The sequence below is a fragment of the Nicotiana sylvestris genome, chromosome 10, assembly GCF_000393655.2.
Source record: "Nicotiana sylvestris chromosome 10, ASM39365v2, whole genome shotgun sequence".
Taxonomy (NCBI): Eukaryota; Viridiplantae; Streptophyta; class Magnoliopsida; order Solanales; family Solanaceae; genus Nicotiana; species Nicotiana sylvestris.
This window is the reverse complement of record NC_091066.1, coordinates 83,892,109-83,964,197: the sequence shown is the minus strand read 5'-3', so window position 1 is coordinate 83,964,197 and position 72,089 is coordinate 83,892,109. Positions and strand designations below refer to the sequence as shown.

Here is a 72,089-nt window from a genome sequence, read left to right as displayed (position 1 = left end):
AGTATAAAATTAAATCCTAAATGTAGTGCATGATATTTTTGTATTTTCATGAATTAAATAAAATAAACGTGTACAGACAAATACAAATAATTAACAGAAAATGCCACAAAATCCAACAAAATTGCAAACACTGAAAGAAATTATTTTGGTTTGAATTTGTTGGAATAATTCATATAGGGCAAAAATCACGTGCTCACAACTGCCCCTCTTTGCCCGGAAACACGAAGAGTTTTCGTGCAAATATAAGTGAGCGGATACAAGCGATTTTTGCCCGTTTGAATACTCCGCGGAAGCATTTTTGAAAGATTTGACCGCACCCTGCTTCCGAGGTTGCCTACATATCCTCGGCTAAAAAGGAATAAGGTTAGTGTAGTTCGGGAAGTTTTGGTAGCTGGGACTACCAGGAAGTTGTGATTCCACTGTTGTTGTTGTTGCTGCTACTGCTTACTAAACCCCCTTATTACACCATGTCAAAATAAAACAAGAAGTTAGAATAGAATATGATCTATGGATTACAAAAGTCCTGTCTATATCTTCAAGCTTTATCTTGTAGTTCTTGTTGCCTTGTTGTCCTTTATTCTCCGGGTGAAGTTCCTTCGTTGCCGACTTGAATTGCATTCTGAGGTGTACTCCCTTATTCTCCAGGTGGGCGCCTGATTTCCAAAACCTTGAACTATATTCCCTTATTCTCTAGGTGGGCTCCTGATCGCCGAACTTGAATGTATTCCCATGCTATCTAGGCGGGCTTCTGCCTTCAAAACGTGAATATATTCCCATGTTATCCAGGCGGGCTCCTGACTTCAGTAAAATAGACAAAACAAAGAAAATTTTCGGCCCCAGTTTGGGTATATGGGCCAGCGTGTAAGTGTAAAACGAACCACATTGCCGAATATCCATAAGAATTTTGAAAATCAAAACTTGAATTGTACTCCCTTGTTCTCCAGGCGGGTTCCTGACTGCTAAACTTGAAAATATTCCCTGCTTTCCAGGCGAGCTCCTGACTTCAACTTGAAATGCATTCCCTGCTCTCTAGGCGGGCTCCTGACTTCAACACCGACAAAACAAAGAATTTAAAAGCTAAAATTTAAATTGTACTCCCTTGTTCTCCAGGCGGGCTCCTGACTACCACGCTTGAATGTATTCCCTGCTCTTCAGGCGGGCTCCTGATTTCAACTTGAAATTACCCTACTCTCCAGGCGGGCTCCTGATTACTGAACTTGAAATATATTCCCTACTCTCCAAGCGGGCTCTTGATTGCTACACTTGAAATGTATCCCCTACTCTCCAGGCGGGCTCCCGACTTCAACTTGAAATGTATTCCCTACTCTCCAGGCGGGCTCCCGACTTCAAAATAGACAAAACACAGTATTTGAAAGCTAAAACTTAAATTGCACTCCCTTGTTCTCCAGGCGGGCTCCTGACTGCTGAACTTGAAAGTATTCCCTGTTTTCCAGGCGGGCTCCTGACTTCAAAATAGACACAACAAAGAAAAAATTTCCGCCCTAGTTTGATGGCTAGGCACGATGTGAGTGTAAAACTAAATCATATTACCAAGTATTACTAAGAATTGAAAGCTAGATCCTATTATTCAGGGGGTCCTGACAATCTTTAAAAATCTAAGTTATGTCTTCTACGGGTATGATTTCTGCTAAATCTTGTTATCTAAGAAGGATTTAAAACTACATCCCATTATCCAGGAGGGTCCTGCAAATCAAACATCAAGTCCTATCTTAAGAGTGACAACTTTTGCGGCTGAATTATACTACCTTACAGCAGAACTTACGCTAAATGTTATTATCCAATTGAAATCTTAAAGCTAAGTCCCATTATTCAGAAGGGTCCTGGAAACTCCTAACTGAATCCTATCTCGAACATGCAAACTTCTAAGCTAACTTATATTCTTTTGGGATACATTTATGCCAGATTATGCTATTTCTGAACTTTAAACTAGGTCCCATTTTCCAGGAGGATCCTGAAAGTTTACGGTCAAACCTGTTTTGACGCTTACTCTTTCCCCTATGGAGAGTTTCTCCAAAACAAATGAATTTTCTTCCCCTGTTTCAATCAAAGAAAATTTTGTCAGTTTAAAGTGGTGGTTAGCTGATGGCATTCTTGCTGAAGATCTTTCCACTGCATTGTTTTGTTCTGAATGGCTTTCTCGAACTGGCCCTGAACCGCTTTGACTTTCTGACTGATTTTAAATCCTATGACCTTTGATGAACCGAGTGTTCTATACCCATGTTGTTGTTTCACACCTCTAACCCCTTTATCTAAACCTTTGCATCTCCCATGGCATTACCAAATCGTTCCACCTGTGAAACTTCTGGTGATCCCATGTATCCCACCTTACATCATGTTGTCTTTAGTATGCTCTGACCACGTTGTGATTTGCAATTTTGGAAGTTGGTAGTGAGCTTTGAAATTCTTTTTCACTTATTTGGGACAAGACTGACATTAAGACATATTAGACAAATAAACCCAAAAGAAAATGAAATGCAATGACTTTGCGGGTTAAGGATAAGAAGAATCCAAAACCAGATGATTGCTACAAAGGGAAAAAGAAAAAGAAATATATCTGAGTGGAACAGCTGGTACTAATGATCCTGACATGCATTTCTGATTAATCGGCCCAATCTGTCCAACCAATCAACTTTCAGTTGTCATACTTTATCGCCTCAGAATTTCCATGACCCGATTACTTTACCCAAACTTTGATCTTGTTTATCCTGCGGTGCCTTGAAACAGTTTTCCACCAACAGACCCTTCACAGTTGTTGACTTTTCAACTCGCTTTCGCCTCAAGGTGCCCGTGAGGGTTTTCACCAATAAGACTCTCTCATTTTAATTTTTCTCAACTCTCGTCGTCTTGCGGTGCCTGTGAAGGTTTTCACCAATAAGACTCTCTCATTTTATTTCTCTCAACTCCCGTCGTCTTATGGTGCCTGTGAAGGTTTTCACCAATAAGACTCTTTTATTTTTATTTTTCATGCTTGAACCAGAGTATTGCCCCTGACATGAATTACCTTTACATGCTCGACTTGGCATTTCTCAAAGACTGATCAGAAGGTCTTTCTTTGGACCGTAATGTGGGCTTTTGGACAGGGTTGGAAAGAAAAGGTATAAAAGGCTCAAAACAATTTAAATGGGTTAGAATTACAACTTTCGGAATCAGGTTTCTCATAACAACCACAATTTCTGCCACAGTTTCTTGCTTGGGGCTTTTGGATTTTTGTTTGATGAGACCGAACCGTGAGGCTGCCTACATATCCTTAAAAGGAATCAGGTCGAACGTAGTTCATGTCATAGAAATCACTTTGTTGTTGTGGTATTTCCTTTTCTCTTTCTTTTTTTTTTTGCCTTTTGCTTTTCTCTCTTTTTCCTTTATTGTTTTCTCCTTCTTTTCTCTTTCCTTTTCTTCATTCTTTTCTTTCTCTTTCCTTTTATTTTTTTTCCTTTTCTTCCTTTTCTTATCTTTCACGTTTGTGTTTCTGATATTGCTATTGATTTCGAAAGAGGGGTATGAAAGAAAATAAATAAGACTCAAAAGAGGTGACGCGGGATAAAGTGTTTAGATAGCAGAAGAAAACGCCTTCATCATTTCAATCTTCAAAATATGCCAAATACAAACAAGTACAATCAAACAAAGAAATCATACATAGTATCTCTTGACTGCATCGTAATTGATAGTCATTTCTACACATTTCCCTTCTACATCTGTCAAATATAACGCGTCATTGGACAACACTCTAGTTATAACAAATGGCCCCTGCCAGTTTGGGGCAAACTTTCCTTTTGCTTCAGCCTGATGAGGCAGGATACGTCTCAGCACTAATTGACCCACTTCAAACTTCCGTGGACGTACCTTCTTGTTATATGCTCTCGCCATTCTCTATTGGTACAATTGGCCGTGACATACTGCTGCCAATCTCTTTTCATCAATCAGACTTAATTGCTCCAAGCGGGTTTTGACCCACTCAACATCATCGATTTTCGCCTCAGCGACAATCTGAAGGAATGGGATTTCAATTTCTGCGGGTATTACTTCCTCTATTCCATACACCAACAAATAAGGAGTGGCCCCTACTGAAGTACAAATAGTAGTTTGATAACCCAGCAATGCAAACGGCAACTTTTCATGCCACTGTCTAGAACCTTCTACTATTTTTCGAAGTATCTTCTTTATATTCTTATTGGCTGCCTCGACTGCTCCATTCGCCTTAGGGCGGTACGGGGTGGAATTGCGATGTATAATCTTAAACTACTGACATGTCTCCATCATCAGGTGACTGTTGACATTAGCCCCATTGTCCGTGATGATTACCTTCGGAATCCCAAACCGACATATGATGTTTGAATGCACAAAATCGACCACTGCTTTCTTGGTCACAGATTTAAAAGTTTTCTCTTCAACCCACTTGGTAAAATAATCAATGGCTACCAGAATAAATCTGTGTATGTTTGATGCTGCTGGCTCAATTGGCCCAATGACATCCATGCCCCAAGCAACAAAGGGCCATGGTGCCGACATTGTATGCAATTCAGATGGTGGGGAATATATCAAATCTTCGTGCACCTGGCACTGATGACACTTGCACACAAAACTGATGCAATCTCGCTCCATGGTGAGCCAGTAATAACCTGCTCGGAGAATTTTCTTTGCCAGAACGTACCCACTCATATGCGGTCCACAAACTCCGGAGTGTACCTCAGTCATGATAGTTGTGGCTTGTCCGGCATCTATGCATCTTAGCAATCCAAGATCTGGAGTTCTTTTGTATAACACCCCTCCACTGAAGAAAAATCCACTTGCCAATCGTCGAATTGTTCTTTTTTGATCACCTGTGGCCTATACCGGATATACCCCCATCCTGATGTATTCTTTGATATCATGGAACCATGGCTCCCTATCAAGTTCTTCCTACACCATATTACAGTAAGCATGCTGATCACGGACCTGAATCTGCAAAGGGTCCACATAAGCCTTATCTGGATGATGTAACATTGACACCAGAGTAGCCAAAGTATCGGCGACTTCATTATGTATTCTTGGGATATGCCTGAACTCTATTGACTGAAACCGCTGGCAAAGATCATGCAAATATTGTCTGTATGGTATGAGTTTCAAATCCCGTGTTTCCCATTCTCCCTGAATTTGGTGCACCAGGAGGTCCGAGTCACCCAAGACCAAGACTTTTTGGACACCCATATCCACAGCTAACCTCAAACCCAGAATGCATGCCTCGTACTCAGCCATGTTATTGGTACAGTAAAAATGAAGTTGAGCCGTGACAGGGTAGTGCTGTCCTATTTCAGAAATAAGTATTGTTCCTATCCCCACGCCCTTCATGTTTGCAGCCCCATCAAAGAAAAGTTTCCATCCCGGCTTCTCAACTTGGTCCAACTCATCAACGTGTATCGCCTCTTCATCGGGGAAATAAGTTTTCAAAGGTTCATAATCTTCATCAACCGGATTCTCAACCAAATGGTCCGCCAAGGCCTATGCTTTCATTGCAGTTCGCGTCACGTAGACAATGTCAAACTCTATGAGCAGGATCTGCCACTTTGCAAGCCTTCCTGTAGGCATAGGCTTCTGAAAGATATACTTCAATGGATCCAAGCGAGATATGAGGTAGGTAGTATAAGATGACAAATAATGTTTCAGCTTCTGTGCTACCCAAGTTAGGGCGCAACATGTCCTCTCAAGATGAGTATACTTAACCTCGTACGACGTGAATTTCTTGATAAGGTAATAGATGGCCTGCTCCTTCCTGCCAGTGATATCATGTTGACCCAATACACAGCCGAATAAATTGTCCAAAACTATCAAATATAAAATCAAAGTTCGTCCTGGTTCTGGCGGGACCAACACGGGTGGATTTGACAAATACCCCTTTATCTTATTAAACGCCTCCTGACATTCATCTGTCCACTTGACCGCAGCGTCTTTCTTTAACAATTTGAAGATAGACTCACAAGTTGTCGTGAGCTGAGCGATGAACCTGCTGATATAATTCAATCTCCCCAACAAACTCATCACCTCGGTCTTGTTCCTCGGAGGTGGAAATTCCTGGATGGCCTTGACTTTCGATGGATCCAGTTCAATGCCCCGGCGGCTGACTACGAACCCCAACACTTTCCAGACAGCACCCCAAAAGCACACTTTGCAGGATTAAGCTTGAGATTGTACCTGTGAAGCCTTTGGAAGAACTTCATCAGATCCCTTACATGGTCGGACTACTTTCTAGACTTCACGACCACATCATCCACGTACACCTCGATTTCCTGGTGTATCATATCATGGAATATTATTGCCATTGCCCTCATGTAGGTTGCCCCAGCATTCTTCAAGCAAAATGGCATGACCCGATAGCAGTACGTTCCCCACGGCGTGATGAATGCCCTATTTTCTACATCTTCCTCGTCCATTAAGACCTGATGATAACCCGCGTAACAATCCACAAAAGAACCAATCTCACGTTTGGCATAATTATCAATCAAGATATGGATATTCGGCAACGGGAAATTGTCTTTTAGACTCGCTTTGTTGAGATCCCGATAATCAACACACACCCTGGTCTTGCTATCCTTCTTCGGCACAGGCACAACATTGGCTAACCAGGTGGGATACCGGGTGACCCGAATGACTTTGGCATCGAACTGCTTGGTGACCTCTTCTTTGATCTTTACACTCATATCCATTTTGAACTTTCTCAACTTCCGTTTGACAGGAGGGAATGTCGGGTCAGTGGGCAACTTGTGGACCACTAAATCAGTGCTTAGGCCCGGCATATCATCATAGGACCATGCAAAAACATCTTTGTATTCGAACAGAGCTTTAATTATCTCCTCCTTGAGTTGAGGTTCTAGATGGACACTTATTTTAGTTTCACGGATATTATCTTGGTCCCCTAGATTAACTGCTTTTGTATCATTCAAATTAGGTTTGGGCTTTTCCTCAAAATGACTTAGTTCCTTACTAATTTCTTTATAAGCCTCGTCATCATCAAATTCCAACTCGTCATCACACTCAATTTCTTGTATTATTATTTCAGAGTTAGATTGGCTTTTAAAACCGGGCCGAAGATTCCTCATGCATGTCATGTCATTGATATCAACATAAAAAGAACTGTACAAAAGAAAAAAAAGAAAAAGAAAATTAGAAGAAATGAAGGAAAAGGAACAATTGCATTTCATTGAATTTAAAGATAATAGAGTTTTAACACATCCAATTGGACGGAACATAATATCTAAACTACAAACCCTGGAATAATCCAGACAACTAAAGGAAAATCAAAACCCACTACCAAGACTCCCTCCGGATAGGAAGAGTAGTAGCTTCCCAATTGTTGACTTTTGCACGTGGTCCCACGAATTGCACATCTGCCTTGCTTGACCCTTCCCCAGCCTCAACCATGTTAACCTCGGTGAATAGCCTTTCGAACCCCTTTTCCAAGTCTCCATCAGCACCAATCAGTGATCCATGAACCTTTGACAATAGTTACTTTTTGATACCCGACCTGACGAATGATCTGGAAAGACGCGGGATTGGCCTTGGCAATGCCCATGCTTTCTGTTTCATTTTACGGGCTCGTCTCACATCTGCAACTGTAGGCTTGAACCCCAGACCAAAAGTATCCAGATTCTTTGGAAGAGAAACTGGCTGCACAATACCTTGCAGAGATGCACCCAAACCCTTGCCCGGTACAAAACCATTTTTCAACATTTCAACGGCTACCATGACTGATGCAGTAGCTACCTTTGGAGTTGGAACGCACTTCCCTTCTAGAATTTTCTCTACCGATACTGTGTCGAAAACCTGATAAACCCATGGCCCCTTGTCGTCTTCAACCTCTATGAGTGGAACAATGTCATCATTGGGCACACACAAATTATCCTCGTCGTGTACGACAATTTCCTGTCGATCACATTCAAACTTGACAATTTGATGCAGAGTAGACGGGACCGCTTTGGCAGCATGAATCCAAGGTCGTCCCAACAGCAGATTATTAGAAACAGCCACATCGAGCACCTGGAATTCCATAGTAAATTCAATCGGCCCTATTGTAAGCTCGAGCACTATGTCCCCAACTGAATCTTTTCCTCCCCCGTCAAATCCCCGAACGCAGATACTATTCTTGTGAATTCTCTCATCATCCACCTTTAACTTGTTCGGAGTGGAAAGAGGACAAATATTTGCACTGGAACCATTGTCAACAAGTACCCGAGTAACCACGAAATCTTCATATTTCACCTTCAGATGGAGGGCTCTATTGTGCTCGTTACCCTCCATGGGCAACTCATTATCAGAAAAGTGACTCGGTTTACCTCAAATATCTTGCTAGCTATCTTTTCCAAGTGGTTTACTGAGATTTTGTTAGGAACGTGGGCTTCGTTCAAGATTTTCATCAAAGTACGACGGTGTTCGTCTGAATGGATCAATAATGACAAGAACGAGATCTGAGCTGGTGCCTTCCTTAACTGCTCCACAATGGAATAGTCTTGCACTATCATCTTTCTCAGAAATTCTTCTGCTTCTTCCTCAGTCACCGCTTTCTTTACCAACAGTGGATTATCTTTTGAGGTCTTAGCTTTTCTCAACTCTTCGAGGGCAAAGCATCTCCCTGATCGAGTCAAACCATGAGTCTCGCACACTTCTTCTTTAACCTCTTTCCCTTTGTAAGTCACGGTCACTCGTTCATAATTCCATGGGACTGCCTTGCTGTTGACTATCGGTAATTGAGTTACCAGTTTTATAATGACAGGATCTGTGGGGACGCCCTTCACAATTGACAAAGGCTTGTTCGTCACTCCTAGCACAACCACTTTTTCTTTTTCATGGTTTCCTACAACGTCACTTGAGGACCCCTTCTTGACCTCCACAGATGGTTCATTATTTGCCCTGTTCAACTTGATCATAGACTTCTCACTTATTGACTTTTCAAATGGCCTGGCTTCACTAGCCCGAATCATCATGACGATTTGTGAAGGCTTCTTAGTCTCCCTTCCCTCATGCACTATCTCAATCATATTTGTTTCATGATGGGTTGGCAAGGGATTCTGATTGATATTGGGCGCCTCCGGATCTTGGACCTCAATCCGATTGGCATCAATGAATTCTTGAATGGCTGTTTTCAATTTCCAGCATTTTTCTGTGTCATGTCCCATGGCCCCTGAACAATACTCACAACTCACCGAGCGGTCAAGATTTCTGGGAGGGGGATTCGGCAATTTAGCCTCGATCAGATTCAACATACCCAACTGTCTCAGTTTGTGGAATAGACTAGCATATGATTTTCCCAATGGAGTGAAAGTCTTTTGCTTCTGTAGCCCCTCATTCTTAAAGGATTGGTTGGGTCAAAAACCCGTTCCAGGGGGATTTCTGTAGGCTTTTGGGGGTGGATAGTTATTTTGTGGAGCTTGGTATGGATTTTGTGGAGCTAGCGCACGCTATTGTGAGTGAGCGGGAGGTTGGGTATAGGGTTATGCGTGATGGACAGAAAAATGGGGATCTGGCGGTGGGTAATAGTGTTGTGGTGGGTTATATGGAGTGTGGGGTAAGTTTGGGGATAGGGTTGCGGTTGGTTGTAGTAACGGGGAAGGTTCATAGATCCAACCCAAGCTCCTGACTCAATTGTCGCAACATCCTCCTTCTTCTTCCCGAGCACACCCCCAGTACCGTTTTGAATGGCCTGAGTGGTCGCTTTGATTGCTGAATAACTCATGATCTTGTTGGACTTGAGTCCCTCTTCAACCATGCCTCCCATTTTTACGACTTCATTAAAGGACTTACCTACTGCTGACACCAAGTGACCGAAATAAGTGGGTTCCAAAGCCTGCAAGAAATAATCAACCATCTCGCTTTCTTTCAGCGGAGGGTCAACCCTCGCTGCTTGATCTCTCCAATGGAATCCATATTCCCTGAAGCTCTCACCGGGCTTCTTCTCAAGCTTTATCAATGATAGACGGTCTGGGATAATTTCGAGGTTGTACTGAAAATGGCAAGCAAAGGCTTGGGCCAAATCGTTCCATGTGTACCACCTGTTGTGATCTTGTCTGGTATACCATTCTAAGGCCGATCCACTTAAACTTTGGTTGAAATATGCCATCAGCAATTCATCTCTTCCACCTGCTCCTCTCATTTTGCTACAAAATCCTCTTAAGTATGCTACTGGGTCACCATGCCCATCGTACAGATCAAACTTGGGCATTTTGAACCCCGCTGGCAACTGAACATCTGGGAACAGACATAAATCCTTATAGGCCACACTTACTTGACCTCCCAACCCCCTCATATCTCGAAATGACTGTTCTAAGCTTTTCACCTTTCTGATCATCTCTTCATGCTCGGGATTTTTGGGTGGTTTCTCGATCTTTGCCGGGAGTCAAGATGAGGGGTGTAAGGATATGGTTCTGGAACTTTGAAGGTGGGTTCAGGGGATAGTACTGGTTGTCGTGAGTTTGGAACAGGGGTTCACTGGAAGATCGGTGTAATGTAGCAGGTGGAGGTGCCACAAAAACAGGTGTAATTGGTGGGGGATGGTATGGGACTTGTTTGGGTGGTGGATCTTGAGAAGTATGGAAAGTGGTGCCATGGCATTGTTGGTAGAGGGGAAGGCTGGAGATGAGTTCACAGTAGGAGGCTCCGGAGGTTGGGCTGATGGTGGGATATAAGCAGGGTTGGCGAGATAAACCGGTGGTGATGCGCCTTTGCCCAAGCTTGGTACATTTCAGCCATCTGTTGCTTTAGCTTACACATTTCTTCCCTCATTGCATTAACGTCCAATTCTTCCACTTCTTTTGATGGGTCGACAATACTTGTTTCCGGTTCCTGGTTGGCCATATTCAGCCTGTCTTTTGATCGGGTGTTGTATGAATGAGTTGCCAGAATGCCAATCAACTAACCACCTGCCTGGACTCAATGCATTAACAACAACATTGTTAGCGATTAGGTTTTAACAGATTGGTAACCGCACATTGGGCATGAATGCACCTAAACAGTTAACCGTTTCTATTATGTATTTGATCGGTTGCATGCGTCATCCCGGCCTTTTAATTGCAAACTTCCCTTTTTTCTTTCTTTTCTGTTTCCTTCCTTTCACCCTTGCCTCTATTCTCTCTTTGTTTTCATTCTCTCTTGATTTCTTATTTTCTCTCTTTTCTTTCTTGTTTTTCCGCTCTTCTCTTTTCTTTACTCTCTTGTTCTTCATCTTATTTCCTTTCTCTCTTCTTATTTGGTTACGGTCGAATCCTATGGAGTTTGCCTACGTATCATGACCCCGCATGAATTAGACCAAGCGTAGTTCTTGGAGATAAAGATAATAAAACATTTTTTGGAATTTTCAAATTTTCATAATAAGATTCGAAAATAAACTTAAACAGAAACTAACAGACTCTGATGAAAGACGAAATACAGACTCAAAAAAAAAACCACATACTCTGATAAAAGAAAAACAGACTCCAAAACAACTGGCAGACTTTAACGAAAAGAAAATACAAACTCAAGAAATCATGAATACATCAGTAACTCAATTGCCCCTGGGACCCACGGGGCATCATTCGGCCTTGCTGCGGACCGACTCGCTAAATCCCCTTGAAGGTGGTAGAGATCTTCCATTACCCGACGAAAAAAAATCATCACAGTAGCGAAGAACATAGATCTAGTCATATCCTCATAGCTATTGCACTTCATTGTGATATAGTTGGCGACCCTTTTGACTCGCTCTCTTATGACGCCCTTCTCTTGCAACAAACGCCCAATTTGTTCGGTTCTGGCTTCCAAAGTTCGTTCGGCTACCTGGTTCTGCTCTTGGAGTTGTTGCAAGTCTCTTTCTAGTCGTGCCATTAAGGCGTAACAATGTTCTCTTTCAGCCTTAAAATTTTTTGCTTGTTTAGCCATTTCACCCTCGAGGTTGCCAATTGCCTTTTCCCAACCTGTGACCCCTTTTTCATATCTTTCTTTCATCTGTTGAACGAAATCTGCAAGCCCTTCGGCGCTTTTAGCCAACCTCGCCCGTGCTTTTTCTAGTTCAGACTCAGCTTTCTGCAGGTCATCGTCATAGTCACGTACCTTTTGAGTGAGGTTGTAAATGAGCCTTTCGTCTTTCCTGCTTCGGCCTGGGTTCTCGACTTCAATTTTCAACTGTCGAACCAGAGCTCTGAGGGCTTCATTTTCTCGCACCAATCTTCTCCTTTCACCTTCGGCCTCTTGTGCCTGCAAATCATTGTTGAAGGTGGCATTTATCAACTCTTCTCGTAGACCATGGATGATGGCCTTATATTCCTTTTCCTTCTCCCCCCAAGCTAACCTCTTCTGAATTTTATCATCAAAGGCTTGAACATAAGGCCTTTTGGCAGGCCTTTCAGGCTCTGGCTCGTTGTTTACATAAGACATTTTCTCAAACCAAGCAGCATAATTTGGATCTACTTGCCCCTTGGCGATGTCCGGTACCTGGGTGCCATTTTTTAAATACCGGCAACTATTCCAATGCTACTGAACTATAGCCTCGGGCAATGCAGCTTCTGGATGTAACTCTATGACCTGGGTGCTTAGATCTTCATCTTCAGGAACAATCTGATACCTTCCCAATTGCCTCAAGACTCTCTGCGGTGCATACGGATGGATACTCCTTACACCCATTAACCTCAGGTAGCCTTTGGTAGCAGTCATATAGATGGCTTTTGTCCTTGGGAGCCATCCTATAGTCCACTCGACTTGACCTACGCTAGGAACTTTCAAGTGAGAGACCCATGCTTCAAACCCTTCTGGTGCGTTATAATCTTTTACCCTCTCCTCGTAACTAGTGATGAAGTTATTCGGGCTCGAACCATAACTCATGAATCTGGGATGATGGCGAAGGTACTTGATCACCACATTTGCAAAAGGATGCTGCAACCTTCAAAAAATTGAGCCCCTGCTTTGCATAGAGTCAATGCTCGATAAATATCCGCCAGCACCAACGGGGCAAGTGTATGATCTTCCTTGGTAGTGAGGATTTGTGCAATTCTAGCCATATGAATATCCACCGTCCCTTTCTCATTTGGAAAAACCATGATCCCCAAGAATGCCACAATAAATGCGAACCGGCGATGAATTTGCCAAAGGCCCTTGTCTTGTTTGTTGCTCAGACCTTTTTCATGCGTTTCAAAACCAGAAGAGTGCCCGAATCTGAAGTATAAGAAATGGAAAGCACAACACCCGTTGCTCATACGTTCTTTATTCATCTGTTTACTAATATTCAGGAGGTCAAAGAACTTGTGCACCGATGGAGCCCTTGGAAATGTAAGTTGTTGCTTCCTCAAATCCCGTCCGAATTCAATGTACCCAGCTATATCCTCCAAAGTAGGGGTGATCTCAAAATCCGAGAAATGAAAGACATTGTGGACAAGATCCCAGAAAATTACCAAAGCTTTGATCAGATCTTCCCGTGGTTTGATCTCAAAGATGTCTAAAAGAGCACCCAAGTGCTTTTCACCCATTTCTGACCATCTTTGTCTAGATCATTCCACCACATATGCAAGTGTAGCCGAGCCTGTTCCCTGACCACTTCTGGCGGTTCCTGGATGGTATTTATTTGTTCTTGTAGAAGATTAAGGTTAGGGTTGACTCGAGTGGACCTTTTTGCAAACAGTTTTTTGAAGAAGAAAAGAAAAAGAAAGGGAAAAGAAAATTAGAAAAGAACCATAATTTCTTCCCCTATATGCCAACTTTAGCCAAGTGACTGTTTTGGCAAATGTGGCCCCTTCCCAATTTCACCCGAATTTTGAGGCCGAGGGGAATTATTTTATGACCCTTAACAAACTTGTCCATTATTTTACGAAAATAGCCTCTTGACAACTGAAGAATACTCTGAGGCTATCTCGGCAAGAACGTTTTAAGACATTGCCGAAGCTGGATCGGCTTATTTTGACCAAAAATCAAGATTGCATTCACTCGACCACCGACTCTCTTTTCTTGTTTTTCTTTCTCTTTTTTTTCAAAAATAAGGCCGAAACTTATGTAGGTTGCCTACGTATCCCACATCCGGTGAGAATTAGACCTGCATAGTTCGGTCAGTTTTGAAACATTTGAAAGAACACAGTGTTTGACTCTTTTTGAAATAACTCTTTTTGGAAAAATTTTGGGCAGAGTTTGAGGACGTTTTTCAAATACCGGGCTTTATTTCCTTCCCTATATCACTCTTGGTTTTCCCTTTTCGCTTTATTTTCCCTGGCCGGTCAGCATGCAAGCCAAAACAAATAAATGTTCACATAGCACGTAGAATGCATCAGGATGGTCTGTTATTTCGGGCATACCTGTCCTAGACGGACCCAACCCCTGTGTTGAGTCCCCTAAGTCAAATGCACATGATGCAAACAAACGTTCCTACTAGGAATCCGGCATAAGGCTGTGTTTTTCTAGGTTTAAATCCTAAGGTTTTGGTCTAGACTTGGGGTACCCGAGCGGACAACTGGGGCCGAGGAGGGGGCGACGTACCGGGAGCACTGAAGTCTACCCGGCCTTGTCGCTTGCCCAGCCTCGTTCTTATTTGGTATAATTTCTACAAAAAAAAGCGGGCTACGCGAACGTATGCACCATTTCCAGAAGACTCAGATGGGTGGCGTACGAAGACAGTTATATACAACTCAAACAATGTCAAAGCGGTAAACAGATAACATTTAGCACAAAAGGTTCACATAATACAGTAATATCAATAATAAATAAAGCCAAGTAAAAATCATGTTAATAAGCTCGAATTCTTGAACCCTGAACCAGAGATTCTGGGTTCGATCCCCAGCAGAGTCGCCAGAGCTGTAACACCTCCTTTTCACTACACCCCATAAAGGGCATAAATATAAGGGAGTTTTTCCAATTAAAGGATAGTCGAAACGGGATTATTTATAAAAATTAGAGTCACCACTTGGAATAATTTATGGCGTCCCAAGTCACCAGTTTAAAATCCCGAATCGAGAAAAATTGACTCTACTTACGGCCTACGAACACAGAAATCCGGGTAAGGAATTCTGTTAACCCGGGAGAAGGTGTTAGGCACTCCCGAGTTTTATGGTTCTAGCACGGTCGCTCTGATCATACTTGGCTTATTAAAATTACTGATTTTAGATCCTATGTGCATTTACCCCTTTACCGCCTTTTAATTAAGAAAATTATCTTGAACTGAGTCACGCGCACATGTACCCATTTGTTTGGCACGTCAAAAATCATATCACGCGAACGTGTCCAATTAATAACGCTTATTATTATTAAGAAAGTTTAGCCAAAGTTACGTGAACGTATACTCCAATTTTGTTTTTAGAAACCGTAATCGTGTCACGCGAACGTGTCCACGATCACGGTGGTATATTAAACGGGCCTAAAGCAAACTAAGAACATTCAACTTTGTGAGGGCCATAAAAATTCAACTAAATGGCATGCCTTGGTTTCTAAGGATTCAAATTAATGAAGTAAGGACCGTGCATTTTGGGATTTTATCTGGCACGGCACACCTCGATTCCAATTTTAAAGGGAATTCAAAATTAAACTTTGAGGGCCATAAACTATATTCTATTCTAATATGGTACGCCTCACGTCCAAACGTATAAATTCTTTATTTGAAATTATGAGGGCCTTAAGCTATTAATATTATTTAAGATGGCACACCTCGATTATAAAGGAATTATTCTGAAAGCACGTAATTTTGAGCTATTGCTTGTGCGGATATCATTCACATTGACTTTCAGGCCCTTGGACCATGCCTATTGCGAACGAGACTGGCAGCAGCGGTCAAATGAGAAATGGGCTCAACTCGGTCCCAGGAACGAACTGCACGCACTTACTCAGAAATGGGCTACGAGTCCAGGCCCAGGTGGGCTACAACGTGTTATATGTTCAGTACCACAGCACAGATGGAGAGATCTGGGCTCCAAGCTAAGCCTATAGGTAGAGGAAAGAACAAACGCTATAGCCCAATGCCAAATCTGGCTCAAGCCAACATGTTAGTCAGAATTATATGCCTTTAATCATTTTCACAAGAGAAAACAACAAGATGCAAAGAACTACACTAATCTGATAATTCTCAAGTTTAAAAATTAAACCCTATATCTATTTGAAAGCCTTTGTGAATTCATTCATGGGTCAAGCAAGGCAAGGTAGCAAACTAAAGTAACTGAGGTATTCAAAAAGCTAATGGATAGACAACAGAACACAAACCAGATTTGCTAAGGAGGAACAAATAAAAGAACTAATTTGAGGATACTTAAACACGACTATAGAAAAAACATCTCCAAAGTTTAACAAAACTTCAGTAAAATTAGACGAAAGAGTCATAGTCATCAACTCATACATATCATCCTAAGCCTAAGAGCATTCTTGAATCCAAGCATCATTCAAAAGAAAATCACAAATTCAGGCCTTATAACGAAATACCATACTAATACATGAACGAAATATACAGAGTAAAGCTGAACTAAAGGACACATGGACAAAATACAACACATTCGAATAGTTATTCGACAATAGAAAGCTAGCGTTTGCCATTTCTCTTCAATTTGGTTACATGGCTTCATATTTGCACTTCATATGTTAGTCAAGAGTCGATACATACCTGGGAATAAAAGAGAAACAAAAGAAGTGAAGAAATCAGTAGCCAGCAACAGCAGAGAAGCAATGGAACAGTGTTGGAATCAGCCAATTAAACCCAAGGAATTAAAGCTGAAACCCAAACTAGACAGTACTCCACACACACAAACTCAAACCAAGATTTTAAGCCCAAAAATGAGGTGCAAAAGTCCAAATCAGTCGAACAGAAACCCAGCAGAAATCAAAACCAAACTTTAAAGACTCGAACTCAATCCGTTTCATCCCCAAATAAAGCAAAATTACTTCAGGGATTGAAGACCTCCAGATTTCAAAGCAGAAAGTTCAATGAAACATTGTGTTTATCAAATTTTCAACCATTTGTTATTTTTCTGAAATTTCTCTTCTCTTCAGCTCTTGGGTCTGCCTTGAAAGGCAAGTTTTGGATGTCTTTATAGGCAAGCTACTAGGGCAGACTCAGCTTGCACTTTGCCCTTCTTTCTAATTTTCGTTTAGCTTAGATATCCTTATTAAAAAACAGAAATTCAGAACCACCCCCTTCCCCAGCTTCCTAGAAGCTTCCTAGATAGTTAGAACAAGATTCCTTACCCCAATTTCCTCAATTACACTTCAAGTTCCTTGTTTCTACTTTGAGAACCAAATGGGTCATATTGACCCAATAGCTCAGGAGACATGGGCTCAGATCCGACCCCAATACCCAAACAAACCTCTCAAGGTGAGGTCTAAACTGGCCTCAAAGCCCGAGCAACAAGGACAGCCCAAACCAAATCAGTATTTCATAGTAGGCAAAGAAAACAATCAAAACAATTTCCAGAACCCCAAACCTAAATTAAGTGACTGACTAATTAACAAAATAGGCAGGGATTCAAAATGACCTAACTATGTGACCAAAACAAAAGACAAAATGAGAAGTTTAAGCATGGCACTAATGAAAACTAAACAGACCACAAACTTCAGATTTGAAAAAGAAAAACTGAAAATCTAATGGAACAGATACGAACGCAAAATCAATCCAGAGGGAAACTAGGTTCAAAAGCTTGCTCGAATTTCAATCAAAGTAAAAAAAAACTAAAGAAAGGGAGAAGAAAAGAAGAAGAACAAAAGGTGAAACTCGGATAGAAAAGAAAAAGGGAAGGAAACTTACCCTAGTAAACCCGACATGGCATTGTACATCTTGATTTAAACGGAACTGATGCTAATCACTTGTTCTTTGTCAAGAACAAATGAGCAGCATCGATTTGCGTTGAATCAGTTTTTAAACTCGAACAAATCGGAGACCTATGGTCATGCATGCCAACAGATTCGACGGAAATTGACTTCGGGCGTTTTAGGGTTTGAACTCAAATTTGAAATTCGAAGAGTTCTGGGGTGATTTGAGGAAATCTAAGTGGGGATTTGGAGTGAAGGAGAGTCGGGGGTTCAGGGGTGTGATTTTGGGGTCGAACAGAGGCGATGGCGCCACTGGAGAGCACAGGGGCGGCGCTAGGGTTTTTCTTTTAAACCTAGATTCGAGATGTTCTGGGTTTGTTTGATGGAAGGTGCTTGTAGTTTTGGACTGAGGGAGTTGAGGAGGATATTTGGTGTTAATTTGAGGTCAGTTCGTGGTGGTGCCGCCTACGGTGGTGGGGGAATTTAGAGGCGGCGGCGTTAGGGTTTGCAGAGATGGATTGTGAGGGAGATGAGTGAGGGGGTAGGGGGGCATGTTTGTACACTTAAATACTAAATGACCCGAGCTTCACGACCGTCCGATCAAGAAACCTTGATAGTCATGATCTGTTGCCCATAAAACGGTGTCGTTTTGATTAAAGGGGGGAAGACCGGACCGGGTTAAGGTGGTTTGGGCCGGGTGAGGGAGTTTGGATGACTTGGGCCTGGGGTTCGAACTCAAATGGCCCAAATCAGGGTCTTCTAAATCCAACTCTTTTTATTTTCCCTTCTTTTCATTTTTTTCTAATTTCTTTTTAAAATCAAATTTAAAATTTAAAAATTAAAATAAGACCTAAATAAATTCCTAACCAAATTGTCCTATCAAATTGAATTAACTAACTCTAAATAATGTTCACCACCCCTAATTAAATGCCAAATTAAAGAAAACTAACAAAATTCGAAAAATTAAAATTAAAGTGCGAAAAATGAACTATTTTGTGATTTTCATATTTTATTAAACAAACTAATTTACTAATTAATCTAAAAAAGTATAAAATTAAATCCTAAATGGAGTGCATGATATTTTTGTATTTTCATGAATTAAATTAAATAAACGTGCACAGACAAATGCAAATAATTAACAGAAAATGCCACAAAACCCAACAAAATTGCAAACACTGAAAGAAATTATTTTGTTTTGAATTTGTTGAAATAATTCATATAGAGAAAAAATCACGTGCTCATATTAGGCATTAGTTAATTCTGGGCATGCACAACAATAGGGAGTGTTGTTATGCTTACAAAATCAACCAGAATACACAATCACATAATGGTAACATAGAGGTTATGAGCCCAGGGGAATCACGTTTGAGTCATAGACAACAATACTTAATATTGTCATGCCTCAAACAAACCATCAGTATCAATACATTGGGGTAGGGGTTTAGAACACATAATAGATTCAAAACAGGTAGACGGAAATTACAGCATGCTAAATTAAGTACTAGATTAAACACAAGCAGTAGGCAAACAAGAAGGCAAAAGTATTAAGTAAACATATTGTTATGATGCTGAAATCTTAATCAGAACATACCGTTCAAAGAAGCAAAATATAGTAAAAGCAGGTAGCAGGACTTTGAAGACAGGCGACAGTACAAGTAGCAAGAGAGAATATTTTGAGTGTAAGTGATTTCAAAACTAAGTTTGTTTGTGTGTCTGTGTTAATGAAAGAGCAGGGTATTTATAGTTTGAAGACAGACAGAAAATAAGGCAAGGATCACAGTTTAGCAGTAATTATGGAAATATGTACCAATTAAAATCAAATCAGTATAAGGACTTCCTTTAATTAAGGAGTTAAAATCAAACGGTAATGGGCAAAAAACATTTAAGGAAAGAAATCAAGTAAGCATAATGTGCAGAGTAGACAATTAGGGGTAAGTGCATAGAGGTTCAATTAAGCAAACAACTAATGAAGAACTAGTAAAAATATTCGGTTAACCAAATAAGGTAAGAAACACAATAGATTTGCAAAATATGTAGACAATCAGCTCACAGTAAATCAGGGAGTCAAGGGTTTGAAATTACTGATTTAAGGATAATCACACGGGTTCCCAAGAATAACCAAATAAACCAAGTTAAAAATAGGAGAATCGAAAGTCTAAGGAAAGTTTTCAAATCAGGCCTAGAAACAAGGAGCTCAGAATCAATCAAAGAGAGGACCATGAGTCATGTGTTAGCATATAAATAGAATGCACAAAACATTAAGCATGTGAGGTTAAACTATGGCAAAGAGAAGCAGCATGTAATAATAACTACAAAGTCAGTAGACAGTGAAACATGGTAGTCACATAGGTAAACTTAGTAATAGAGAAAAGAGGGCATCAGAAACATGCAAAGGGTCAAGTAAAAAGGCCCTTCTGAAAAGTATAGTCTAGTTTCAATGCTTGCAAGAAACCAAATCACATAGAGAAATAGAATTTGAAACAAAAAAGACTTCGAATCCAGTCGAGCTAATTCAAACAGATGAAGCAGTTTTCAGAAGTTCGAATAGGTCCAGAGAAATTAGGGTTTTGAAGTTAATCGAATTCAGAGCATGACGAACAAGTAAATCACATAGCAAGTAGTCTCAGGACTCGAATGAACCCAAAACTTTAGGGTTTTCACCATCAATCGAGTTCTAGATAAGAAAAGCAAGTAAATCGAACAAATACTAACAAAATAGATTCAGAAATCTCAAAAGGTCAAAACCCTTAGCATGAAAACTCGAGTAAAAGAACAACATAAGGAAACGTAGTAGAACATGTTAGAAAATCATAGAAAGCTTCGAAATAACTTAACAGAAACTCAAATTGGAAAAGATAAGGGTTCTTGAAGGTAGAGTATTGAAAGAAACCTTGAGAAAACGTTTAAAAGTTTCGAGTAAACCCAGATCTAAAATAGATCTAAAGAAATCAGAAGAACCTCAAAGGTTAGGGTTTCAGAAGAACCCTAGATGGTGAGAAAGGCTTGGAAAATTATCGATCTAAGCAGGAGAAATCAAGAGTCAGGCTTGAATAGCCATGGCTGGCCGGAGCGAAGTCAAAGGTGACCAGAGATAGCCATAGAACTGAAATCAACCAAGGACCAAACTTTTCCAGGATCTAGCCTTGAAACCATGATAATCGAGCATGTAGAAGCCAAAGGAGGTAGATATAGACCTAAAATGACCTTGGAAGCCATGGATTTGAGAGGTTTTCGGGTGGTGGTTGAAGGAGGCGGCTAGGGTTTGAGAGAATATTGAGAGACGATTGAGAGAGATGGGGGGTTTGAAGGCGGCTGTAGGTGAAAAATGACTAGGGTTTGGGGTAGGTCGGGATTAAAAAAGGAAAGGGCTGATGTGAGCCGTTGATCTAGGCGATCAACGGCTGGGATTAAAAGGAAATCCGAGCGGGTTATTTAAAATGGGTCATAGGTCAGGTAGATTAGGATTTGGATTGGGTAATTGGGTTTAAAATTGGGGTTCAAATCAGGCTACAATTGAAACACAATTGGGCTATATTTTAAATAGCCACTCTTCCGTTATTTATTTTATAAAAAATAGTAGAGTAATTTCTGGAAATAAATTAAAGGTACTAAAATAATTAATAGTACATAATTATTAAATTAAACATATTGGACCTAATGTTTTATAAACATAAACTTAATTAAATCTAAAAGAGGCTAATATTGCAATTATATGCAATTTAGCTTTAAAAATACTAAATAAATTTGTAAAAATATGCAAAAATTACATTAGCTATTTTTTAGTATAAATATGAGAGTCCAATAAATGAATCACCAAAAATAAAAAATTTGGGAATAGTGATTGGGTTTTTTCTGGATAAGATAGGGAAATAAATTGATTTAAAAAATCTTTAAAATTAAGGAAAATAATAAAATATTTGGACATACTTATATATGCATATATATACTATTTTGAAAGTATTTTGCGTATAAAAAAATACATAGGAAAAATTGGGTATCAACAATATTTTAAATAGTCGACTTAAAAGTGGCTATTGGAGCACTTCGACCTTCGAACTAAGTTCCATGTAGCCCATTATCACGATCAACATGTCAATTTTTGAGATTCAATGTGTGCCACCCACATTGTTGAAATAGGAAAAAAACAATAGCCTGATTTACAACAAGTAATTGAAAAATAACCACAGTTTTAATGATTTTGTAAACACTAGCTACTTTTTAATTACCGGTACGGAAACTGTTTCGCCATACTATTTTCTCCTTAGCATCATATGGATATTATCCTTTTGGGCCTAACCCGCACGTGTTTTCCTAAAGGCCTCTTATCATGAAGAAATTCTTACACCTTATATGTAAGCTCCTAATTTTTTCAGTTATTAATGTGAGATTTTGTTCGTACATTCAACAAAATATATAGTTTACATAAAAATTACTAGTTCGACCGAACAAAATATATAGTTTACATAAAAATTACTAGTTCGACCGAACTTGTAGCTTCTACTCTTATCCCCTGGCTTCATTACACCATATAAAAACTACTAACTGTGAGGCACATAATGATACATGAGTTTGGTGGATATAAATAGTTCGCGCAGAATATTAGTAACATGTATAAACAAAGATGACTAATACAAATTGTATCTTCCATATTGCAGCCACTTGGAGTAGAGGCGGAGCTAGAGTGTCGGGAGCAGGTTCGGCTGAATCCAGTAGTTTTGGTTCGAACTTTATATTTATCTTAAAAAATCTATTGAACATGTTTAAATTATTAATTAGAACTCAATACTTTAATACGATCAGAATCCCAAACCCATGAACTTGAAATCCTGGCTCCGCCTCTGACTTGGAGCCCGATTTCCATTTAGAAGTTGCATAAGCTAGATACCACACATTATTTGGTGCAATGACTTACAGGAAACACTTTTATTTTGTACGCAGATGGTGTCTGAGCCAGCTTGGGCACCTCGACTAATTCCGTCGGGTACCTACTACTTTTTACCACCACAAGTATCGATTAACTCTATCTACCAAGTGTTATTAAATCTTGATTTTTTTGTGACCACATTAACTGAAATCTCATAAACCTCAAACTATCAATTTTGTAAAGAGGACTCGGGGTATATTTCTTTCAGATTTTAAGTTTATGAAACAAGAAAAAAGTTTATATTATGATTTTGGTGAAGTAAACAAGTGACTCAGAAGATTTTCAGAAGGTTATAATAAGTATTTTGTGTGCTGAATACTTAATATCAAGATTATGATTTCAGAGCTTTCAGTTCAATCGCAGTTGTCTGATGAACATAGATTGAACTATACATAGCTAGAGTTTTGTATCGATCCGACCGGTTATTTTGAGCATTTGCATTTTGTTCGATAGTTCGAGGGCATGAGTAGCTCCGTATGATATGACTTATATGTATCATCAATTTTAGTTTTCAGGTGATTCAGAATTGATTTGGAAGAATGATTCTCATTTTAGAAGCTTTAAGTTGGAAGAGTTGACCAAGTTTGACTTTTGTGTATTTGACCTCGGATCGGACATTTGATCTTTCCCTTAGGTATGGATAGTGATTTTGGACTTGAGCGTATGCCCGAATTTGCATTTAGAGGCTTCTAGAAGGTTTTGGCAATATTTGGCAAAAGTTAACAATTTAAAGGTTTGGAAAGTCCATAGGTTTGACCGGGAGTTGACTTTAATGTTATCGAATTTGTATGATTGTTCCAGGAGTTGGAATATGTTCGATATGTCATTTGAAACTTGTATGCAAAATTTGAGTTCATTCTGGATTAGTTAGGCTTGAATCGGACGTTTGGTTCGAAGTTTGAAGTTTATGAACTTAAGAGATTGATCTTGATCGACGAATCGTGATTTTGATATTATTATGTGTGAGTTTCGAGATGCTTTTGGACTATTTCTAGACCCTTTTAGTTGCTAGTTTTTGGCTACAAGGGTGTGAATCGCGATCGCGGACCTTTGGGTCGTGTTCGCGCAGAGCAAATTGTTGTTTGGGCCTTGTGAATAAAAATCAGAAAAGCCTTTCCCGCGATCGCGTAAAAGAATTTCTATTATCACTTGACTGATTTTGAAAGCTTATATCTTACAATCCATAATGAATTTGGAGATAATCCAAAAGTCAAAGTTGTAGCCCTTTGTTTCTAGTTTTCAAAAAATTAAACCTTTTGTCATTTGGAGTTTTGTACAAAAAGTTAAGCCCGTTATACTAGAGGCTATCTTGAAGAGTTGGGCAAGCTTGTTGGAATTTGATCATCGCGATAGCGGGGACATGGCTGTGATCGTGAAGGGCAAAAATTGTGATGGAATTTTTTTGAATCGCGATAGCGAAGAAGGACCTATGTCTGTGCATTAAAACTTCAAATTTTGAGATTTTGAGTTTATTTTCTTCTCTTTTTGAGTTTTTGGAGCACAAATAAGGCAATTTTAGAGGAGATAAATACCCAAATCTTGAGGGTAAGTAATTTTATCTTTGTTTTGACTATATATTTTATTTTTCCATGAATTATTATACCTAAATCAATGATATGAAGAGAATATGGGGGGTGTTTAAATTTTTCTAAAGTGAATATTTGAGATTTGAACATCGATTTGGAGTTGGATTTGAGTGAAATTTATATGGTTGGACTAGTAATTGAATGGTTTGTCGAAATTTGTGAGTTTTGTCGGGTTTCGAGATATGGGTCCGAGTTTGAATTTTTGATTAAAGATTCAACCTTTATTGTTTGGGTTTATTTCCTTTGGCATTATTTGATGTTTTTGAGTTGCTCTTGGCTAGTTTTGAGCCATTCGGAGGTCAATTGCGCGAGATGGCATTTCTAGAGTATTGTTTGGCTTGCGCGGTATTTGATTTGGCTTGCTTGATGTAAGCATCATATCTAAACTTGGCTAAGGCACTAGTTGATTGAGTTATTTGTGATAGTTGCGTGCTATGGGTGCACACAAGTGTAGGGTTTGAGCCCATGTGCGAGCATCAGGGTATTTATCTATGCTGGGGGTAGTTCTTAGGCTATGATATGCCTTGAATTGACAGTTAAGTTTTAAGATGTGATATTTTTCATATTTTTAACCTTGTTGAGAACTATTTGATCCATGTTTGAGGTTACATAAAGGTTAATTCCTTGAATGAACTTGATAATTGTTATTTCTGTGATGAAATTGCTGATTGAGCTAGGATAGCACACATTGCACATACCTACATTTTAGCATGTCATTATACTAGTGCAGGAGCATGAAATTTGATATTTCATTCATCATATACATGTGTTCTTGTATAATTTCTTATGTGATATGATTTGGACTGTATGACTGTGATCATGCCGGGCGGATTGTGATGTTATACTTGTGACCATGCCGGACAGATTGAGTTGTTATGCATGTAGCCACACCGGACGGATTGTGTTGTTATGCTTGTCACCATGTCAGGTGGATTGAGTTGTTATGGCTGTGAAGACAACGAGCAGATTGTAATATTGGGCATGCGACCTAGCCGTGGCGGATTTGTGATTATTAGCACGTGAGTTGTCCGTGCGGTTGATATTGAGCCTGTGACCACGCCGGGCGGATTATGATATTGAGCCCGTGACCATCCCCAAATTGATAGCACGTTAAATTAGCCGTGCTTACGTTTGGATATAGATCCATTCCCCTATGGTCACCCTCTATTGATGGTGTACACACGGATAATGAGAAACGGACGGGTTTCTGGTTGATGTGAACCACGGGAGAGCTGGTATGGGCTAGAGAGCCGTGATGTGATTTCTATTTGGATGGGGTTGCGCGCCGTAACGAATTGATATTTGATTGTTGCATTTCATATTTACTTACAATTTCCTTGATTGTTTACTTGATTTACTTGCATATCTTCCTTATATGCTGGACTATTGACTGAGTAGAACATTTTAAAACAAAGAATTTTAAGCACCAAGGTAGTTTTACTTGCGATTTCTTGATTTTATCATATATTTGTTCTACACTTGTTGAATTTATGAGCTATACAGGTGATAGAGAGAAGCATTTATAATTATTGCTTCAATTACCTCGCAGTGATTAGTTATGATATTTATTGAGTATATAGGGTCGGTTGTACTCATACTACCCTTCTACACCTTGCATGCAGATCTTGGAGTCGATGTTGCTGTGTAGGGTTGGAGTTGGCATTGAAGATATGCCTATATTCCGTTTATAGTTGTTATTTGTCCTTGGTAGTTTTAGATTTACAAATCTATTTATGTATATTTCGAACAGATGATGTAATTATTTTGTACCACCTTGGTAAATTCTAAGTCTTAGAAGCTCATGACTTGTACTATCAATCCTAGGGAGTTTGTATAGAAATTCAGCTACTTTTCTGTCACGACCCGAAATTTCTACCCTCGGGACAGTGATAGCGCATAACATTTCACTTACTAGGCAAGCCAACGTTAGAATAGTATTTAGCCATTTTTAACAATTCAAATTAAGTAATAACCAAGAAACTAAATAAACCAAAATAGAGTGAGAAAACCATAACAATAATGATATATAGATACAATCCCAGAACTGATGTCACAAGTACACGAACGACTAGAGTAATACAAATAATGGTCTAAATAAGAACATGACTGTCTGAAATGAAATAATCAGCTAGAATAAGGTAGAAGGGGAATTCAGAGCTGCGAACACCGTGCAACTGTATCTCAAGTCTCTATCAGACAATCAATTCGAGCAATCTACTGATCGCCGCTAAGAGCGACTCCAAAATCTGTACAAGAAGTACAGAGTATAGTATGAGTACAACCGACACCATATACTCTGTAAGTGCAGAGCGTAACCTCGACGAAGTAGTGACATGGCTAAGACGGGTCACTTACAATACCATGTACGCAGTATAATAATAATAATAGGAAAGGAACACAAGAAAAGTAAGGCAGTTAACTTATGAAATAAACTCAATCCTCGAAATCAGTAAAACCAAAAACATCAGTCCCCATATTCTCGTATGAAAACAATGCAAGATAACACAATGCAACAATGAATACATAACACGTAATTCATTGCGGCGTGCAACCTGATCCCAACGTACAAACACAATTCTCCCTTATATTCACCATATGAATATCAAGAATAACATGTAAAATACTTTGCGGTGTTGATCCTTCCTTATTCCATCCGTTGTGGCGTGCAACCCGATCTATAAATAAAATCAATAAATTTAATCAATTCAACAACTCAATTCACAAAAATCTCTATGATTTAAAGAATATGAAATCCAAGCCATAAAGAAACCTCGTACCAAATAAAGGAATTCTACAATTAATACAAAGCAACAAGACAAGCCAAATATAAGAAAATTGAAGTGTACAAGTAAGACAAGTAAGGCAAGTAGCAATTACTTATGAAATCATAGAAGAAACGAGCATTTTAATACAAGAGTAAATAGATGACAAGTAACAAGTTACGGCATAGAAAGCAATTAAGACATGTAACAGTTAAGACATGGAATGAGATATTTAGTGAAATACGGGAAAGCATGAAAACAACTATTTTGACAGCGTATATATACTCGTCACCTCGCATATATGCTGCTATACATGTAATTTACATAACACATAGCTCAAGGGTTCCTAATACTCAAATCAAGGTTAGACCCAACACATACCTCGCTTCTCAAGCAATTAAAAGCTCAACTGGGGCCTTTCCTCTAAAATTCACTTCTGAACCAACCGAATCCAACCAAAATTGATATAAACAAAAAATCCTAGAGAAATCAATTACAATACATAAAACTAAGATCTTTACACTTTTTTCAAAAAGTCAATCTAGGGCCCACTTGGTTAAAACTCAAGATTTGGACCAAAACCGGATTACCCATTCATCCTCGAGCCTGATTATGTGATTAGTTTCAAAATCCGATCTTAGTTTGAGGTCTAAATCTCAATTTTATAAAAATCCCAAATTCTACCCAAATCCCTAATTCCTATTATGAAAATCCTAAATTTAATATTGATAACGCTTGGAAAGTAATGGGTAATTGAAAAGAAATAGATTAAAGTTTCTTACCAAAGTTTTGGGAAGAAACTCCTCTTAAAAAATCGCCTCTAGGGTATTTAGGGTTCCAAAATATGAAAAGTGAGGCAAAAATCCCATCTATCAGCTATTTGTCCAAGCGCAGATGTCGCAAATGTGACATGGGGTTCGCAAATGCAAAACCCGCAAATGCGAAGAAGCAATCACAAATGAAATCTCCCCACATCTCTGCTCTCATTGCATTTGCGATAATATGTTCTCAAATGTGAACTTGCACTGGTCGCAAAAACGATCAAATGATCGCAAATGCGATCCCTGCTGCCCCTGACCATCTTCACAGTTGCGAACACGGGATGTTTGAAAATGCAATCATCATATACTTGTCCATTTGTTGCAATTACAACCTCTGATCTCATATTTGCGAGACTTGCACACCAAGTCACACCAGCTACAATCAAACTCTACCAAAATCTCCGAAATGTATCTGAAACTCACCAGATCCCTCAGGGCTCCAAACCAAATATGCACACAAGTATAATAACATCACACGAACTTGCTCACACGAACAATATACCAAAATAACACCTAAAACTATGAATCGAACATCAAAATAAATGATATTTTCAAAGGAACTCAAGAACATGCAACTTTACAATCAGATGTCTGAATCACGTCAAATCAACTCCGTTTTGTACCAAATTTTGCAGACAAGTCATAAATACTGAAATGAACCTATACTAAGTTCCAAAACCAAAATCTGATCCCGGTAGTAATAAAGTCAACCTGCGGTCAAACTTAGATATTCTTTTAGCCTTCAAGTTGCTAGTTTTCAACAAATTATGTTAAATCAAGTTAGGGACTTTTGAATTCGATTTTGGGCATACGCCCAAGTCTCAAATCACGATATGAACCTACAGGGACTGTCAAAACATGATCCAGGTCTATTTATACAAAACTTTGACCATAGTAAACTCAAATGAGTTTTAAGGCAAAATTTTACATTTTCATCAATTTTTCACATAAACATTTTCTAGAAGAGGACCGGACTGCAGACACAAATCAAGGAGGGTTAAATAGATCTATTCGAGGTCTCAAATCATAGAAATGAAGGCTAAAACTGAAATTGACCTATCAGGTCATCACATTCTCCACCTCTACAAACGTTCGTCCTCGAACGACATGGAAAGGTACCTAGACAAGTGAAAAGGTGTGGATATATACTCTGCATATCTGACTCGGACTCCCACATGAATTTCACGATCGGGTGACCTCTCCACTACACTCGAACTGAAAGATAATTCTTAGACCTCAATTGTCGGACCTGCCAGGCTAGAATAGCCACCAGGTCCTCCTCATAAGTCAAATCCTTGTCCAATTAGACTGAGCTGAAATCTAACACATGAGATGGATCATTGTGATACTTCCTGAGCATGGACACATGGAACACTGGATGGACTACTAACAAACTAGTTAGGAACGCCAGCCAGTAGGCTACCTCACCTACTCTCTCTCGAATCTCAAAGGGTCTGATATACTTAGGGCTTAACTTGCCCTTCTTTATGAACCCCATCGCACCATTCATGGGTTAAACTTGGAGCAATACCCTCTCTCCAACTATGAATGCAACATCACGAACTCTATGGTCAGCATAACTCTTCTGCCTAGACTGAGTGTTGCAAAGTCGATCCTGAATAATCTTGACCTTATCCAAGGAATCCTGAACCAAATCAGCACCCAGCAACCGAGCCTCTCCCGGCTTGAACCATCCAACTGGCAAACAATACCGCCTCCCATATAACACCTCATAAAGAGCCATCTGAATGCTCGATTGGTAATTGTTGTTGTAGGTAAACTCCGCAAGTGGTAAGAACTGGTCCAAAGAACCCCTGAAATCCATAACTTAAGCGTGAAACATATCCTCTAATATCTAAATAGTGTGCTCGGACTATCCATCTGTCTGGGGGTGAAATGTTGTACTCAATCCATGTGCCTAAATCACGCTGTATGACCCTCATACGAGGTGAATTGCATACCTCGATCAAAAATGATAGACAAGGGCACACCATGAATACGGACGATCTCACGGATGTAGATCTTAGCTAATCGCTCTGAATAACATGTGTCACGGCCCAAATTCACTTGACTGGTACCCGGCACACCATTCAACCTGAGCGAACCAACCATATGATGCACCCAAACCATATGTATGAAAACAAATTTAACTACGGAATCTCTTTGAAATATATATATATATATATATCAATTCAAGTTAAATGATGGAATATTTTTCCAATTCAACAATACATGAAGCCTCTCATAATCATAACAATAAGGCTAAGTAAAACAAGTATATTTTCATGTATATCGTGCACAACCCTATTACTACAACTTTTCACAACTATCTATGGATCTTCTATACCAAAGAATAGAATTAAAAAGTTCGGCTAATACTCGACTAGCATAAATGAAGAACACAACATGATAGCTACCACGAAATAGGAGTAGTGCCTCACCATATACCTTAGGAAGAGAGTCATCCTAGCCCTGACCGCATGTCACGTATCATACCTCATCCTGAAATATGTAGTGGGCCCTGGAAGGGGCCCCTAAGGGCTGAGTAAGCTATAACGGTACTCAATAAATGTCATAGACTCTCTCTAACTCAAGTTCTTGAGACAAGATTTTACAAAAATTATGCAACCAATATTGGACATAAAGTGATAAATAGTTATATAAATCATACTCTTTGTCATTTTAAATAAAAGACAAATGAAATATAAGCCATGCTATAACGTTTTAGAACGTCTCTATCAACCCAAGATTTTAATAGAAATCATATAAAACCATTTCAATCTCATTAAGTCATTGAAATCATTCTTAGCTCCTTAGGCCTAAACATAATAAAGTTCTTTTTTACCTTTCACCGGGAGTACTGTACCGACACTGACATAATGAACAACTACTAGGTGATCATCCTAGCAACAAGTATTTACCTTGCTTGTTTGGGCGGCTTTCCGTAGTACCGTACGCGTCGACATAACCTCATTACTTTAAGTAATGATCATTTTCCCTCTAAATGGGGGATTTTATCCCACAAACCTCGCCTTTTCCTTGGAATGTGTCCCTACACCGGCATGTGTAGTTTCTTAGTAACGAACTCAATGTTCAAACCAATCTTGGTGGTTTCCAATGGTAACTCATAAATTATTTGACATATCAAAAATAGATTAATAGCAAGTAGGGTCTGGGTCTGTAGTGTTGTACGAGTCGACTTAACCTTATTACTTTAAGTAATGATCATTTGCCCTCTCAATGGGGGACTTTATCCCACAAACTTAGCTTTGCCTTGGAATGTGTCTCTACACCGGCACATGTAGTTTCATAGTAACGAACTCAACATTCAAACCAATCTCGGTGGTCTCCACTAGTAACTCCCAAAATATTTGACATATCAAAAATAGATTCATAGCATAATTGCCTCAAAGGATCTATTTTTATCAAATCATGATTCTCATAGCCAATCCAAACCATTTGAACAAGTTCAAATGAATAGCCTTTTTCATGTTAAAGCCTTTAGCAATTAACATCAATCTAAAGATACAACAAGTGCTTCTTTTGTTGAAATTTCAAAAGACAAACTTTTTCAAGAAAACTTATCTTTAGCACTCGAGCATTTTATACTCTTATCAACAAATAAGTTTTAGTAAGACTTATAAGAATTTCCTTAAGTGTCATTTTGCCAACAAGGTTTGGAAACAAGATTTTTATAAAATTACATGACACTCCATAAAAAATAATTTAGAAGCACATGGTGACATCTTTCCCGCTTGTACCCACAAGTATTGATGTACATTTATAAATAATATAATGTATCAACTTAAGACATGCTTTTAAAGAGAATCCCTCAAGAAGAGTAAGTCTTAATCAACTTGCCTCAACCTTCAAGTTCCAAAATTATTACAATGCTCTAATTAATTAAAATGCCCAAATATCGCCCACAATTCAGTATCTATCATTAGATATCCCAACTACATTAAAATAAATACAAAAATATTCATAATATCCATTTAGGCTTCACAATTCGGCAACAAACCTTCAACCATCCCAAATTATCCAAAAGGCTCACCCAATAGCCTATTCAATTCCATTATTATTATTTAATACTCATTTGGAGCCATTAATAATACCGTGTAAATTACAAATATCATCAAGTCTCTATTTATTGTCTTCTCCAACAAAACTCTAGGTTCAAGAACACCCATTTCAAGAACTAGTGTTGTATCTTGTCCAAATGGTGATTCCCTATTCAATTAGTTCATCAATTAAGTTATCAAGTCTATTGGAATTATTGGAAACTCAGAACAATTTCTTTTATATCAATTTATCACTATTCATCTTCTTCTTTCCCCAAAATATCATTTTCAAGACCCACCTTATAAAACTCATAACCATGCTACCCATACTCCAATATAACATATATATGAAGCTCAAGTGAAGGGATTACCTCTTGGTGGATGAATCTCACTTTTTCTCTTTTTGATGTTCTTGAAGATTCAACCCATTTCCTATGGATTTGATCCATAATAGTTTTAGAGTTATCACTAAATAATGTAATATATTCACCCTTGTACTACAATAACTTACCTTGAAGTATATCCATAGTGGAAGAGCTCCTCCTTCTCTCTAGAAATCACACTACAAAAAAATTAAAATTAGCTATGAACGTCGTCGCTAATATGTTGCTAAAACGCTCGTAGCTAGCAGAATTTCTTGATAATCCATTGCTAATCTGTCGCTAAATGAGATTAGCGACAGATTTTTCTGTTTAGCTACAGAATTTGTCCGTCGCTAAAACCTAATTTTTTAGTAGTATCAATTTTAAGTTGAAGAACTATTTTTTTTTCTCTTTAAGCCCCTTGTTTCATCCCTTTTTAAATAGCCCCTAAAGTTGTGTACCCTACATATGAAACCTACGCAGGAGGCCTTTCCCTTGACCAAAATCTTAAATTGTGTGGTTGCACTACCACCTTCTGATGAAAACCCCATAACTCATTGTAGATATATCCAAATGACAAACAGTTTGAAGCATTAGAAAGTAGAAATATAGATCTTTTATTTGATAGGTCATACACCAGACAAAACGCTCATATCTTGAGATTTATGCTGTTTTGAAGTTAAGTCTTGTGCGAACTCACTTGAAACTTTATCCCATTATATAATTTCCATCTTGTCTTAGCCTTAGGGCTCTTCTTAGACCCTAAACCATTTCTAATATAACTCATACACATATTATCATATTCAAATGATATCATTTATATCATTAGCCCTTACTTACATGCGAGTTAATATAATTAGCAGATGCCGATCTTCTTTAAAGCTTTTAAACACTTCAAAATTTTTATGGGTGTTACATTAGGTAACTGCCACTGGGATGAAATGTATGACTTGGTCAACCTGTCCACAATGACCCATATTGCATTGAACTTATTCTGAGTCTGTGGGAGTCCAACAACAAAAGCCATAGTGATAGCCTCCCACTTCCACTTAGGAATTTCTAGCCTCTGAAGCAAACCACCAGGCCTCTGATGCTCGTATATTACTTGCTGACAATTTAAATATCGAACTACATATGCAAGTACATCCTTCTTCATCCTCCTCCACCAATAATACTGCCGCAAGTCTTGATAAATCTTGGCAGAACCTGGATGAATAGAATAACGGGAACTGTGGGCCTCCTTAAGAATCAACTCACGAAGCTCATCCATCTTGGGCACACAAATACGACCCTGCATCTGTAAAACCCCATCATCTCTAATAGTAACCTACTTGGCACCACCGTATCGCAGCGTGCCCTTAAGGATAAGCAAATGGGGGTCATTATACTGACGCTCTCTGATGTTCTCATACAAGGAAGACTGAGAGACTATGCAAGCTAGAACATGACTGAGCTTCGAAACATCTAATCTCACGAACTAATTGGCCAAAGCCTGAACATCTGATGCAAGAATCCTTTCACCAACGGAATATATGCATGGGTACCTATACTCACTGTCACACCTCCTTTTTCCGCACCCGCGGGGCGTAGGGGAGTTTTTCCAATTAAAGGACAATCGAAACGGGGATGGTTTATTAATTTCAGAGTCGCCACTTGGGAGATTTAGGGTGTCCCAAGTCACCAATTTTAATCCCGAATCGAGGAAAATAATGACTCTATATTACAGTCTGCGTACCAGAAATCCGGATAAGGAATTCTGTTAACCCGGGAGAAGGTGTTAGGCATTCCCGAATTCCGTGGTTCTAGCACGGTCGCTTAACTATCATATTCGGCTTGATTATCTGATTTTATACAAGTGTGAACTTATGTGCAAAATTTAACTTTTAACCGCTTTTATCATTTTACTGTTTTTATCAGGAATTGCAACGTTGTGAAAATGTATCTCGAACCGCGTTACAATCAATGTACCCGTGGTCGTCGACACACTTTGACTCCGTTGAGATTTGGATTTGGGTCACATCAATGCGCACCCGAGTTTAAGGAAATTAAATTATTAAAGACGCGCCTAAAGCGACTAGCGTATTTATTTTGGGTAAGACCGTGGAATTTTACTAAAACGGTCCATCCCGAAATCCAAATAATTTTTAAAGCAAATATTTACTGAGGGCCCCGCAATTTGTATTTTTATTTGGCGAGGCTCATCTCGTTCTTTATTTTTAATGAATTTGCAACGTCATGGACATGCATCTCGAACCACGTCACAATCAATGTACCCGTAATTAGAAACACATTTCGACTCCGTTGAGAATTGGATTTGGGTCACATAAATGCGCACCCGAGTTTAAGAAGGTAAGATTTATTAAGGCGCGTCCTGAAGAGTCTAACGTATTGTTATTTTAGGAGGGTTGTGAGATTTGCTAAACAACCCGTCCTGGAACCTAAATGCTTCGATAATGTACATTTAAACAAGGGCCCCGCATCTGCACGTTTTGTTTATTTTCATCGAGGCTCATCTCGTTCTTATTTTAAAAGGATATCCTAGAGCAACTACGTTTCTTATCGCGTTTGTCCTTATCAATTGAAAACAGTAGATAGTCCTAATTAATTACATGCTTGCAAGTTGTTTGTAACAACATTCAGAAACGCCTAAAATCAGAAACGAGGCTGTCCGAACAAATAATCACGGGCCCAAATCCAGCCCAAGCGTGATCGGCCAGACCTGGGCCACTGCTTGTTCGAAGCAGGCCGGCTTGGCCTGTTTTGGCCTGAACTCGACCTTTGTGAGGTTGAGGCCCTGAATTTGTGTTCCGGATCTTAAAACATGGTTTTAAGAGTCATATATAGCAATTTATTGGAAAGGAAAGAACTTAGTTAGTGTACGAATTTCATGTTTGGCATACACTACAGGCTTATGCTACACTTTTGAACTAAATATGAGATACAAACTACTGCCTTGGGCATACTCTCATCACCAACCTATATGCACATTCTAGCATTCAACTACCATACATTGACATTTATAGGCATGAAGACTACCTCTAGTACCCAGAACAAAAATGTAAAACTATTACACATTGCATGAATATTTAATGTAACAATCTATATCTATAAAAAAACATTCTTCAGGTCTTTCCTTTACATTCATGCTCAAATTTCCAGCTACATCTGACAGTGTCTTAGGTGTGTACCTGGTATAGAGGAACAGAAGAAGAAGGAAAGGGATAAGCTGAGTAGCACACAGCAAACAACAGCAATCAGCAGATTCACAGCAACAGACAACCAGCCAATAATGATGAAGCTCAGCAAAGAGTCGAACAACAAATGAACAATCCCAGTGATGTATACAGTCCACAGACAAACAACAATATTTTCCAGAACCAAAGAGAACCCGCAAATAGTCGAGTACCAAATCAGTGAACCCAGAAAGAGTGATGAAACAACAGCAACAACAGAGTATTCAATGCAGCAACAAGGAACTCTCGTATGTTTTCAGTCTTTTCTTTAAACTCACAAACCTTTCTTAAGACTTAAAGATTCCAGCTTCAAGACTCAAAATTCTTCCCTTTTTTTGAAGACTAAAAAGTCCAGCCCCTTTTAAGTTCTCAAATGGCCTCTTTATAGGCCAAATGCATTAGTGCAGCTGAACTGCCTGCCCTGGCGATTGGCAGAATGCCCATACTCTTTAAAGCCCATGCCTAAGCATCTTTTGGTGCCAGCCCCTTTATTCCCCACGCCTGGTTTTTTGTTTAATCAAGAGTTATGGGCATCATTTTATTATTCATTTTAAGCCCCATACTCTCATGTCTTGCTCCCCATTGGTATTAGTTTAATCCTAAATTAGTACCCTACTTGTCAGCTCATTTAAACTAATCTTTCTGTCCTTTTTAACACCCCAGAATACCCCTGCTTAACCTTGATTATTACTGCCCTGCCTATTGCAGCATCAGGGCAGTTTTGAACTGATGAAAGTTCAAATTCAAGGCTGCCTGGACTGAACCTTTCCAGTCATTTTTTACAATGCAAACAAACCATTTTAAACAATGCTGGGGCATTCAGTTAGTGGCAACGTTCAATTAGTCATGTGACATTATTAGCTCATTCGATTCATTAGTTATAGAAAACTAATCAACGACATTTATCGAGTCGACTATACTAATTATAGCAGGTAATAATCAGTCGCTCATATAAACAATACGTTCGGGGACCTAAAGGGCATCAGACAATTTTGTGTTCAATTACTGGGAACCTATATAAGTTTATTCATGCGACGACTATACTAATCGGACATGCTTATCATAGGATACATTTAAATCATACACAGAACACAATCGACCAAATAAAAGGTCTTTACAGAGATGAAAGAATTTAAGAAACTATCAGAAAGTAACAAACAATCAACACAAAGCATGCTAATGACTTAATCAGCAGTTGATATAAACGAAAAGGGAAAGAAAAACTTACCGACAAAGTTTGAAATCAAAATGGACCCCAAGTCAGACTCAACTTCGAACTCTTGAGGCCGAACAAACTTTAATCAGGGTGTTCTCACATGAGAACACCTTGATTAAGGTCTATTATACCTCAGACCCTTGTCGAGAACCGGCCGGATTCCCCAGGTGCATGTGTTCTAAGGTCTGGATTTCCAGATCTGATCTTTAGGGAGTTGTGGGTAGATTCGGACCAAACCAAGCTTGGTTTGGTCACGAGGAAGGTCAGGGGGGTGTCTGGTACGAAGATGGGGTAACTTGGCATAGGTCCGGGTTCGACTCAAATCTTCAAATGAAGATTCGAAACGAACGAAAGTGATTCGAGGCAAATGGATAGTAGATCCATGTTCAGGAGAGTGAGGGGGTCTTAGGGTGTTTAGGAGGTGGTCATCGGCGTTCGTGCCGCCGGCTTTAATGGCGAAGGAGACTAGGGCGGTTGCTAGGGTTCGGGGGGTTTCAGGTTTGGGTTTGGGGACGATGAAGGGTGGGGTTGGTATAGGGGGTGCGGGGTACGATAGGAGGCTTATATACGGGGAGGCTGATTGGATCTGAGCCGTTAGATCAGATGATCTCAACGGCTTAGATCTGATACTGAGAAATGAGACGGGGTCGTTTGGTAGTTAAACGAGGTCGTTTGGTTTAAGTGGGGGGTTGGGTCAGACTGGTTATTGGGTCGGGTTTGAAAACGGGTCGTTGAAAGGGGTCCTGAGCCGTTGGATTGGCCTGGACGGATGGCTCAGATCGAACGCCCTTATACGGCATCGTTTGAATTGCTGCTTGGGCAGCCGGTTTTGGACTGGACTCGAGTGTCTGTTTGGGCCTGCTTTGTTTTATTTCTTTGGGCCCAAACCGATTTTCCTTCACTCTTTTGCTTTTTTTTTCTTTTAAACAAAAAATGAAATAAAATAGTGAAATTGAAATCAACCACACTATAACATTTTCACATAGTTATCACAAAAAAAAATATTTAAGTAAGTTAAATCACAACCTAGACCGAACGATGCACATATATATATATTTTTTTGAATTTTCTTTTACTGACACATATTTTTGTATTTTTGTTTGATAATGATTGGATGCAAAATGGACAGACCCACAAATGACCAACAACACATGTTACGAAAGATCGAAAAATTGTACAGCGAAACCATTTGTCACTATTTTTATTTTCTTTTGGAGCGATTGTCCGTGAGGCAAAAATCACGTGCTTACAGCTGCCCCTCTTTGCACGAAGACATGAAGGGTTTTCGCGCAAAGATAAGCGAGCGATTTTTGCCCGTCCGAATACTCCGTGTGAAGCATTTTTGAAAAAGGTTTGACCGAACCTTTGCCTCAGAGGTTTCCTACATATCCTGGGCTGAAATAGGAATCAGATCAATGTAGTTCGGGAAATTTTGGTAGCTGGGACTACCGTGTGACTGTATTGCTTGTTGCTGTGGCGCGCTGTTGCATGCTGCTGTAGGATGCTACTGCTCAACCGATCTCCCTGTTACATTGCTCTAAAAGGAAAAACAAGAAGTTAAGCTAGAGTATGAGATCTCATCTATCTCCCACTTGTTCTTGTTGTCTCGCTTTCTTGTCGGCTAACACTTTCCTCTGACGCCTTTATTTTGTGAACTTTGGAGATGATGCTGGTCCATCGCCTTTCTGAATGCCAGTTTTCATCACTTTGTTTGATTTGCTGGGAACATGGCTTTCTTCTTTAAATCTTCCACTGGTTTCTTCAGTGGTATGTCTCTTCATCAGTATTGTCATACTGGGCATGCTACAATGTTTCCGAACTGCTTCTTCTGAGACGCGTTCCTTTTTCCTTTTGAATGTGCGCTTGCTTTGGCAGACTTCTGCTTCTTGGCGCTGGGGATTTTATTGTTTTTCCTGCTTGGGGCTCTCTGTTGTAACCTTCCGCCTTCAGGTGGGGCTACTGATTCCAAACTCTAGAGCTAAAGTATTCCCGCATTATACTGGTGGGCGACCTAGAACTTAAATGTATTCCCGCATTATACTGGTGGGCGACCTAGAACTTAAATGTATTCCCGCATTATACTGGTGGGCGACCTAGAACTTAAAATGTATTCCCGCATTATACTGGTGGGCGACCTAGAACTTAAAAGTATTCCCGCATTATACTGGTGGGCGACCTAGAACTTAAAATGTATTCCCGCATTATACTGGTGGGCGACCTAGAACTTAAAAGTATTCCCGCATTATACTGGTGGGCGACCTAGAACTTAAAATGTATTCCCGCATTATACTGGTGGGCGACCTAGAACTTAAAATGTATTCCCGCATTATACTGGTGGGCGACCTAGAACTTAAAATGTATTCCCGCATTATACTGGTGGGCGACCTAGAACTTAAAAGTATTCCCGCATTATACTGGTGGGCGACCTAGAACTTAAAATGTATTCCCGCATTATACTGGTGGGCGACCTAGAACTTAAAATGTATTCCCGCATTATACTGGTGGGCGACCTAGAACTTAAAATGTATTCCCGCATTATACTGGTGGGCGACCTAGAACTTAAAAGTATTCCCGCATTATACTGGTGGGCGACCTAGAACTTAAAAGTATTCCCGCATTATACTGGTGGGCGACCTAGAACTTAAAAGTATTCCCGCATTATACTGGTGGGCGACCTAGAACTTAAAAGTATTCCCGCATTATACTGGTGGGCGACCTAGAACTTAAAAGTATTCCCGCATTATACTGGTGGGCGACCTAGAACTTAAAAGTATTCCCGCATTATACTGGTGGGCGACCTAGAACTTAAAATGTATTCCCGCATTATACTGGTGGGCGACCTAGAACTTAAAATGTATTCCCGCATTATACTGGTGGGCGACCTAGAACTTAAAAGTATTCCCGCATTATACTGGTGGGCGATCTAGAACTTAAAAGTATTCCCGCATTATACTGGTGGGCGACCTAGAACTTAAATGTATTCCCGCATTATACTGGTGGGCGACCTAGAACTTAAAAGTATTCCCGCATTATACTGGTGGGCGACCTAAAACTTAAAAGTATTCCCGCATTATACTGGTGGGCGACCTAGAACTTAAAATGTATTCAAATTGCTTCCCCGTCCTTCCGAGAAAATTTTCGACAATTGGCAGAAAATTTTCTGCCCCGGTTTTTGGTGACTTCCATGGCGGTGCATCTTGCTGCCATCATCAATCCTTTGTTTTCCTGCAGCAGACAGAAGGATTTGATTAGTTTTTATTGTGGTGGTAGAGGGTGCCTTTCCGGCGAGCGATTTTTCTCTCTTCCCCTTTTCTTGCTCTATGTCCCCATAATCGATTACCGGGTAGAGTTGCCTGCTGGGGGGTGTCTCTAGCCTGCTGGGGATTGGCTTTCAATTAATTCCCCTTTCTGCTTTCTCTTTAAGCACATGCTGTGGGAGCCTGCTTTTAACTCCTGAAACCACTCCCTTTATGAGCTCACTTCCTCCGACATTGTCGGGTATGATCACTGCATTGCCTGGGACCGGCCTTTAGGATTGTTTGTATTATCCTGCATTGGATGAATTCCCCTCCGGTTTCTGGTAGTAAGCTTTGAAAAGTCCTTTCAAGACACATTTTAGGAAAAGAAATAAAGATATGGAAAAGAGAAAAACTTTCTGAACCAATATTTGTGGGAGGAGACAATCAAAAGAACTTATCTGGAGGACACAACTGGTCCCCGTGATCATGGCGTGCACCATAGACTCCGACCCAGACTATTTGTATCAATTGATTTGCCCGATGGTTTGACTTGCTGGGGATGATAAAGGAGTGTTCATTTCGTTTCGAATGTGGTAGCTTTGCTGATCTGTCTTGTCGCCTCATAGTGCCCTTCGAGGGGTTTTCACTAATGAGACTCTCTCTTTTCTCTCATCTCCCGGCGCCTCATGGTGCCTGTGAAGGTTTTCACCAATAAGACTCTCTCATTTCATATCCCTCATCTTACATCGCCTCTCGGTGCCTGTGAAGGTTTTCACCGATAAGACTCTCTCATTTTATTTCTTTCGAGGATCCGGGGTGTTGTAGATACGACCCTCTCTTCCGGGGATTCTTTTGACTATCAACTCATTCCCAGTCTTACGATCCTCTTCTTTGCTGGGGATCAGTGTATTATTCTCGGCCTTATTTGCCGGATTTGGCATCTCTCGAACATTGATCGGGAGGTCTTTTGGATGTTGATGTTGGTTTTGGTGTGGGATTGAAGAAAGGCTACAAAAATGAAAACAATTTGAAGGGTGATGTGCTACAACTTTTGGAATCAAACCTTTGTTGGAACTTAAAACATAACCTCTGCCCCAGTTTTCTTGCTTGGGGAATTTATTTTTTATGCTTATGTTGAGCTATGTGCGTTACGCACATTGTGCCTATTATGCACACTATGTACATTATGCATCCTATATTTGCTATGATGCATACTATGACCGAGCCGTGAGGCGCCTACGTATCCTCTTTGAGGAATCAGGTCAAACGTAGTTCCCACGGTTTTGTATTTCTTATGATTTTATCTTCTTCTTCTTCTTCTTCTTTTCTTTTCCTTCTTTTCATTTTCTTTTTTTTTTTTTCATGTCTTTCCCATTATTGATTCCAAAAGAGGGGTATGAAAGAATAACTTAAGGCTCAAAGGGGGAAGCAAGGGTTAAACAGTGTTTGGGTAGAAGAAAGAATTGCCTCCGTCATCTCATTATCCAATAAATGCCAAATACAAACAAACAAACCGAATAATTGCCATAATTAAAGAAATTACGCATAATATCTCTTGACTGCATCTGAATTGATAGCCATGTCGACACATCTACCTTCGACATCTGTCAAACACAAAGCACCGTTGGACAATACTCTGGTCACGATATAAGGCCCTTGCCAATTTGGGGCGAATTTGCCTTTTGCCTCGACCTGATGTGGGAGGATCTTCTTCAATACTTGCTGCCCTACTTCAAACTTCCTGGGGCGCACCTTCTTATTATACGCTCTTGCCATTCTCTTCTGGTACAGCTGACCATGGCACACTGCTGCCAATCTTTTCTCATCTATCAGGCTCAACTGTTCCAAGCGAGCTTTGATCCATTCATCATCATCAATTCCGGCTTCAGCGACAATTCGGAGGGACGGAATTTCGACCTCCGCTGGTATCACGGCCTCAGTTCCATACACCAACAAATAAGGAGTTGTGCCTATGGAAGTCCGGACGGTAGTGCGGTAACCCAACAAGGCAAAGGGTAATTTCTCGTGCCATTGTCTGGACCCTTCCACCATTTTTCGCAGTATCTTCTTGATATTCTTATTGGCTGCTTCGACTGCTCCATTTGCCTTAGGACGATATGGGGTGGAATTGCGGTGTGTAATCTTGAATTGTTGGCATACCTCTCTCATCAAGCTGCTATTAAGATTCGCACCGTTATCCGTGATGATTACTTTTGGGATCCCAAATCTGCAGATGATATGGGAGTGAACAAAGTCCACCACTGCCTTCTTGGTTACTGATTTGAAGGTTTTAGCCTCAACCCATTTGGTGAAGTAATCAATGGTCACTAGAATGAACCTATGACCGTTGGACGCTGCTGGCTCGATGGGCCCAATGACATCCATGCCCCATGCTACAAACGGCCAGGGTGCTGACATCGTATGTAACTCTGTTGGCGGAGAATGAATCAAATCTCCATGTATCTGGCACTGATGGCATTTCCTCACGAAAGTGATACAGTCGTGTTCCATGGTGAGCCAATAACACCCTGTTCGAAGGATCTTTCTTGCCAATACATATCCGCTCATGTGTGGCCCACAAACTCCAGCATGTACCTCTGCCATAACCGTCGTTGCTTGACTGGCATCTATGCATCTCAACAATCCCAAATCCGGGGTTCTTTTGTACAATACTCCTCCACTGAGGAAGAAACCATTCGACAAACGCCGAAGGGCTCTTTTTTGGTCTCCAGAGGCATGTTCTGGATATATCCCCATCCTGAGGTATTCCTTGATATCATGAAACCAGGGTTCGCCATCTGCTTCTTCTTCTATGGCATTGCAGTAGGCGTGCTGATCACGGACCTGGATGTGTAGAGGATCAACATACATTTTGTCAGGGTGGTGCAGCATTGATGCCAAGGTGGCCAAGGCATCCGCAACCTCATTGTGAACTCTCGGGATGTGTTTGAACTTTACCGATCGAAATTGCTTGCTCAGATCATGCAAGCATTGTCGGTATGGTATGAGCTTTAGATCTCGTGTTTCCCATTCACCCTGAATTTGATGTACCAAGAGGTCCGAGTCTCCCAAGACCAAGACGTCTTGGACATCCATGTCAGCAGCCAAGCGCAGACCCAGAATGCAAGCCTCATATTCGGCCATATTGTTGGTGCAATAGAAGCGTAGTTGAGCCGTAACAGGATAATGCCGTCCTGTTTCAGAAATGAGTACTGCTCCTATTCCAACCCCTTTTGCGTTTGCAGCTCCATCGAAGAAAAGCTTCCAACCCGGTTCCTCGGGTAATTCCAACTCATTCGTATGCATCACCTCTTCGTCAGGAAAATACGTTCTTAAGGGCTCGTATTTTTCATCAACGGGATTCTCTGCCAAATGGTCTGCCAGCGCCTGGGCTTTCATGGCCGTCCTCGTCACATAGATGATATCAAACTCTGTGAGCAGAATTTGCCATTTTGCCAACCTCCCCGTGGGCATAGGTTTCTGAAAGATATACTTCAATGGGTCCAAGCGGGATATGAGATAAGTAGTATATGAAGACAGGTAGTGTTTCAACTTCTGAGCTACCCAAGTTAGGGCGCAGCATGTTTTCTCGAGTTGAGTGTACTTGACCTCATGCACTGTGAATTTCTTGCTAAGATAGTAGATGGCTTGCTCCTTCCTCCCTGTGTCGTCATGTTGCCCCAGTACACAACCAAATGAATTTTCCAAGACCGTCAGGTAAAGGATTAGGGGTTTCCCGGGCTTAGGTGGGACCAATACGGGTGGATTAGACAGATACCCTTTGATTTGGTCGAAAGCTTCCTGACACTCTGCTGTCCAACCTACTGCAGCGTCCTTTCTCAGCAGCCGAAATATGGGCTCACAAGTTGCTGTGAGTTGAGCGATGAACCTGCTGATATAATTGAGTCTACCCAGCAAACTCATTACCTCTGTTTTGTTCCTTGGCGGTGGCAAATCTCGGATGGATTCAATTTTGGATGGGTCTAACTCAATCCCCCGTCGACTGACGATGAATCCTAGCAACTTCCCTGATGGAACCCCGAATGCGCATTTGGCCGGGTTAAGCTTGATATCATACCTCCGGAGTCTTTGGAAAAATCTCCTTAGGTCTGCTACATGGTCCTCCTGACGCCAAGATTTGATAATCACATCATCGACGTACACCTCAATTTCCTTGTGTATCATGTCATGAAACACCGCAGTCATTGCTCGCATGTATGTTGCCCCAGCGTTCTTTAACCCGAACGGCATTACCCGATAGCAGTAGGTTCCCCATGGCGTAATAAACGCTGTCTTCTCAGCATCCTCCTCGTCCATTAGGATCTGATGATAACCCGCATAACAATCCACAAAGGATCCGATTTCGCGCCCAGCGCAATTGTCGATCAGGATATGAATGTTGGGCAGCGGAAAATTGTCCTTGGGACTTGCTTTGTTGAGGTTGCGGTAATCAACGCACACCCTGATTTTTCCATCCTTCTTTGGGACTGGCACCACATTGGCCAACCACTCGGGATACCGAGTGACCCGAATGACCTTCGATTGCAATTGCTTAATCACTTCTTCTTTGATCTTCACGCTCATTTCTGTTTTAAATTTCCTTAGTTTTTGCTTGACCGGAGGGTATGCCGGGTCAGTGGGTAATTTGTGAACCACTAAATTGGTGCTTAATCCAGGCATATCATCATATGACCAGGCAAAAACGTCTTTGAATTCCCTGAGAGTTTTGATCAATTCTGCTCTGACATTCGGCTCAATGTGGATGCTAATTTTGGTCTCTTGGACGTTATCAGCGTCTCCTAGATTCACAGCCTCGGTGTCATTTAAGTTAGGCTTGGGTTTCTCTTCAAATTGGCACAGTTCTCTGTTTATTTCTTCGAAGGCTTCACCTTCGTCACATTCAGATTCATCGTCACAAACGACCTTTTGCATCATTGAGTCGGTTTCAGATTGATTTATTAGACTAGGTCGAAGATCCGCTGTGCATGCCATGTCATTAGAACCAGTAAAAAGAGAACTGTTCAGAAAGAAAAAGAACAAGACAAAAATTAAAATGAGACAAAAGAAGAGAACTTTATTAAATTTGCGGGATAAAAGGGTTCACACTTTTACAAAAACGAAAGTAAAATTTGGATTACACCCTTGAATAATCCGATCAAACAAACAAACAAACAAAACATTAATCAAAGCCTACTACCAAGACTCCCCTCGGACAGGAAGAGGAGTAACCGTCCAATTGTTGGTCTTGGCCTCAGGCCCCACAAATTGTATCTCTGCTCTGCTGGAACCTTCTCCAGCTTCCACCATACTGACATCCGCGAACAGCCTCTCAAAACTCTGATTCAGGTCTTCATTTATACCGATCAAAGGTCCTCGAATCTTTGGGATCGCTGACCCCTTGGCACTTGCTTTAACAAAAGACCTTGAGAGGCGTGGCACTGGTTTAGGCAGAAACCAGACCCTCTTCTTCATTCTTCGCGCCTCCTTCCTGTCTGCTGCGGTTGGTTTGAACCCCAACCCGAAGGTTTCCAGATTCTTAGGAAGGGAAACAGGTTGGACTATCCCTTGAAGTTCAACTCCCAGGCCTTTTCCCGGCACAAATCCATTACCCAGCATTTCTGATACCATCATGACTGTTGCGGCAGCTACCCTAGGGTGCGGGATGATTTCTCCTTCAGAAATTTTGTTGGCCGACCCTGTATCGAGAATCTGGTAGACCCAGGGACCCTTGTCATCAGTGGTCTCTATGAAAGGCACAATGGTTCCGCTCATGGTGCATGTTGTATCCTCGCCGTGCAACACGACCTCTTGTCTTTCCCACTCGAACTTCACTGTCTGATGTAGGGTGGAAGGCACCGCTTTAGCTGCATGAATCCAAGGTCGTCCTAACAGCAAGTTGTAAGATACCGTGGCGTCCAATACCTGGAATTCCATGGTAAACAGGACCGGACCAATGGTCAGTTCAAGTACAACATCCCCCACAGTGGCTGTTCCGTTTCCGTCAAACCCCCGGACACAGATGCTATTCTCCCGGATTCTTCCACGGTCAATCTTTAACTGGTCCAGGGTGGATAATGGACAAATATTGGCGCTTGAGCCGTTATCCACCAATACTCGGGTTACCACCGAGTCTTCACATTTGACAGCTAGGTATAGAGCTTTGTTATGCTCCGTACCTTCCACCGGCAGGTCATCATCTGAGAATGTCACTCTGTTCACCTCGAAAATCTTGCTAGCAATGGTTTCCAGGTGGTTTACAGAAATCTCACTGGGTACATGGGCCTCGTTCAATATCTTTAACAGGGCCCGACGATGTTCCTCAGAATGGAGGAGTAATGACAATAGTGAGATCTGGGCCGGTGTTTTCCTCAGCTGCTCAACCACAGAATAGTCTTGTACCTTCATCTTCCTCAGGAATTCTTCAGCCTCTTCTTCTGACACTGGCTTTTTGGTTGCCACTGGGTTGGTTTTTCTTAACTCCACCGGAGCAAAACATCGACCTGATCGAGTCAGCCCTTGCGCTTCACAACTGACTTCTTCCACCTGTTTTCCTTGGTACGTCACCACTGCCTTTTCATATTTCCAGGGCACAGCCCTGCTGTCAATCATCGGCAGTTGGACCACCGGCTTTATGGTCACCCGTTCTCTACATACCCCTTTCAACATGACTGCCGGTGTGGGCAGGATCCCTGGTATTACCAACTTGCTTGGCTCGGGTTTGCTTGCTATGACGGACGGGCTCTTCCCCAATATTACTACCGGCTTGACGCCTTCTCCCTGCGACCGTACACTCGTTCCTCCACTGGTTAAGACTTCTTTCGGGGCGGCTTGGATCATCATCACTGTTTGTGAGGGTTTTCTTAATTCTCCTCCCTCACACACCAACTCAATCATGTGAGCTTCGTGGTGCGCTGGCAGTGGGTTTTGGTTGATGTTAGGGGCCTCCGGTGTCTGGACCTCGATCTTATTGGTGTCAATAAGATCCTGTATGGCATGCCTTAACTTCCAACACTTCTCGGTATCGTGCCCGAGCATCCCTGAACAGTATTCACAACTGATTGAACGATCCAAATTCTGAGGCGGGGGATTTGGTTCCCGAGTATGGACAGGACTAACCAAACCCAATTGCCGCAGCTTGTGGAACACAGCGGTGTAGGTTTCTCCCAGTTCGGTGAAGGTTCTTTGCTTCCGCAACCTGTCATTCCTAGCATCTGGATTTCCCCGGAAACCTGCCCCTGAAGGGTTTCTATATGCCCTTGGTGGAGGGTAGGTGTTTTGTGGTGGTGCATATATGTTCTGGGGAGCCGGTGCGCGCCATTGTGGGCGAACCGGAGGCTGAGTGTATACCTGGGCTTGGTGTACGGAACAATGTGGTTCTCGAGGTGGATAGAAATTTTGTGGTGGGTTGTATGGGTAGTTTGACCTGTGAGGCCTGGGTTGGTTGTAGTGCGGCCTGCCAGCCCTGGACCAACTGCCTGCCTCGATCGTGGCAACCTCTTCTTTCTTTCTTCTTAGCGCACCTCCCGTGCCGCTTTGAATAGCCTGGGTTGTGGCCTTAAGTGCCGAATAGTTTAAGATCTTGTCCGACCTCAAACCTTCTTCTATCATGACCCCTATTTTGACCACCTCGTTGAAAGATTTTCCAACCGTTGTCACCAAGTGACCAAAGTAGGTTGGATCCAATGTCTGCAAAAAATAGTCTACCATCTCTCCCTCTCTCATGGGAGGATCGACCCTAGCTGCTTGTTCTCTCCAGCGGAACCCGAACTCGCGAAAACTTTCCCCGGGTTTCTTCCCAGTTCGCAATAACGTGAGACGGTCAGGGACTATCTCCAGATTGTATTGGAAATGACCTGCAAAAGCCTGTGCTAGATCATCCCACGTGTACCACCTGCTGAAATCCTGCCTGGTATACCATTCCAGTGCAGATCCGCTCAGACTTTGGCCGAAATAAGCTATCAAAAGCTCATCCTTGCCTCCTGCCCCTCTCATTTTGCTACAGAATCCCCGCAAATGTGCCATGGGATCACCGTGCCCTTCATATAAATCAAACTTGGGCATCTTGAACCCAGCCGGGAGTTGGACATCTGGGAAAGGGCACAGATCTTTGTATGCCACGCTGACTTGATTGCCCAGCCCGTGCAAGTTCCTGAAGGATTGCTCCAGGCTTTTGAACTTTCTCAACACTTCATCCTGTTCAGGGGCCTTAACCGGCTTCTCAACCTCTGCCGGTACTTCCAAATGGGGATTGTAAGCCTGTGGTTCGGGTGCATGGAATGTAGGCTCGGGGGGATAGTATTGGGTATCGTGAGCCTGAAACAATGGCTCACTGGTCGTTCTCTGCAAAGGGGCTGATGTAGGTCCCACAAAAATGGGAATGTTGGGTGTTGGGAGAGGTTGATGGGGTGGTGGAGCTTGGGAATCATGAGGGCTTCTTTCTTGATGATAGAGGGGATTTGGGCGGCTTGTGGAAGGGCCAGAGTGAGGGTACTCCGGCATGTGTCCCAGTGTTTCAGGGCTCTTTTGTGTTTTGGCTAGGGCTAGTTGCATTGCGTTCATTTCTAGTCCCATCTTTTCAATCTTTTCCATCACTTCTTTTAACAACTGGCTCATCGGCCTTTCTTCTTCATTGCTATTCTCCGAAGTAGTCATGCTTGATGCTATCGGTCCTTTGGATCTGGTTTGGTATGAATGTGTTGCCAGAATTTTTTAACAACTAACTGTCTGGTATCAGACAACAACAAACTTTGTTAGTGTTAGAGCTTTAACAGATTTGATCATAACACATAGAGGATGCAATGCACCTAGGCAGTTAACCGTTTCTACATGCTTTGCTTCAAACAACATGCGTCATCCCGGTTTGTTCATTCGTCTCTTTAAAGTATTTTGCGAAACCCTGCGTTTTATTTTATTTACATTTTCTTTTCTTTATTTATTAAAAGCGGTCGAATCTTATGGGGATTGCCTACGTATCACGTCCCCGCGTGAATCAGACCAGGCGTAGTTCTGCCTTAAAGTAAAGAAACACACAATTCTTGTGAAATCATTAAATTCATTCTCAAAATTTTGCTATTACAAATTACTTCAAGCAAGGAATAGCAATAGTACAGACTCCACAGTTCTTAACCCGTTTTGACTAAAAGAAAGGAAAACAACATATGGAAAAGCGACAAAGCCAAATAAACAGGACTCAACCAAAGATTAATTTTCCAACTTAGGGACCCGCGAGGCATCATTCGGCCTTTCCGCGGCCCTAGGTGTGAGGTCCCTCTGCAGGTTTTTCAGCTCATTCATGATTCGGTGGACGCAACCCATGATGGAAACAAGGAGGGTCTTTCGAGGCTTTTGCTCGCATGCCAGGCATCTCATGTAGATGTAATGCCCAATCTCGTCGATCTTTCCCCGAATGTTGTCCCTTTCCGCGAACAACTGCCTTATCTGTCGGTTCTTCAATCCTAGTGTTTGTGCATTGCTGGCAAGCTGGTCCTGGAACATCTCCATCTGCCTTTCCATTCTGGTCATTGCCTCGTAACATTGCCTTCTGTCGGCTTGGGCATCTCGTGTTTGCTTGAAGATCCTCTCTTGAAGAGAGGCATTCGTTTCCCTTAATGTCCCGATGCTCAGTTCATAATCCCTTATGACTCGTTGTAGGCGCTGCCTCCGAGCTATCGCACCCTTTGCCCACTTGGTCCGCAATCTTGCTGTGCTGGCCTTGGCTCTTTCCAAATCTTCCTGACATTCCGCAACCTGATCCTTTAACCCTGCTATCAATCTTTTATCTGCTCGGCTTCTCAGCTGGCTATTAGCCTCCTTTTTCATTCTCCGGATCTGAGCTTTGAGGATTTCGCCTTCTCTGATTAATCTGTTCTTTTCTCCCTTGTGGGCAGCAGACTGTAATTGGCACTCAAACCTCATATCCTGAACTTGTTGCTTCAGTTTGCCTGCTTCGGCAAGATATTCCCGCTCTTTGGCCAACCAGCCCCACTGCTCTTGTGAAGATTTGGCAAATTCTTGCAGGTGAGGTCTTTTGGTCGGTCTTCCAGATGATGTCTCCCCTTTGTACCAGGCCTGATACCCGGGCGAAACTTCCCCCTTTGCCCGATTCATTACACAAGTATTTGCTTCTAAGTATTGACATTGGCTCCAAATTTGACGCACCCTTGCTTCGGGAAACTGGCCGTCGGGACTGATCTCGATCACCTGGGTGCTTAGATCCTCATCTTTCGGCACTATCTGATACCTTCCCAGTTGCCTTAAAACCCGATGCGGCGCGTATGGTTGAATGCTCTTGAGTCCCATTAAGAGAAAATGGGGTCTGGCTGCTGGCATGTATATGACTTCGTCGATCGGTAACCACCCTAGCGCCCACTGTATTTGACTGGAGTTGAGGGTACGGAAATATGAGGTCCATGCTACGACTCCTTCTGGTAGGTATGTCTTATTAACTCTGGTATAGAATTCCTCTATGCAGGTTTTTCCAGCGGATCCATGGCTCAGAAACTGGGCTCGGTGACATAGGTGCTCGGTCATCCACATTTGCAACAACAAATTGCAACCCTCGAAAAAGCTTCCTCCGGCTTTGCAAGATGTGAGAGCCCGGAACATATCCGACACTATCATGGGCGCCAACGTACTATCACTCTGTGTGAGCAACGTACTGACGACCCCTGCTATCTTTATGTCAATATTCCCGTCTTTTCTTGGGAATACTAGCAGTCCTAAGAAAGTTATCATGAAAGCAATCCGTCTATGTTCTTCCCACTTTTGGCGATTACCTTTGCTGCACAACTGGTTTTCTGGCTTGTCGAATCCTCCTATGTGACCATATCTTTGATATATGAAACTCATGCTGCAAAAACCTTTTGCCAAGTCAGGGTTATGAATTGTTCTGACTATCTTTAAGGAGTCCAGAAACCGGTGTATTGCTACAGCTCTTGGAGCAATCAGATATTTGTGCCTCAAAGGAGTCTCAGCGCTGCCGATATACCCTGCTATTTCTTCTAAAGTTGGGGTAAGTTCAAAATCTGAGAAACGGAAGACATTGTGCGCAGGATCCCAGTGGGGAACTAGTGCCCTTATGATATCTCCTCGTGGCCTGATATCCAACAAACTCGTGAGGCCTTTCAGATACTTCTTGATTTCGTCATGCCCTTCTTTGCCTAAATCATTCCACCAGAGCCGCAATTGGAGGGGGATTTTACTCATGATTGAAAAGGGTTCATTCGGAGTCGTGCTCATTCTGCACATTTATTAATAAGATTTTAACAAACGACACTTATCCTGATAAAACAAAAAATATATGCGATTTTTTTGAATTTTGAATCTCGTATATATATAAAAAAAACTTTCTGAAGAAGTCAATAACGGAAAATATTTTTTGATTTTTGTTTCGAAAACTGGGAGCCTAAAAGAACTCTCTAGACCCTTGGCAAGACAAATACTTTTGCAACAAATAAAGATATATATACATTTTTTTTTGAAGTAAAGAAAGACTTTTTGAATTTCCATATATATATACATATATATATTTGCAACAAATAATAGAAGTAAAGGCAAAATAAGACTCCCTTTTTTTTATTATTATTTTCGAATTTTCATAAAAACCATTTTAAAAATAAGATTCCCCCTTTTTTAAAAAAAAAAAATTTAATTATTTTTTTTAGTTTTATGGCAAGACAAACTATATATTTCTATTTATATTTTATTTTATTTTATTTTTAAAAAAAACAAAACAGAACAATGATTTTTCAAAATTTTGGCAGGGTTTTGACAGTATTTGTTTTTTTTTTCAAAAATAATCAATCAATTCCCTAACCGTTACTTTTTTTTTCACAATTTTCTAAATATTCAAACATCGGTCAGCATGCTGGCATGAGACAAATAAATGCACGGAAAACAATAGGATGCATCAGAATGGTCTTTTTCATATCAGGTCGCTAGTCCTAGATGGACCCAACCCCTGTGTTGAGTCCCCTAAGTCATATGCAACATGATGCAAATAAGCGTTCCTATTAGGGATCCGGCATGAAGTCACGTTATTCTATGTTCAAAACCTGGGTCGGTGTTCTAGACAGTGTACCCGAGCGGACAACTCGAGCTGAGGAAGGAGCTCCTTTCCGGGAACCAAAAGGCCAGCCGGCTTAGAAACTTTCCGAGCCTCTTTTATTTAGGGTATGACACTAACAGAATAGGGAGTCTCAACCAGTAAGCACATCCCCGGAGGTAAGAAGAGAAAGGTTTCGGCACAGTTTATATACAGTTCAAATAATATCAAAGCGGTAAAAGCAGCATTTAGCACATTAGGCTCAAAACATGTAATAATCAGATAATAAATAAAGCCAAATAATAACAATTACTCTAAGCTCGAATTCTTAACCCTGAACCAGTGGTTCTGGGTCATAAGATCCCCAGCAGAGTCGCCAGAGCTGTCACACCTCCTTTTTTCGCACCCGCGGGGCGTAGGGGAGTTTTTCCAATTAAAGGACAATCGAAACGGGGATGGTTTATTAATTTCAGAGTCGCCACTTGGGAGATTTAGGGTGTCCCAAGTCACCAATTTTAATCCCGAATCGAGGAAAATAATGACTCTATATTACAGTCTGCGTACCAGAAATCCGGATAAGGAATTCTGTTAACCCGGGAGAAGGTGTTAGGCATTCCCGAGTTCCGTGGTTCTAGCACGGTCGCTTAACTATCATATTCGGCTTGATTATCTGATTTTATACAAGTGTGAACTTATGTGCAAAATTTAACTTTTAACCGCTTTTATCATTTTACTGTTTTTATCAGGAATTGCAACGTTGTGAAAATGTATCTCGAACCGCGTTACAATCAATGTACCCGTGGTCGTCGACACACTTTGACTCCGTTGAGATTAGGATTTGGGTCACATCAATGCGCACCCGAGTTTAAGGAAATTAAATTATTAAAGCCGCACCTAAAGCGACTAGCGTATTTATTTTGGGTAAGACCGTGGAATTTTACTAAAACGGTCCATCCCGAAATCCAAATAATTTTTAAAGCAAATATTTACTGAGGGCCCCGCAATTTGTATTTTTATTTGGCGAGGCTTGTCACACCTCCTTTTTCCGCGCCCGAGGGGGCAGGGGGAGTTTTTTCCAATTAAAGGACAATCAAAACGGGATTTATTTATTTATTTCAGAGTCGCCACTTGGGAGATTTAGGGTGTCCCAAGTCACCAATTTTAATCCCGAATCGAGGAAAATAATGACTCTATATTACAGTCTGCGTACCAGAAATCCGGATAAGGAATTCTGTTAACCCGGGAGAAGGTGTTAGGCATTCCCGAGTTCCGTGGTTCTAGCACGGTCGCTCAACTGTTATATTCGGCTTATTTATCTGATTTTTAATACAATTATGAACCATGTGCAAATTTTATCTTTTAACCGCTTTATTAATTATTATTATTAAGAAATGTGAACATCGCTTAAAACATATCTTTGGACTGTGTCACATGAAATGCACCCACAATCCGAAACATATTTTATTTGATGTTTTAGAATTTGGATTTGGGTCGCATGAAATGCACACCCGAGTTTAAGAAAATTAAATTATTAAAGACGCGCCTAAAGCAACTAGCGCATTATTATTTTGCGGAGGCCGTGAAATTCGCTAAACAACCCTCCTGAATTCTAAGTAATTTAAACAAGTATTTACTGAGGGCCCCACAATTTGTGTTTTTATTTGGCGAGGCTCATCTCATTCTTATTTTTTTTAAAAGAATTTGCAACGTCATGAAAATGCATCTCGGGCCACGCCACAATCAATGCGCCCGTGACTAAAGACATATTTCGACTCCGTTGAGATTTGGATTTGGGTCACATAAATGTGCACCCGAGTTTAGGGAGATAACATTATTAAAGGCGCGCCTAAAGCAACTAGCGCATTATTATTTTTTGGGTAGGGCCGTGAAACTTGCTAAACGGCCCGTCCCGGAATCTAAGTATTTAATATATACGTTTAGAGGGCCCCGCGGCTTGTGCATTTTTTTTTTATTTCTTTTTATTTTTGCGAGGCTCGTCTCATTTTCACTTTTTAAGGTCAAACTTAAAACAACTACAATTTCCTACTAGTGAAGCCATCCGAGATTAAACAAAAAAAATGATTCTAACCGGTAATAATATCCATGGTAAAAATGAAAAATAGAATAACCTCGTTCATATGCTCACATTAACTTTGAGCATGCAGTAACTAAACATAAAATACCATTTTTAACACAACAACAAAATTGCATTGTTGACATTCATACATATCGAATATTTTCATTTATTGCCTTGAACCATAATATGCAAAATGAATGAAATGAAACAAAGGATGAAGAACACCAACCTTCGAACCTCGACAATCCTAGAACGACAAACAGTGCTTCCTACGGAACTCAGACCGGACCTTTCTGAACGAAGAACAACGACGGAACCTCGGACAGCGCCTCGACGTACCGGACCTCGACGAACAAAACAACCTCACAGGACTGAAGCAACGGCTGAGCTACTCAGCAACGCGGCGACGCAGCAACAGCTGCTATATTTTTCGACGCAGCAACTGTTGCGAGAAGCTGCAACAAAGGGGTCGTTGGAGGTGATGAAAGGAGCAACTATGGAGGTCTGTTTGGTTGTTGACGGAGCTGGTTGTTGCTGCGTTTGGAGAGGTCGTTTGGGCAGTTGACGACGGGGGGTATAGGGTTTTTTTCATGGGTTTTGGTAGGGTTTGCTGGTTGTCTTTCGACGTGGGGGAAGAGGGTCAGGGATAGTGACGACGATGGAGTTGAGGCTGGTAGCGGGCAGTAGGTGCGACTGGTTTGGGTTGTCTGGTTTCGTTTCCGGCCAGTTACGAGGGGGTTCGACGGGTCTGGTTTTCCGGTGGGAAGCTTAGAAGGAGGAGGGGTCGTGGTCGTTGATGGTGGTTATGGCGTCGGGACAGGTGGTCGACGAGACTAGGGCTGCGACGGGGAAGGTGGCTGACGGGTTGTTTGGTGAGTTGAAGAAGAAGACGATGGTTAGGGTGTTGGGTTGTGACGGGGTGGTTTTTTGGACTGGTGGTCGTTGACGGAGAGGGAGCTGGACGGTTTGGAGGTGACGGTGTTTGGAAGGCAGTGATGGTGGTGGTGAGGGTGTCGACTGGTTTTTGCTTGGAGGGGTCGTGGGGCAGCCGGTGGTCGAAGGGCTGATGGGCTGTGACGGGAGGGGGGTTAGCTAGGGCTTCTTCTTCTTCTTCTTGAGGAAGAAGAAACGTGAACAGTATCCCTGCCCAAAAAAATTTTCAAGTCCCCCTTTTCCAGTCCAAGTCTCGTGCATTTGTATGGGTTTGCCCCAAAAAATGAGCCCCACGCGTGGTGGGGTTCGAGACTTATGTCCCCCACGCGTGGTGGGGTTCCCCATGTGTCCTGGACACGGTTTATTATGGGCTAGGTCCGAAAATTAGGCCTAAAACCGGGTAGTTTGAACCCGAATATTATTCTTTTGCCCGGACCCGAGAAATAGGAACACGTTGCTTAACTAGTCCTATGTAAGCAAAATAACTACCAAAAATAAGACTAGTATTTAAACAAAACTATATCTTTTTTAAATATTTTTCAAGGTTTAAAATAGCTACAAAATATTAATAAAACTAAATTTTTTGTAATTTTCGTTTTAAAATATTAAGATAAAATATGAGGTAATATTTTTGTATTTTTTCAAAGTTAAAAATGCCTATAAAACTTTAATAGAATTATTATTTTTGTATTTTTTCGAAATTATATAAGGTACAAAAATAAAGTGCAATTTTTGTATTTTTCAAGTTTATGAGAAATACATAAACTAAAATTTATATATATATTTTTTGAAATTTTCTTTTTGCAACGAAATAAAGTAAAAATAGTTAAAATAGCTATACTAGACCCAATTTCACATATTCATGCTAAAGATGTGAAAATTCTCGGGAGGGTCAAAAATCACGTGCTTACAGCTGCCCCTCTTTGACTGGAAACACGAAGAGTTTTCCGACAAAGAACGACTAGACGTGTTTTTTGACCCGACCATTACTTGGACGGACTACACTTAAGGAAAGGGAGGGAATGTGACCGAGCCCTGGCATCTGAGCTGCCTACATATCCTTGGTTATACAGGAATCAGGCCACGTGTAGTTCGGATATGAGAGAGATGGTAGAGTTTACCGAGGTGAAGAGCCGATCGAGGTGCCGTTCCGTTGAGGTTCCGGTCCGCGGTCCTGTCATTACAACAAAAATGAAAACTGAAAAAGACTAACTAAGCCTATCAGCTACTAGTTACAAGGATTCCTATCTCTTAAGTCTTCTGAAACTTGGTCTTGAGTCTTGAATGGTGCTTCATACAGACTTTGGATTTGAACCTTGATACTTGCTAGTTGTAGGCGCTAGTTCTTGAGCAGATTACATTTGTTCTCCACTTCCGTATTTTCTCTTTTTTGTTTTTCTCTTTTCTTGTTCTTCTTCTCTTTTTTTTTTTTTTTTTTTTTTTTTGGTGACCAGCTTCTGTTGATCATCCCAGACTATTGATTCGCGTTCTTGAGGCGAGCTTCTATCTTGGATTGAATGCTGGGGATTTCTGTTGCAATCCTTCTGCTTTCCAGTGGGTCACTGCTTGATCTTTGACAAGCGGACTCCTGACTTCTTCGATCTTTGACATACCACAAACTCCGTTCTACAGGCGGGTCCCTGACAATCAAAACAAACAAAACAATCAAAATTTCCTAACCCAGTTTGCACTGGGGAGGTTTGTGAGTCGTTAGCAAAATCGTAGCCCACTGATACTACCGATGCAGTGCTGAGAGTGAACGAAACACTAGATTAGGATGTATTCCCTTGTTATACAGGTGGGCGCCTAACTTCAATGCTTGAAATGTAAGGACTGAAATGTATTCCTCTGTTCTACGGGCGGGCTCCCAACTTCAACACTTGTAATGAAAAAGACTGAAATGTATGCCTCTCGTTATACAGGTGGGCGCCTGGATTTAGGAAAATGACTTTTTTTCGAAATGTTTTTTTTTTTTAGTATCTTAGGAGAAAGATTCATCGGACTAAGATTTTTTATTTTTGGTTATCTTAGGAGAAAGATTCATCAGACTAAGATTTTGATCCTAGGAGAAGGTTCGTCAGACTAGGTCTCTATCTTAGGAGAAAAATTCGTCGGACTAAGATTTTGATCCTAGGAGAAGGTTCATCAGACTAGGTCATTTTTTTTTGTTTTTTTTATTTTTGGTTATCTTAGGAGAAAGATTCATCAGACTAAGATTTGGATCCTAGGAGAAGGTTCGTCAGGCTAGGTCTCTATCTTAGGAGAAAAATTCATCGGACTAAGATTTTGATCCTAGGAGAAGGTTCATCAGACTAGGTCATCATTTTTTTTTGTTTTTGGTTATCTTAGGAGAAAGATTCATCAGACTAAGATTTGGATCCTAGGAGAAGGTTCGTCAGACTAGGTCTCTATCTTAGGAGAAAAATTCATCGGACTAAGATTTTGATCCTAGGAGAAGGTTCATCAGACTAGGTTTTTTTTTTCTTTTGGTATCTCAGGAGAAAGATTCATCAGACTGAGATTTTGATCCTAGGAGAAGGTTCGTCAGACTAGGTCTCTATCTTAGGAGAAAAATTCATCGGACTAAGATTTTGATCCTAGGAGAAGGTTCATCAGACTAGGTCATGGTATCTCAGGAGAAAGATTCATCAGACTGAGATTTTGATCCTAGGAGAAGGTTCGTCAGACTAGGTCTCTATCTTAGGAGAAAAATTCATCGGACTAAGATTTTGATCCTAGGAGAAGGTTCATCAGACTAGGTCATTTTTGTTTTTGGTATCTCAGGAGAAAGATTCATCAGACTGAGATTTTGATCCTAGGAGAAGGTTCGTCAGACTAGGGTTTTTTTCTTTTTGGTTGTTTTTTTTTCTGTTTTTATCTTTAACAACCACTTAGGAGGAAATGCATATCCTACGGGTGAAACTAAAATGAACTTAGGAGGAAATGCGTCTCCTAGGGGGTAAAACTTAAACTTAGGAGGAACTGCAGCTCCTATGGGTAAAACTTAAACTTAGGAGGAAATGCATCTCCTATGGGTAAAATAAACTTAGGAAGTGCGTCTCCTATTGATGAAATTAACTTAGGAAGTGCGTCTCCTATGGGTAGAACTGAAACAAACTTAGGAGGAAATGCATCTCCTATGGGTGAAACTAAAACCAACTTAGGAGGAAATGCATCTCCTACGGGTGAAACTAAAACCAACTTAGGAGGAAATGCGTCTCCTATGGGTGAAACTAAACAAACCTAGGAGGAAATGCATCTCCTATGGGTAAAACTAAACAAACCTAGGAGGAAATGCATCTCCTATGGGTAAAGACGTGGAATGTATTCCCTTATTATACAGGTGGGCGCCTAATGGTAAAGCACAGACAAAAGTATTCCTCTCGTTATTCAGGTGGGCGCCTGTCAATAAATTTAAAGACTGAAATGTATTCCTCTCGTTATTCAGGTGGGCGCCTGTCTTTAACAATAACTTTGAAAATAAAATCCTATTCGAGGGCGGATGAACCCAAAATATCCTATTCGAGGGCGGATGAACCCGACAGATCCTATTTGAGGGCGGATGAACCCAACAGATCCTATTTGAGGGCGGATGAACCCAACATATCCTATTTGAGGGCGGATGAACCCAACATATCCTATTTGAGGGCGGATGAACCCAACAGATCCTATTTGAGGGCGGATTAACCCGACATATCCTATTCGAGGGCGGATGAACCCAACAGATCCTATTTGAGGGCGGATGAACCCGACATATCCTATTTGAGGGCGGATGAACCCAAACATATCCTATTTGAGGGCGGATGAACCCAACATATCCTATTTGAGGGCGGATGAACCCAACATATCCTATTTGAGGGCGGATGAACCCGACAGATCCTATTTGAGGGCGGATGAACCCAACAGATCCTATTTGAGGGCGGATTAACCCGACATATCCTATTCGAGGGCGGATGAACCCAACAGATCCTATTTGAGGGCGGATGAACCCGACATATCCTATTTGAGGGCGGATGAACCCGACATATCGTATTTGAGGGCGGATGAACCCAAAATATCCTTAAGACTTGAAGATGTCTTACCTCGAATACTTGCTGGGGATTGGGATGAATTTTCATTTTCTACCTTCCCCATTTTTTATTATTTATTCTTTTTTTTAATTTATTTATTATTATTATTATTATTATTATTAGCTTCCTCCTTTGAAGTCTAACCGCTGAGGATACCGACTTTCCAACCTTGTGTTGGACCCCTCGCAACCGCTAGGGATAACACTGTTGAGGAATTATTTACTTACCTGCTAGGGATAACACTGTTGGGTAAAATGTTATCAGCTGGGGGTACCTGACTTCCAGAAAATTTTCTAAATGGAAGGAAAATTTTCTGCCCCAGTTTGATAATATCCCTTGTGGCCTGCAGTTCTGGCATCAATGCCATTTCCTTTACCTTCAAACAAAATTGTTAGTTTAAAACATGGTGGTTGGTTGTGATACTCCCAACGGGATGGCTTTTCCTTTTTTCCTTCCTTGCTTTGCGTTGCACAACTTGTTGGGGATGATATTATGTGCTGGGGATAATCCCTTCCTGCTGGGGGATATCCCTCTTCTTTTGTGGCATAGCTTGGAAACTGGCATTTTCCCCGACCTTTTAGTCTAGTATGGATTTCGCCAAATCATGCTCTCCTTTCCTTGCTTTGTTCATGGGCCTTGGCCTTGAAGTTTATAACTTTTGATAAAGGCAACGGTATCCCTCCTAACACTTGTCAATCCTTCTGTCAATTCCCTTTTGCTGGGGATATCTTTTTGACACTGGCCTCGCGTTTGTTCCCTGCTGACTATACCACTTGGATGTACTAGTCAGATCTCATTTTGGAAAGCTGATGGCCTATTTTGAAGTCATTTCATACTTGTTCTGACCGGACAGACTCTATTGGGGAAAATTTTTTTATGAAAGGAGAAAGATAACAGAAACAAAATAAAAGACAAAGGAAACGATGACTCTTTTACAAAAGAAACTATAAATAAAAACCTATCAAACGCAGATACCGACTCTAATGGCCATGACATGCGTATGTGGCCTATCCTCTGCCGTCAATCATCTTTTAAGATCTTCCATTGGCGATTCCCCCTCTGATTCTCAATCTTATTCGACTTGTAGTGCCCGGAGGGTTTTCACTATCAAGTCTCTCTCATTTTTGGCTTTTCTCTCAGCTTTCATCGCCTTATGGTGCCTGTGAAGGTTTTCACCGATAAGACTCTCTCATTTGTATCGCTCTCCAGCTGGGGTTTGGAGTGTTGCCGACATGACTCTTTCTTTTGGAGAGTAGAGTCCTTTCTGTCGTGGAACAGAACGTCATGTTCGCCGGTAAGACAACATTTGTCTGACTTGGCATCTTTTGAAGACTGATCAGAAGGTCTTTCTTGGACCGTAATGTGGGTTTTGGATAGGTTAGAAGGAAAGGGTATAAAAGGCTCAAAAATACATTAATTTGGGGTTATTAATTACAACCTTCGGAATTAGATTTATTTACATCAAACGCAACATCTGCCCCAGTTTCTTGCTTGGGGATATCTTAATTGATTTTTTTTTCATTTTTTTTTCAAAACTATGACCGAGCCGTGAAGCGCCTACGTATCCTCTTTGAGGAATCAGGTCAAACGTAGTTCCCAATTCCTCTTTTTCATTTGACTTTCCCTTTTTTTTTTGCTTTTTGTTATCCTTTTTCTTTTCTCCTTTTCTTTTCTCTTTTCTTTTGTCGTTTTTTTTCTTTCTCTCTTTTTCTTTTATTCTTCTTTTTCCATTTTGTTGTTTTCTTTTCTTTCTTTTCTCTTACCTACCATGCTTGCGTATTTTATTCGTTGCTACTAATTCCGAACGAGGGGTATGAAAGAAAATAAATAAGGCTCAAAGGGCTAACGAAGGATAAAGTGTTTGGGTAGCAGAACAAAATGCCTTCGTCATTCCAGTCTTCAACACATGCCAAGTGCAAACAACACAATTAAAATTTGTAGTCTCTTCTGATGGTGCTGGACTTGACAATTATGTTAAACATTTTATTTTCCTTTGTCATTTCTAAGCACCGTTGGGCGACACTCTCATTATCATGGCCGACCCTCATGCCAATTTGGCGAATCTTGCTTTTAACGGTTTTCTTTGTGCTTAACTTGCCCCAGTTCCACATGACTCGAGCTCTGAATAATCTCAAACCGTCCTTATTTCCTTTGAATGCTTTGATCACCTTCCCAGGGTTTATGATTAACTTTTAAGATTAGGCCCAAACTGGGTGCGCATGTCATGTCCCTAGAATCGGCATTGAATGAAATGATAAAAGGACTAAACAAAAGACGACTGGAACTAACAAAAGACCGACTTTGTATTAGACTACCGGCGAAATGGTTTGAATAATAAAACAAACAAAAACAACCAGAATAAAATCCTAACACAAACTGGACAAAATTTAAACAAACTGCTATGACAAAAATGGAAAGATAAGAAGGTTTGACACAGGACAAAATCCAAATTACAACCTTAATAATCCGGACAACAGAAATGACAACAAAATAAGCCACTACAAGCTTCTCTCTTGCTAACCAAGGAACGGAGCGTCCTCCCACTTTATCAAACTTGGCATCTTAGCCACTGAGCTTTGCATTAGTATTGTCAAGACCATTGCCAACTTCAATATCATTACCCTTAGTCAACAAGTTCCCAATAGGACTGGAATGCTTCTATCATCAGGCCTGATCCCCGCAGAGTGTGCATCATGAGGTGCAAGTAAAGGATTCCGGGTGTCATTGTCCGGCTTACCACAAACCAACCACCTTAACTTATTTGCAAAACAAACAGGTTAGAATGGACTCAGTAAAGTCGGTCCTCATTATTGACAACATCTTTTTTCTTTTTCTTTTTCGATGTTTTTTTTTCTTTTTTTTCTTTTCTTTCTCTTTTCTTTTTTTTCATTTCTTTTTTGTTGTTGTGGTCGAATCTTATGGAGATTGCCTACGTATCATGACCCCGCATGAATCAGACCTTGCGTAGTTCGGACCAATAAAAGATAAACAACAGTAAACATTTTTCAATTTTCATATTAGAACAAACTGGGTTTCAAGGATTTAAAGATGACCCGCAAACTTGAAAATCAAACAAACTGCATGTTCTAATCAAAAGATTGGCAAAAAAAACAAAATTCCAGCTCCCTTTCTCTGTTCGACAAATGCAACCAAATGGTTATTTTTGCAAATGTGGCCCCTTCCAAATTTCACATGAATTTTGAGGCCGGGGAGGATTATTTTGACACTTTACAAACTTGTCCATTCTTTTACGAAAATAACCTTTCGACAACTGAAAGATACTCTAAGGCTATTTCGGCAAGAACGGTTTAAGACGCGGCCGAAGCTGGCTCGGCTTATTATGACAAAATTTTCAAATGGTACTCACGTGACCGTCGACTCTTTTTTTTCAAATTATAATAAAAACTTGGTGCTGCAAAACACGGCCCTTCAGCGTCTCGGGGACGAAAATTTTTAAGGTTGTGTGGGTCAACTGGACAAAAAATCCTAAATATGACCTAAAAGGTGCCTGTTTATGCAAAGTCAGCCTTCCGGCGTCCCTCTGGGGAACATTCGGCTATTTATGACAAAACAACACCTGACTTATTTATGACTCCTTTTATCATTTTTCAAATTAGAAAAGTCAATATTGCAAACACGGCCTTTCAACGCCTCGGGGACGAAGATTTTTAGGCTGTGTGGGTCCATATCTCAAAATGACCCAAAGGCGGCTGTTAATGCAAAGTCAGTCTTCCGGCGTCCCTTTCGGGAACATTCGGCTATGTCTTGATAAAACAGCGTCACCTGACTTCTTTATGACAAAATTAAAATTTGACACATATTTTTTTTATTATTATTATTTATTTGTTTTTGGCTTTTAGCAAAAGGTGGGGTTGGACCCGATGAGGGTTGCCTACGTATCTCACATCCGGTGAGAATCAAACCCGCGTAGTTCGGGCAAAAGAACTACTTTAAAAGAAGAAAGGAAGCATTTTTTTTATTTTCCTTTTTTTTTAAAAAGAAACACTTCTAAGATATATTTTTTGAATTTTCATTTGCTCTTTTTTTTTTATTCTAAAGAAGAAAAAGAAAATATTTTTTGAAATTTTACCTTTAATAAGAAATGCTTCTAAAATGTTTTTTTTTTTGAATTTTCTAAAGAAGAATCAAAATATTTTCGGATTTTTATTTATCTATTTTATCTTTTTTGAATTTTGAACTTTCTTTTGAATTTTTTTTTTGGATTATATATATACTTATTTTTGGAACAAATAATAAAATCACATTCAACGCCGGACTCTTTTATTTTATTATTTTTATTTTTATTTTGACATTTTCATAAACAGATAAATAAATAAAAACCCATTTTAAAACAAAACCCCTCTTTTTTTATTTTCATTTTTATGGCAATGATAATTTTTTCCTTTGCTTTTAAATTAACAATGATGATTTTTTTTTATTTTTCCTTTGCTTTTAATATAACAAACTAACAAGACATTTTTCATTTTCAAAATTTCGGCAGAGTTTCGACTCTACTCGGACTTCTATGCTGTTATTTTCTCCTTTTTTCACGATTTTCTTATATGTGGAAAATGATGACAACATACAAAATCTTTTGAATTTTCATACTTTGTTTTTATTTGTATTATTATTTTTTTATATCTAATATTTCTTTCAAAAAAATGTGGCATGGGAGACATAATGATTTCCAAGACTTCTTGGATTCCGCAAATGCTCCCCATGCGTTTTTCCCAACATATGAAGCGTGGGGGACATATGGGAATTCCAAGACTTCTTGGATTCCACAAATGTTCCCCATGTGCTTTCCCAAAAAGCAAGCGTGGGGGACATAGGGAATTCCAAGGTTTCTTGGATTCCACAAATGTTCCCCATGCTTTGATTAAAATAACATCATGCTGGAAATGACCAAATGACCCATTCGCCCTTGATTAAATACAATATGTAGCACATAGGATGCCGAAAGATTGTCTATTATTTTCAGGTTGCTTGTCCTAGACGGACCCAACCCCTATGTTGAGTCCCCTAAGTCAAATGCACATGATGCAAATAAACGTTCCTACTAGGGATCCGGCATGTGGCTTTGTTATACTAGGTTCAAAAACCTGGGTCGGTGTTCTAGACAGTGTACCCGAGCGGACAACTCGAGCTGAGGAAGGAGCTCCTTTCCGGGAACCAAAAGGCCAGCCGGCTTAGAAACTTTCCGAGCCTCTTTTATTTAGGGTATGACACTAACAGAATAGGGAGTCTCAACCAGTAAGCACATCCCCGGAGGTAAGAAGAGAAGGGTTTCGGCACAGTTTATATACAGTTCAAATAATATCAAAGCGGTAAAAGCAGCATTTAGCACATTAGGCTCAAAACATGTAATAATCAGATAATAAATAAAGCCAAATAATAACAATTATTCTAAGCTCGAATTCTTAACCCTGAACCAGTGGTTCTGGGTTATATAATCCCCAGCGGAGTCGCCAGAGCTGTTACACCTCCTTTTTTCGCGCCCGAGGGGGCAGGGGGAGTTTTTTCCAATTAAAGGACAATCAAAACGGGATTTATTTATTTATTTCAGAGTCGCCACTTGGGAGATTTAGGGTGTCCCAAGTCACCAATTTTAATCCCGAATCGAGGAAAATAATGACTCTATATTACAGTCTGCGTACCAGAAATCCGGATAAGGAATTCTGTTAACCCGGGAGAAGGTGTTAGGCATTCCCGAGTTCCGTGGTTCTAGCACGGTCGCTCAACTGTTATATTCGGCTTATTTATCTGATTTTTAATACAATTATGAACCATGTGCAAATTTTATCTTTTAACCGCTTTATTAATTATTATTATTAAGAAATGTGAACATCGCTTAAAACATATCTTTGGACTGTGTCACATGAAATGCACCCACAATCCGAAACATATTTTATTTGATGTTTTAGAATTTGGATTTGGGTCGCATGAAATGCACACCCGAGTTTAAGAAAATTAAATTATTAAAGACGCGCCTAAAGCAACTAGCGCATTATTATTTTGCGGAGGCCGTGAAATTCGCTAAACAACCCTCCTGAATTCTAAGTAATTTAAACAAGTATTTACTGAGGGCCCCACAATTTGTGTTTTTATTTGGCGAGGCTCATCTCATTCTTATTTTTTTTAAAAGAATTTGCAACGTCATGAAAATGCATCTCGGGCCACGCCACAATCAATGCGCCCGTGACTAAAGACATATTTCGACTCCGTTGAGATTTGGATTTGGGTCACATAAATGTGCACCCGAGTTTAGGGAGATAACATTATTAAAGGCGCGCCTAAAGCAACTAGCGCATTATTATTTTTTTGGTAGGGCCGTGAAACTTGCTAAACGGCCCGTCCCGGAATCTAAGTATTTAATATATACGTTTAGAGGGCCCCGCGGCTTGTGCATTTTTTTTTATTTCTTTTTATTTTTGCGAGGCTCGTCTCATTTTCACTTTTTAAGGGCAAACTTAAAACAACTACAATTTCCTACTAGTGAAGCCATCCGAGATTAAACAAAAAAAACGATTCTAACCGGTAATAATATCCATGGTAAAAATGAAAAATAGAATAACCTCGTTCATATGCTCACATTAACTTTGAGCATGCAGTAACTAAACATAAAATACCATTTTTAACACAACAACAAAATTGCATTGTTGACATTCATACATATCGAATATTTTCATTTATTGCCTTGAACCATAATATGCAAAATGAATGAAATGAAACAAAGGATGAAGAACACCAACCTTCGAACCTCGACAATCCTAGAACGACAAACAGTGCTTCCTACGGAACTCAGACCGGACCTTTCTGAACGAAGAACAACGACGGAACCTCGGACAGCGCCTCGACGTACCGGACCTCGACGAACAAAACAACCTCACTGGACTGAAGCAACGGCTGAGCTACTCAGCAACGCGGCGACGCAGCAACAGCTGCTGTATTTTTCGACGCAGCAACTGTTGCGAGAAGCTGCAACAAAGGGGTCGTTGGAGGTGATGAAAGGAGCAACTATGGAGGTCTGTTTGGTTGTTGACGGAGCTGGTTGTTGCTGCGTTTGGAGAGGTCGTTTGGGCAGTTGACGAAGGGGGGTATAGGGTTTTTTTCGTGGGTTTTGGTAGGGTTTGCTGGTTGTCTTTCGACGTGGGGGAAGAGGGTCGGGGATAGTGACGACGATGGAGTTGAGGCTGGTAGCGGGCAGTAGGTGCGACTGGTTTGGGTTGTCTGGTTTCGTTTCCGGCCAGTTACGAGGGGGTTCGACGGGTCTGGTTTTCCGGTGGGAAGCTTAGGAGGAGGAAGGGTCGTGGTCGTTGATGGTGGTTATGGAGTCGGGACAGGTGGTCGACGAGACTAGGGCTGCGACGGGGAAGGTGGCTGACGGGTTGTTTGGTGAGTTGAAGAAGAAGACGATGGTTAGGGTGTTGGGTTGTGACGGGGTGGTTTTTTGGACTGGTGGTCGTTGACGGAGAGGGAGCTGGACGGTTTGGAGGTGACGGTGTTTGGAAGGCAGCGATGGTGGTGGTGAGGGTGTCGACTGGTTTTTGCTTGGAGGGGTCGTGGGGCAGCCGGTGGTCGAAGGGCTGATGGGCTGTGACGGGAGGGGGGTTAGCTAGGGCTTCTTCTTCTTCTTGAGGAAGAAGAAACGTGAACAGTATCCCTGCCCAAAAAATTTTTCAAGTCCCCCTTTTCCAGTCCAAGTCTCGTGCATTTGTATGGGTTTGCCCCAAAAAATGAGCCCCACGCGTGGTGGGGTTCGAGACTTATGTCCCCCACGCGTGGTGGGATTCCCCATGTGTCCTGGACACGGTTTATTATGGGCTAGGTCCGAAAATTAGGCCTAAAACCGGGTAGTTTAAACCCGAATATTATTCTTTTGCCCGGACCCGAGAAATAGGAACACGTTGCTTAACTAGTCCTATGTAAGCCAAATAACTACCAAAAGATAAGACTAGTATTTAAACAAAACTATATCTTTTTTAAATATTTTTCAAGGTTTAAAATAGCTACAAAATATTAATAAAACTATATTTTTTGTAATTTTCGTTTTAAAATATTAAGATAAAATATGAGGTAATATTTTTGTATTTTTTCAAAGTTAAAAATGCCTATAAAACTTTAATAGAATTATTATTTTTGTATTTTTTCGAAATTATATAAGGTACAAAAATAAAGTGCAATTTTTGTATTTTTCAAGTTTATGAGAAATACATAAACTAAAATTTATATATATATTTTTTTTTGAAATTTTCTTTTTGCAACGAAATAAAGTAAAAATAGTTAAAATAGCTATACTAGACCCAATTTCACATATTCATGCTAAAGATGTGAAAATTCTCGGGGAGGGTCAAAAATCACGTGCTTACAAGGCTCATCTCGTTCTTTATTTTTAATGAATTTGCAACGTCATGGACATGCATCTCGAACCACGTCACAATCAATGTACCCGTAATTAGAAACACATTTCGACTCCGTTGAGAATTGGATTTGGGTCACATAAATGCGCACCCGAGTTTAAGAAGGTAAGATTTATTAAGGCGCGTCCTGAAGAGTCTAACGTATTGATTTTAGGAGGGTTGTGAGATTTGCTAAACAACCCGTCCTGGAACCTAAATGCTTCGATAATATACATTTAAACAAGGGCCCCGCATCTACACGTTTTGTTTATTTTCATCGAGGCTCATCTCGTTCTTATTTTAAAAGGATATCCTAGAGCAACTACGTTTCTTATCGCGTTTGTCCTTATCAATTGAAAACAGTAGATAGTCCTAATTAATTACATGCTTGCAAGTTGTTTGTAACAACATTCAGAAACGCCTAAAATCAGAAACGAGGCTGTCCGAACAAATAATCACGGGCCCAAATCCAGCCCAAGCGTGATTGGCCAGACCTGGGCCACTGCTTGTTCGAAGCAGGCCGGCTTGGCCTGTTTTGGCCTAAACTCGACCTTTGTGAGGTTGAGGCCCTGAATTTGTGTTCCGGATCTTAAAACATGGTTTTAAGAGTCATAAATAGAAATTTATTGGAAAGGAAAGAACTTAGTTAGTGTACGAATTTCATGCTTGGCATACACTACAGGCTTATGCTACACTTTTGAACTAAATATGAGATACAAACTACTGCCTTGGGCATACTCTCATCACCAACCTATATGCACATTCTAGCATTCAACTACCATACATTGACATTTATAGGCATGAAGACTACCTCTAGTACCCAGAACAAAAATGTAAAACTATTACACATTGCATGAATATTTAATGTAACAATCTATATCTATAAAAAACATTCTTCAGGTCTTTCCTTTACATTCATGCTCAAATTTCCAGCTACATCTGACAGTGTCTTAGGTGTGTACCTGGTATAGAGGAACAGAAGAAGAAGGAAAGGGATAAGCTGAGTAGCACACAGCAAACAACAGCAATCAGCAGATTCACAGCAACAACACAGCAACAGACAACCAGCCAATAATGATGAAGCTCAGCAAAGAGTCGAACAACAAATGAACAATCCTAGTGATGTCTACAGTCCACAGACAAACAACAATATTTTCCAGAACCAAAGAGAACCCGCAAATAGTCGAGTACCAAATCAGTGAACCCAGAAAGAGTGATGAAACAACAGCAACAACAGAGTATTCAATGCAGCAACAAGGAACTCTCGTATGTTTTCAGTCTTTTCTTTAAACTCACAAACCTTTCTTAAGACTTAAAGATTCCAGCTTCAAGACTCAAAATTCTTCCCTTTTTTTGAAGACTAAAAAGTCCAGCCCCTTTTAAGTTCTCAAATGGCCTCTTTATAGGCCAAATGCATTAGTGCAGCTGAGCTGCCTGCCCTGGCGATTGGCAGAATGCCCATACTCTTTAAAGCCCATGCCTAAGCATCTTTTGGTGCCAGCCCCTTTATTCCCCACGCCTGGTTTTTTGTTTAATCAAGAGTTATGGGCATCATTTTATTATTCATTTTAAGCCCCATACTCTCATGTCTTGCTCCCCATTGGTATTAGTTTAATCCTAAATTAGTACCCTACTTGTCAGCTCATTTAAACTAATCTTTCTGTCCTTTTTAACACCCCAGAATACCCCTGCTTAACCTTGATTATTACTGCCCTGCCTATTGCAGCATCAGGGCAGTTTTGAACTGATGAAAGTTCAAATTCAAGGCTGCCTGGACTGAACCTTTCCAGTCATTTTTTACAATGCAAACAAACCATTTTAAACAATGCTGGGGCATTCAGTTAGTGGCAACGTTCAATTAGTCATGTGACATTATTAGCTCATTCGATTCATTAGTTATAGAAAACTAATCAACGACATTTATCGAGTCGACTATACTAATTATAGCAGGTAATAATCAGTCGCTCATATAAACAATACGTTCGGGGACCTAAAGGGCATCAGACAATTTTGTGTTCAATTACTGGGAACCTATATAAGTTTATTCATGCGACGACTATACTAATCGGACATGCTTATCATAGGATACATTTAAATCATACACAGAACACAATCGACCAAATAAAAGGTCTTTACAGAGATGAAAGAATTTAAGAAACTATCAGAAAGTAACAAACAATCAACACAAAGCATGCTAATGACTTAATCAGCAGTTGATATAAACGAAAAGGGAAAGAAAAACTTACCGACAAAGTTTGAAATCAAAATGGACCCCAAGTCAGACTCAACTTCGAACTCTTGAGGCCGAACAAACTTTAATCAGGGTGTTCTCACATGAGAACACCTTGATTAAGGTCTATTAGACCTCAGACCCTTGTCGAGAACCGGCCGGATTCCCCAGGTGCATGTGTTCTAAGGTCTGGATTTCCAGATCTGATCTTTAGGGAGTTGTGGGTAGATTCGGACCAAACCAAGCTTGGTTTGGTCACGAGGAAGGTCAGGGGGTGTCTGGTACGAAGATGGGGTAACTTGGCATAGGTCCGGGTTCGACTCAAATCTTCAAATGAAGATTCGAAACGAACGAAAGTGATTCGAGGCAAATGGATAGTAGATCCATGTTCAGGAGAGTGAGGGGGTCTTAGGGTGTTCAGGAGGTGGTCACCGGCATTCGTGCCGCCGGCTTTAATGGCGAAGGAGACTAGGGCGGCTGCTAGGGTTCGGGGGTTTCAGGTTTGGGTTTGGGGACGATGAAGGGTGGGGTTGGTATAGGGGGTGCGGGGTACGATAGGAGGCTTATATACGGGGAGGCTGATTGGATCTGAGCCGTTAGATCAGATGATCTCAACGGCTTAGATCTGATACTGAGAAATGAGACGGGGTCGTTTGGTAGTTAAACGGGGTCGTTTGGTTTAAGTGGGGGGTTGGGTCAGACTGGTTATTGGGTCGGGTTTGAAAACGGGTCGTTGAAAGGGGTCCTGAGCCGTTGGATTGGCCTGGACGGATGGCTCAGATCGAACGCCCTTATACGGCGTCGTTTGAATTGCTGCTTGGGCAGCCGGTTTTGGACTGGACTCGAGTGTCTGTTTGGGCCTGCTTTGTTTTATTTCTTTGGGCCCAAACCGATTTTCCTTCACTCTTTTGCTTTTTTTTTCTTTTAAACAAAAAATAAAATAAAATAGTGAAATTGAAATCAACCACACTATAACATTTTCACATAGTTATCACAAAAAAAAAATATTTAAGTAAGTTAAATCACAACCTAGACAGAACGATGCACACATATATATATATTTTTTGAATTTTCTTTTACTGACACATATTTTTGTATTTTTGTTTGATAATGACTGGATGCAAAATGGACAGACCCACAAATGACCAACAACACATGTTACGAAAGATCGAAAAATTGTACAGCGAAACCATTTGTCACTATTTTTATTTTCTTTTGGAGCGATTGTCCGTGAGGCAAAAATCACGTGCTTACACTCACAGCCTTTCTAATCTAGGCATCGGCCACTACATTGGCCTTCCCGGGATGATACAAAATGGTGATATCACAGTCTTTCAACATTTACAACCACCTCCTCTGCCTCAAGTTGAGATCCTTTTGCTTGAACAAATACTGTAGACTGTGATAATTCGTGAATACCTTACATGACATGCCATAAAGATAGTGTCTCCAAATCTTCAACGTATGAACAATTTCTGCCAACTATAAGTCATAAACCTTCAATTGTCTCGATGCATATGCAATCATCCTGCCATCTTACATCAATACTGCACCAAGCCCAATACAGGATGTATCACGATACACCGTGTAAAATCCTGAACCTATGGGTAACACCAACACTGGCACCGTAGTCAAAGCAATCTTGAGCTTCTGAAAGCTCAACTCACACTCATCTGACCATATGAATGGTGCACCCTTCTAGGTCAATCTAGTCAATGGTGCTGCTATGGATGAAAATCCCTCCACGAACCGGCGATAATAACCCGCCTAACCTAGAAATCTTCGGATCTCTATAGCTGAAGTAGGTCTAGGCCAGTTCTGGACTGCCTCAATCTTCTTAGGATCCACCTTTATGCCCTATGCCGATACAACATGCCCCAAAAGGCAAGTGAGTCTAACTAAAACTCACACTTTGAAACACAAGGCATATAACTAACTACCCTTTAGAATTTGAAGTACAGTCCAAAGATGTTGCTCATGCTCCTCTCGACTACAAGAGTAGATCAAAATATCATCAATAAATGCAATCACAAAAGAATCCAAATAGGGCTTGAACACCCGGTTCATCAAATCCATATGATGCTGGGGAATTTGTCAACCCAAATGACATCACTAGGAACTCATAATTCCTATACCAAGTCCGAAAAGTCATCTTAGGAACATCCTATACCCTAATCTTCAACTGATGGTCACTAATCCTCAAATAAATCTTTGAAAACACTTTGGAACCTTGAAGCTCATCAAATAATTCATCAATCCTCGGCAACGGATACTTATTCTTGATAGTGACTTTGTTCAACTGTCGATAGTCTATACATATCCTCATTAACCCATCTTTCTTCTTCAAGAACAACATGGATGCACCCTAGGGCGAGACACTAGTTCTAAAGAATCTCTTATCGAGCAAATCTTGCA

General features: G+C 40.7%; 1 protein-coding gene across 1 annotated transcript; it reads right to left on the bottom strand.

Moving 5' to 3' along the window:
* Positions 1-29,324: 29,324 nt before the first annotated feature.
* On the bottom strand, positions 29,325-33,504 carry LOC138879614 (uncharacterized). The gene is made up of 3 exons (XM_070159231.1): positions 33,194-33,504; positions 32,384-32,434; positions 29,325-29,625 (listed from the first exon to the last, which is right to left on the bottom strand). The coding sequence occupies exons 1-3, from the start codon at positions 33,502-33,504 to the stop codon at positions 29,325-29,327; spliced, it is 663 nt and encodes a 220-aa protein (XP_070015332.1).
* Between the last annotated feature and the right edge of the window lie 38,585 nt (positions 33,505-72,089).

What these genes read in the sequence shown, in the direction of transcription:
- LOC138879614 (XM_070159231.1), bottom strand. Translation starts at nt 33,504, where the DNA reads ATGGATGAGCTTCGTGAGTTGATTCTTAAGGAGGCCCACAGTTCCCGT. An exon ending in ATATGGGTCATTGTGGACAG is followed by an intron (nt 32,435 to 33,193) that starts GTTGACCAAGTC and finishes ATTTTTTTGTAG; the next exon opens with TGTGATTTCTAGAGAGAAGG. An exon ending in CACTATGGATATACTTCAAG is followed by an intron (nt 29,626 to 32,383) that starts GTAAGTTATTGT and finishes TATGGATTTCAG; the next exon opens with GGGTTCTTTGGACCAGTTCT.